The sequence below is a fragment of the Rhinichthys klamathensis genome, unplaced genomic scaffold, assembly GCF_029890125.1.
Source record: "Rhinichthys klamathensis goyatoka isolate OS25496 unplaced genomic scaffold, OSU_Roscu_1.1 h1tg000296l_1, whole genome shotgun sequence".
NCBI classification, from domain to species: Eukaryota; Metazoa; Chordata; class Actinopteri; order Cypriniformes; family Leuciscidae; genus Rhinichthys; species Rhinichthys klamathensis.
The window spans coordinates 1,865,853-1,932,491 of NW_026606815.1; the positions used below are offsets into that span (position 1 = coordinate 1,865,853).

At 41.4% G+C, this 66,639-nt stretch overlaps 3 protein-coding genes across 3 annotated transcripts; 2 read left to right on the forward strand and 1 right to left on the reverse strand.

Moving 5' to 3' along the window:
• Window positions 1-3,449: 3,449 nt before the first annotated feature.
• Window positions 3,450-8,454, forward strand: aqp3a (aquaporin 3a). The gene is made up of 6 exons (XM_056270017.1): window positions 3,450-3,632; window positions 6,044-6,170; window positions 6,304-6,441; window positions 6,534-6,658; window positions 7,225-7,442; window positions 7,560-8,454. The coding sequence occupies exons 1-6, from the start codon at window positions 3,525-3,527 to the stop codon at window positions 7,732-7,734; spliced, it is 891 nt and encodes a 296-aa protein (XP_056125992.1). The 5' UTR covers window positions 3,450-3,524; the 3' UTR covers window positions 7,735-8,454.
• Window positions 8,455-16,503: 8,049 nt separating this feature from the next.
• Window positions 16,504-28,072, reverse strand: si:dkey-245n4.2 (uncharacterized). The gene is made up of 5 exons (XM_056270016.1): window positions 27,942-28,072; window positions 25,227-25,730; window positions 17,524-17,652; window positions 17,152-17,242; window positions 16,504-16,936 (listed from the first exon to the last, which is right to left on the reverse strand). Exons 1-5 carry the CDS (start codon window positions 28,027-28,029, stop codon window positions 16,729-16,731), a joined length of 1,020 nt encoding a protein of 339 aa, XP_056125991.1. The 5' UTR covers window positions 28,030-28,072; the 3' UTR covers window positions 16,504-16,728.
• A 7,498-nt stretch (window positions 28,073-35,570) lies between these two features.
• On the forward strand, window positions 35,571-42,077 carry wdr54 (WD repeat domain 54). Its single transcript, XM_056270015.1, has 9 exons — window positions 35,571-35,914; window positions 36,097-36,159; window positions 36,237-36,303; window positions 36,444-36,500; window positions 36,623-36,750; window positions 36,891-36,991; window positions 40,645-40,807; window positions 41,017-41,091; window positions 41,756-42,077. Exons 1-9 carry the CDS (start codon window positions 35,681-35,683, stop codon window positions 41,885-41,887), a joined length of 1,020 nt encoding a protein of 339 aa, XP_056125990.1. The 5' UTR covers window positions 35,571-35,680; the 3' UTR covers window positions 41,888-42,077.
• Window positions 42,078-66,639: the final 24,562 nt, after the last annotated feature.

Sequence of the window (66,639 nt, forward strand, 5' to 3'; positions counted from 1 at the left end):
ATGTTAAGTTGTTTTAACAAGATTTAACAATGTCCTGACAGAAACCCATCAAGATATGATCTGTTAGTCAGAAAGATTGTTTTTTCTACAAGTGGACATTTTTAAGTTAGGTATTTCAACTGCAATTCAGTTAATGAGAGCAACTGTGCTGGTATTTACTGAACCACAGGAAACAGTTTTCTTTAGAAGGCTGAAACATGATCTTTAAAATGATCTTTGATAAAACGTTCACAGTAACCGTCCGTAACCAGTTACTCCATGTCATTTATGCAAAAGGGTACATGCTGGTTAATCGGTAAATATAGCCTATGCACTACTGTTCAAGATTTTGTTGTCGTTTTTATAAGAAATTGATATTTCTATTCAGCAACTGTTCTTCAGCATTTATAATGTTACAAAATATTTCTTTTTCAAATAGCATAAATGCTGTTCTTTTGTACTTTCTATTCATCAAACAATCCTGACAGTTTCCATATTAAATTTTACGCATCACAACCATTTCCAATATTCAATTATAAGAACAATATTTAAAAAAAGGAAATGTTTCTTGATGACCAGCAGAATCATTTCTGAAGGGCCATATAACACTGAAGACTCAAGTATGATGCTGAAAATTCAACTTTAGAAATTAATAGCAATAGCATTTTAAAATGTATTAAAATAAAGCAGTAATTTTAAATTGTTATAATATTTAACTATATTACTGTTCAAACTTTTTTATTTTACTTCATTTTTAGCATTTTATTTGTAATAAACACTTCAAGTGGGCTATTAAAAAAGTGCTATTTATATTGAATCATGATTGTTAAAAAACATAATATGCGCAGAGTGTGACGTCATATCGTGACGGTTGCAGTGTGAGTCCGTACTCCGTAGAACGAACGGATTCGAGCGCCACCTTCGGTGATGTGTTGTGTAACCGTTAGGTAAGTTAGGCAGGTTTTTTGTGTTCGTTCTTATTTCCTGTTGCTGTAACGTTACAGGGTCTTTTATTGTATATGACAGTGTTAACAGCTCAATAACCCTGGATTTAAAGGCTTAATTTATGTCCTGTAGACGATTCCTAGCAGTATCGACAGGGTCGGGGCCAGAGTGCACAAACTGAGGTGGCACAAACGCGATGTCAGACCTTCAGACTTTTGTGATTTGGGTTGGTATATCTTTTATTCTAACTGATCCAACTTACGGTTTTCCTAAAAAATTGTACGATCAAAACTCAATGAGCCAAGGCTATTCAAACTCCAACTTTAAAAAATTCCAATCTTAACACACTGAAGCCCATGAACCCTTTTCACGTACTGTGATGACGCGTTTTAACGGCAATCAGCAGCGTAAATCCTTATTATATTTTCATTTTTTTAAATGTATGTACATTTATAACTCTAATCTTTGTATTATATTACCTCTGCATCAAATTACAGAAGACTAGTTAACGCTGGTGTGAGGGTGTTCTTCTAATACAACGGCTGTGGGAGTGACGGTAAAAATCTAACGTTAGTCTCTCATTCACATAATATGGCTCATTCACCGCTGTAGAATTTTAACCAACTATGACGACTTCCGCTTCTGAGATGCTCGGAAATGTTAAGCTGCCATTCTTTTTAATATTACTTATCTATCTATCTATTCAAAAATTCAAACGCTTGTTGTGCTTCGTGGAGTTTTGACTTGTTTTATCCACCTTATTTTTTCAAGTAAGAATTATGCGGCCATTTGTAATTTTACCGTGTCTGGTTTCCGGTGTCATTCGGCCACACCTGCTGTGTCTGGATGCACTACGGTTTGAAAGTTTGTTAGCTTGTTCCAGCCTGTCACAACCCTCCCTTTAGACAGTAAACAAACTGTTTCCCAAATTGCACTACAATGCACCGATTGCACTCATTGCCCTACAGTGCACAAAGTCTTAGAAGCACATGGGCAAGGTTAAAAAAAAATATCAGGACGGTATGTGGCTCATTATTCCATCCCAATTTCATAAGGAGCTGAAGTGTTATTCTTATACTGTATATCTTGATTACATCGGACGTTTCCCCCATTTAGACAGGATTCTGTACAGCTGTGCTTGCATGGACTTGCAATATGTAGCCTACCTGTACAGGTGTGCAGATCTTGTATCAGTTTCTGTTCATAAATTGTGTCTTTCAATGATCATTAGTCACATATATTGTAAATGTACAAATGCAGACATATTTTTTTAATTTTACTCAGTTCAAAATCAGAAACTAGCCTTTTTGCTACACTTATTCACCAGTTATCTCACAAGAAAACACTAACTGCTTAAACTATTCAGTGAAATTACAGCAATGAAAGCCAAGGTTCCTGTTCAAATTGGATAAAGAGGAAATGGAAGAGAAAAGAAAGATGAAAAGGAATGATGTCGGATGAGATCAGGCAACATTGGTTGATTACTGAATCCTATCTGCACTGTAGGCTATATATCTAGATGCTGTATGTATAATATAATTATAGACAGGCATTTGAATAAATTTGAATGCATAAAAGGTGTAAATAATGAACATTATTTTGACATTTAGAAAATAGCCTTGGCTATTTGATCCACATTGTGACTAATTCATTATTAGATGTGTAAGATTGCACACATAAAAGTTAATATTTGTAGATTTATTTTTTATTAATTTGTTTTTTTTCCTCAACAGCTGTATTGAAGATATTATTGCCATCTGCTGAACACGTAATTTTGAGGTAAACTACACTTTCTACTATTTTATTTTTTTCCCATTTATTCATAAATTTGGCACAGTCTATACAATTATTAGTCATAATCAAATTTTGCCATTCAAGTAAACATTCTGTCACAACCAATGGAAAAATCAAGAAATTATGTCAAAAGAATTCTCATGTTCTGCTGTTTAAATTATTTCAGAATATGTATGGCCTAATTGTAAATACAAAAATATATAAATGGTTCAATATAATGATTGTGTTTGGATTAATTAGTGCCTAATTAGCAGCATTGGTAACAGATTTCTTTTATGAATCATATACTACTAAGCAAGTGACCCTGCCCGTTCCTGGAGCCAGAGCCTTAGTCATGCTTTATGTTAACTCAAAATGAAACTCCTCTCCTACCACTGGCCCTTTAGAGATTAGCCAAATATACTTCTAAAAGGTTACACACAGGCCCACTTTTAAACCAAAAGCCTTAATAGTGGGTGATGAAGTTTCAGAACTGGTTTAAAAAATACATCAATGTGAGAGAAAGGGAAGAAGGAAAAAAAGGAAGAACCTGTTTTATAATAGAGAGGAACAGCACAGGAATGCAGTGTGAAGGGGTGTGAGAGCATATGTGAATAATACAGGGAGGGATCGAGGGAGTTAATGTGGTGTATAGGTGAGTGTGTGTGAGATAGAGAAGTGTGTAAGGGGGCAGGCCATGAAGGGCTGGTCCTGGTCCATCGTGGCTATAAGAGCAGAGCCCTGGCCTTCACATGAGTATACGTCTTTGAGGACATACAGGTTTTTTTTCACACAGTCAGAGGAAGACATCCACACCCGGCTGAAAGATGGGTTGGCAGAAGGCCATGCTGGATAAGCTTGCACAGACTTTCCATATCCGCAACAAGCTGCTGCGCCAGGGATTGGCTGAATGCTTGGGAACTCTCATCCTGGTGGTGGGTATTTCTCCTTAATCATAATTTAGTCATCAGTAGTGACTAAACATCAGTAGTAATAGCATCAAAGCTGAGGTCGGTAGAAGTTAATAGAAATGCAGTTAGTTATATGGTCTGAAACAGCATGTTTATGTCTCACATAATCTGTAATAAAAGTAAAAAATAAGATTTATTTTTTAGTGCAATGTTACATGTAGAGCATCAGCTGTGGAATTGCACACTCTTGCTCTTTTCACTCAGATTGATGACAAAGTCAGGCTCTAATGGGCACTTTAGCACATGCAAGAACTCACATTTTCCATAAGCAATTAACTGAATGATAGATTAATGCAAATTAGCATTTAAATCTCTACTATTGTGCACACAGTGGTGTGGAGTCTTACACAGATCTTACATTAGCATGTTTTAGTTTCCTGCAACTGGTCTTCAGTCCAAAAGACAGTTCAAAATGTACCCAAAAATGAAAATTCTGTTCAAATTGAAAAGTAAAAAAAAAGAATCATCCAAACCTGTGTGAGTTTCTTCTGTGGAACACATTGTATTTTTTTCTATACAATGAAAGTCAATGGGGTTGTTTTGGATCCCTCTGACTTTTATTGTGTGAATAAAAACATTTACCGTAAAAACAATTGAAACATTCACGATGAACCAATAAAGGAAGTGTACTGCATTGTATTTTATTGAAAATTCATACGAATGTTAAATATGCCCTGAGGACCTATACTTAAAGGAAGTCATTTGCAAATAGATAAGAAAGAAGGGTAGATATAATCTTAGTCCTGTTCGTGAGAAAAACAAATTTCCTTGACATACATGATTAACAGCAAAAAAAGTACTTGAATATCCTCTCTATTTTAGTGGCAATTTTCTGTGACAAACATAAGAACTAAGCTTGTAACTGCATGTATCAGGAAAGAAGCGCATACCAAAGCTTTCGATGAATAGCACTTGTTTCATCACTTCCATTATAATACCACAATCCACGCGTCAGAAACAACATAATATGTTGAGGTTTAATGAATCATCTTAAGGCATCGAGCCAATATCATCAGAGTGCATTTGCCACACCAATAACAAGGATTCATTTTGAAATATACTTTAGTCCATTTTTTCTTATCCTAAACATGTAAAATCTATATTTTGGAAAGGTTTGACATTAATGCAAACATATTTAGTGGCTAGATATTTAGAAATTCACCAGGATGAAGAAAAAAAAAAGTTATTAACTTGACAGACCCACAATTCCCCACCAGTTTTTACAGTCACAGAAATGTTCTCAAACATTGCGATAAACAGGATGTCTGGTAAATGCACCACACGTGGCAGAGTACAACGAAGAAACCGCCGCTGTAAGAGATCAGGGCCAGGGGTGTTTGTGAATGACAGTCACGTGAGGGGTATGAAACATGACTCTTGTTAAAGAGTACATTGACACCAAACTGCTGCTACAAAATGCTCTCAGGGCAATTATGTGATTTTGCACGCACTTTAGTAACAACTTATTTCAAGAATTACTCTCATAGTTTGCTTTTAAGGTGGCCCGGGGTTATATGAGAGATAATACTTGAATAGAGAAGTGCAATAACTGGAACACTCAACAGGTGTGATGTTTGCTGTGTGGCAAAAGGTATTCGATGTGCAAGTTCCTTTGAACACAGTCTTTGTCTGTGAAGGTCAGAGTTGTAATATTGACTTTATCAGCAAACGTTCTTCCCAGAGCAGAAACAGGAACCATTTCTCTTTGGTCACACAATAGGCTTACTGTGAAGAAAAAAAGGTTGAATAACATGAATAACACAAGGAAATGTATTAGCATTTAGCAGTCATTACTGAAAACAAAAGGAAATACTTTTGGGCCCACGCTTAGGTGATACATTGGTTTTGTGAGATGCCATTTTTAGGCTTGTGTTGACATTGTTGCTGAGATTTAAACTTACGAAAGCTCTTCAATGCTTCCTGGCAATTACATGACTTTAGTATAGCCATAGCGTGAGTCTGATAATTCGATATAATGCCAGAGGTATTTATTCATCCTGAGGTGACCTGTCAAATGGAAACTTCAGCCACAAGTCTGAACAGCAACTTGTAATTGCTCTTTGTCAGAAAGGACTTGTAATGACCTGTCTGAGATGTTCTATGTGCAAATGTGCAGCCCAAAGTCACTATAGATTTGTAGTGTCTCAACAAAAGGGAATACTTATTTTATTTTTAGCAGAGTTTGAAACTGCAACCTGCTATTCTCATCACCAGTTTAAAGTATATGTTGTGGCTCACAATTTGAATGCTTTGAAAGGCCTACTCTTAGATGGTAAAATGATTATTCATAGTGCTGAAAGAAATGGCACGCTTGAAACAATGTGTGGTGTCTTAAACAGTAATTAACGCATGTTCTTATTTCACATCATTCACAGATGTTTGGCTGTGGTGCAGTGGCTCAAGTGATACTGAGTGAAGGATCTCACGGACGCTTTCTCACTATAAACCTTGCTTTTGGGTTTGCCGCTACTCTTGGAATCTTGGTTTGCGGCCAGGTGTCAGGTAGGCAAACTCCTCTAAAATTGCATCTTAAGCTGTTGTTGTGCATGGCTATAAAAAGAGGACTGAGTTTTTATAAAAGATTCTTTGTGGATGAACTTTTTGGATGAGAGAACTTTTTTTTTTTCACCTTTAGGCGGACATTTAAATCCAGCAGTTACATTTGCTCTCTGCCTCCTGGGACGTGAAAAATGGAGAAAGTTCCCTGTGTACTTTCTGTTTCAAACAATTGGATCCTTCTTGGGTGCTGCAATTATCTTTGCTGAATACCATGGTACATGTTACGCAATATTAATGTTCTTTCTTGTCAAACGTGTGTCATGTTTTATCCTGTCTGACACTTCTTTTTTTAATATATTATTTTAGATGCAATGTATGAGTTTGCTGGAGAATCAAATCTGTTGCTTGTAAGTGGGCCAAAAGCCACTGCTGGGATTTTTGCTACCTACCCCAACCCTCATCTCACCATCTTAAATGGATTCTTTGACCAGGTCAGTAACTGCAAGTTTACCAGCTTGTAACTAACTTAAATGAATTATAAAATCTCTTCATTAAACCATCAAAGACATCCTCTGTAATGACGGCATTTTTATTTGTAAATATTTCAATTATATAGTTTTTATTTAATTACAGGGCATGACTATGAAATTACATACCTTTAAAAAGAATGAAAATAGAATATTTTTTTGTAAATTAGTGTAAAAATAAACAAATACAAAAAAAAGTTTTTCAAGCAAAACATTTTTTTACCATCCCCATGTTTCTGTAGGACAGGGGTGTCCAAACTCGGTCCTGGAGGGCCACTGTCTTGCAGAGTTTAGCTCCAACTTGTCTCAACACTCCTACCTGGAAGTTTGTAGGATGCCTAGTGAATACCTTGATTAGCTGGTTCAGGTGTGTTTAATAGGGGTTGGAGCTTAACTTTGCAGGACACTGGCCCTCCAGGAGCAGGATTGACACCCCCACCTTAGGGGGTTCTGTAAAGTATAATGAATATATTATTTTTATTATCTTATATATTTTTCTATATAAACTATAAATATAACCATCTTCCCAGGTGATAGGCACTGCGTCTCTGATTGTCTGCATCCTGGCCATTGTGGACCCCTACAACAACCCGATCCCCCAAGGTCTTGAGGCCTTCACGGTGGGGTTCAGCATTCTTGTCATTGGACTCTCCATGGGCTTCAATTCTGGTTATGCAGTTAACCCAGCTAGGGATTTCGGGCCTCGTCTTTTCACCGCCATTGCTGGTTGGGGTGGTGAAGTCTTTACGTAAGTCTATACATTTAATTCCCATAACATACACATATTATGTACTGTGCAACGCTTTTCAAGTTTTTGCTTCTGTCAGTAAAAACTAATGAGATTTTCTATTTTGGTTTGCAAAAGTACCAGACAGTGTTGGTTTTTGGTGCCCATCTTCGCCCCCTTCCTGGGATCCATTATTGGTGTGATTGTGTACCAGCTAATGGTGGGGTGGCACGTGGAGGGAGAGGCACGGGACAAGAAGAATAAAGCTAGGGAAGAGTCTTTGAAACTTAATGACGTCACCAGCAAGGAGTGATTTACGTGAATTCCATCACCCCTCCGTACCATAAATCCACATAAGCTTTCTGCTTATGAGTCTCTGGGTTCAGTGAATATGTCTTGTACCACACAAGACTCCCTCTTCTGTTTCAGAGCGGATTCTGATAGTCTTGCAGGCCATCAAATGGACTTTAAATGCTGAACATTTCTAGATTTCAAACTTTTCTTAATTGTTCCATCAGACATTTTTGTTATTCTTTTTTTTATGACAATGATTCTTATTTTTTTCTTCACACATTCTCCAGATTCCTCCATTAAGGGAAAAAGGTGTTTCTTTAGCAACACGAATTATATTAATTCACTGTTTTGAAAAGTTAGTAAAAATGTAGTGTAGCAACTATCAATAGTTACAATATTTCACTTTTTTTAGCCGTTCTACTAAAAACAGCTACAATACTTAGCTTTCTTTTTTTTTATTTGTACATTTTTCCGTGTAAATATTTTTTTATTCTCATCTTCAATTAAAGCTGATTTTTTTCCTATTACATTTTAGGGATTGCAACTTAACGTACACATTTTAGGTAATATGTTACAGACGATAGGGTAGTAATCCTGACAATTGCATGACATTACAGTTTTTAGACTAGTGTCACCATCCTCTTCTGTATCTGTTAGTTTAGTAACCAATGTAATTTTGTGATTGAATGTTTTGAAGCAATTTATTGTTATATTAATAAAGGTTTTTGTTTTAAAAGTCTCACAATGTGAAGTTTTGTCATTTTTATGTTGTTTAGTTGAAACCTCCCTTTGTCGCTCCTTTGTCTTTAGGGATGTGCTCATTCATGTACTCCTCCAGGGGTTGTTGGGGTTGATCTATATTAGAGTTAAAAAAATAAGAGAGTACAAAAGAGTAAGAACATTACCAGTCTCTCTCTCAGGTTCACATTCATTTATTGGGAGAACATCTGGGTGTGTGCAAGTTATTCCACCTTCAAGAAAGAAAACAATCTTTAAAAGTGAACTAGTAGATTACAATAGCTTCAACCAAGCCACAACACGTCAGGGTAAAGTTCTCAGAACTCAATTATATTATTTATTGTCCCTGATTTATTTCCCAGAACCCTACAAAAACAAATTGTTACTTACAACACAGGGTTGTTGACAAAGCAATAACTCACTTTTGTTACATTTCTAAAACCAATTGCAAAACTAAGGAAGACCAGCCTTCTCTACACTTTAAATCGGTGCATTAATTAAAGCTTGTGGATTGGTGTCACATTGTGGTTGAGGGCATGAGGAGGATTCAGGCACAGAGTTCTATTGGCTTTTTATTTAATTAAATTAAATGAATTAAAAACTACCCCGTAAGGGAAAACACACAAACCAAGGCACAGTAAGGCCAGGCAGGGAAGGTCTGAAAACATGGGTAACACTATACACACTGAAACATTAGACGACAAACTTGCACAAGACAGATAATGCAGAGAGAATAAATAGGAAAGCAAAATGAGAAGGGTAATGTGGCAAATGAACTAATAACAAGATAACAGACAGGGAAGCACATGGCAGAACCAAATGTGACGGAAGCCATGTGCCTCACACCAAACATCATGACAATACAGGAGCACATGTCCAATGAAAACTCACAAGCCGGGTGCCCAACAAAAACATACACGACCAAAAGCACATGCTGAGGGAACAAACACTCAAGCCGTGCTCACAACAGAAGACAAAACATGGAGCAATGTCCGGAGCTCGACCCTGAACTGAAACCCAACTAGGCAGGAGTGCTGGAATCCGGATACTCACAGAAGGACAAGATGATACAAGATTGTCAGGAACTCAAGTGATTTTATTTTCCTTTCTCCAGAATGAGATCACTACCGTTCGGAAGTTTATGACTTTCTTTTTTGAAAGAAGTCCCTTATTCTCACCAAGGCTGCATTCAGTAAAAACTGTATTAATTTGTTACATTATTACAATTTAAAATGACTGTTTTCTACTGTAATATATAATATAATATATTTTTATTAAATCCTGTGATGGAAAAGCTGAATTTTCAGCATTCATTACTCCAGTCTTCAGTGTCATCCTTCAGAAATTATTTTAACATTTCTTATTATTATCAATGTTGAAAACAGTTGTTATATGTAATAGTATTGTGGAAACCATGGTATGTTTTTCAAGATAGTATCCATTTCTTTTTTTTTTAAATGAACGGTATGTAAACCTGACCTTTATTGATCATCCACATAGGCTACATGTTTTTTTGATATACATTCAAGTCAGATATATCAAGAAATCTTCTCAGCCAGCTCATATTGCACCTTTACAAAACCCTCTGTTTTGAGTAAATATGACTCCCTTGCCATTGCGTCCTTTTTTTCCTTTGGGTACAATAGCAAAGATTGCTTCTCTATGCCTGAGGCACTTTCAGATCCTGGTCTCTTTTTTCAGCCAAAAAGACCACTTACCCTCGACAGCTCCTGTCCTAGTTTCCACTCAAACTAGTTTGGAAACAAGATGTGGGAAACAAACAAGTTTGAAAACAAGATGTGGGAAACAAACTAGTTTGGAAACAAGATGTGGAAAACAAGTTGAACAAGTACCATGACAAAAACCTGCGCCCATGTTTAGACTCCATAAACCTTATCTTATTGGACTGGCATCCAGCGCTGGCTTAGAGCCCACACACCTGCATGGATGTCTCCGAACACTAGTTTCACGTTACGGCGCCCTAAACTTGCGTTTAGGTAATGCATGGCAACTTTAATGAGGCGTGAAATCTGCAGTTATTTCAGGGCTTTCGCGATGTTTGGATTGTTTTATGAACATTTTGCTTGATAACACAAAGTATTGTCCTTGGGTGTGGGGTTCTTACGTAAACAGGAATCTACTTTGCAATTACAGCGTAGGCCTATGTCCTAGTCCAAATAGATTTCCTGTGCACAAAATTAGACAGGCAGAGCCACATATTTCCCATGATGGCTGGCATTTTTTGGTTTCTAGTTTGGCAAAATGATCTAAACAATAAATGATCTTCTTTCTGCAGCACTTAAGACTGTTTAGTAACCTGAGACAGCGTAGACCTCAACTAAGAATGTGAGTGGTTCTAATCAAACGCCCTATGGGATGACGCCTCGTCTTTTTTTTTGCACAGAAACCTGTAATTTATGTGAAAAGACTTCACGGCTGTAGCTATAATCACTGGCCTCAGTACCACATGCGATGTCCAAAAGAACATTATGTCTTTTCATCTTTACACTATGTGCGTAGTTTGTGAGTGATTCTATATTTTTTATTTTTTACCTTAGTGAAACAGAGTGTACCTCTACAATATTCTCAAACAAACATGAGCTGTCAATCCAAAATGTACAGGTCATGATTTAGTCGCGCTCTTTAAGGTCCACAAGTACTTGTAAAGCACATTCCCAAGTTTACTATGTTGTTTCCTGTTGTGATGCACCAAAAGCTCCTGAAGACATGCTTTGTAAAGGGTCACTGCTTCTTTAGCTGGGAGCTAAAACATCACAGCACCCAGATACCTTTAAGAAGCTGCCAACCCATATGCTGCCCACATGTGGAAAACAAGCTGAGAGGAATCCATACTGATAACACTTTTTTCAGATGTTTGCCAAAGAAATTGCGGTCAGATCGTAACACCTGTACCTGATTTTAAATCTCTGGTGTTTTATTTTTTAGCAGGAGCGCTCTGTCATTTTTCAGTAGGCCTATAACTGATTAAAGCATTGATACAATAATAATAAATAATATAGCATACTTTAGCAAATAATAATCAAAATGATGTGAATTGTACCACATTCCGCTCAGGATGATTTAAAACATGTCTAAATGAAGTTTTATGTAACAAAGTTCGGGAGGAGCATGTTCAGGTAATCATCCAATCAGCACAAGAAGATGCCAGTATAAATAAAGCCTTCCCTTACCTCCTGTCTCATGCCTAATTTCTCAGCATCCCACCACCACCCCTTCACCCCACATTCGGCTGGGTCCGCTCATAGATACCTATGATCTCTAAGGTCATGGGGGGAGTACTCTGGGGTCGGGCCGAATTCTGAGCTCGGAGCCCTCCCCCCGGACAGCAAGCCAAATACGCATTATAATATTACATCAGATTTCATTAACATGTAAACTCGTGAAATGACTCAAATTTTTAGTGTGCACAACCACTGAGTATATACTTTACAACAACAAAAAGGCAGAAATCAAACTCCTTTTCTTCTCCGATACATCAAAATAACTTCATGCCCTTAAAATATTTTTTTTTTATCCTCTGGTAGTTATTTTACAAACAAGGTCCTTTGGTGTAAGGGTAACAGTTCAGATTCATTTTCCTCCACAAGACATGGTTTATCTGTTACAAATATGACCACCTTTTCATAGTTTAAATGATCTACAAGACAGCAATGTTGATCTGACTATCATATTGTATATTTGCCTTACATGGGCTTTTCAGATTTTGTGGCCTTAACTTTGTTCTAATGTGAACAATGCCTCTTTTTCATTTATGACCTTTTGTGCTCATCCTCAAACAAGAACCTATTGTTGTTTCAGAGTTCCTTAAAAAACAGAGGAAACAAAGATGACCACAAATCAAAACTTTCCTACATGAAATTAAGATGCACTTTTACTGTACATTACTTACAAAACAGAGCATCATTTAGATGTTCTGCACATAGTGTTTTGTCTATTTGACTTTCGTTCAGGGACTTTAGCCAAATTAAACAAATCTTTTGTAAGGATTTTTCTGATCATCCCTCATTATTTCAGCTCCCTGATGCATTTTAATGAAGCAAACTACGTGCAGTTGGTGCACATGACAATTATGACTAATTTCCGTAACTGCATGCTTCTGGGAGGACAGAAAAGGTTGTGATCAGAGATACAAATGCACAGCCAAAGAGGACGACAGAAACGGATAGGAACTCAATCATGCTCAATCAGTGAATCGGGTGCGGACATCCTCTTTTATCCTGATAGATATCCTACGGGAGAGCCTCTGCTTATACAAAGACAATTACATGCATTCTCTATGGTCCTGCCTCATGTGCGTAACGTATATGATGCCTATATGTGAGAGCAGAGAGCTTGTGCTCTACAGAGTATGTTGCACTTTTTTGAATTCTGCAACATATTTGTTGGGAAACAGATGAAAGATTCTTAATAGATACTGGTATTTCAGGGACAGTTGTCGCAGGGACTAAAACACTCAAGATTGTAGCTGTTGCGTTTTTGGTTTATTTGCATAGCAGCACACTAAATTGAAATCTAAAGCGATGATAACAGAACAATGGAGATGTAAGATACATTCAAAGGTATAATGCGTAATGCTGGCCATTTATTTAAAGCCATTTTATTATCTGCATCTGTCATTATTCCACAATGACCTGGCCACAATCCAAATATATCTATAGTATTTGTTAAAACAAAATGATAATGAAAACAAAATCAACCAAACACACACATACACAATTATTTTTTTTTTAAATGTATTTATGCAATACACACCTGCTCAACCACACGCCTGCTTTCAAAAAGCTATCACACCCTATCACTTGCCCAGGCAAGTCTTCCACTTCTTGGTGGTTATCTTGTCCTCTTATCTTGTAAAGTTTTAAATAACTATACAACACAACAAATATTTGTTATGTGGCTGTGATTGTTGCCAATATGCTTAAATGCATAACAAACCAAACCAGTTTTCACATAGTACTAGACCGTATCTCTGTCAGCTGCCTTATTGTGCTGCAATGGCTTAAAATCCTTATTAAAGGAGCTGTATGTAAGAAATTTATTTCAATTAATCATAAAATGGCCCTGAAATGTCACTAGACATTAAGAAATCATGTACATTTCAAATACTTATATCACTGACAACAGTAGTCTGGCCAGGATATTGTCATTTAAAAAGTGCAGTTGCAGCCCTCAACTGATGTTGATGTTGTGTTTTGGTCTGATGCTCCACCCTCCACCTATCTACCAATCACGAAGTCAGTAGTGTTGCGGCATCCGGGTTGCCAGCTCTGCTCTAGTTACCACAGCTGCAGCTCGTCACGTTCCTGCTGGATCCTGCAGCCGATCTGGCAACCTCGAGTCAGGGAGGAGGGGGAGGGGATACACCACTCTACAGTAATTTGACAGTGATTGCAGTACTAGTTTTGGTCACAATCTTACATACAGCTCCTTTAAGTCAAGTTTCTTAATTACTTTCCGCTGGGCCTGGTCACTTCCTTCAGCAGCCTTATGATGGAACCGGCCCACCTGGACGCAACTTCACCTTCCAGCCCCGCTTCTCAGCTTCAGCTGCCAATACCGCAGCTTCTTCCTAAGCCTCCTCGATACCATAATACATATTTATTCAATATTTTGCATGCATGTTGTGAAGTTGTGCCTGGAGTGTAAAACTAATTGTACGTGTTCCACGTTTCAATTGTACCATTTGTCATGATGCAATGAAACACACCGAATTGTGTGGACATTATTATTGGGCAATTGGTCACACCAATCTTGGACTCATTATAATTCAATAAATCACTATGTAACAAGTATTAGTTATATTATTACATGTTATTTTGTGGGTTTTAGTGGAAATGGCCAGATGGAAGGAGCTGTCCTCTACAACCAAGGAGGATATAAATGGCTGGTCAATCATTTTTAGATATTGCTTATTTGTAGAATTATTTCAAAGCACAGTGAGACCACTACCATGCAGAATGTAAAGTGCTGTGGCTGGTCAAGAAAGACTATGAGCATTTTGACAGGATGGAAATCACCTGAATGGGTGGGACCACCCCAAATCAGCTTCTAAAGACATGGATGAGACCTCCAACCTCCAATTTCATCTTGAACTGTAAGCCAAGGGCTGGATTGAGAGGTTGGGGATGCATGTTTGCAGCAGGTGTTGGAAGGATGTACAATGTTGCTGGCACTTTGAAAATGGACCAATACTTGGGAATCCTGCTGAACACAATGAAGCCAAGAGTGGAGGATTTGTTCGGAGATCAAATGTGTATTTTCCAACATGATAATGATCCCAAACACACCACGAATGCAACAAAGTTGCAAGCAATGAAAGTGTTCTTGTGCTCAGCATTTTGAAGTGGCCTCCTCAGTCCTCTGACCTTAAAGCCATTGAAACCCTTTGGGAAATTATAAACCTGAATTGTGATAAGTCATACAGGGCTGCGATGAAGCTTAACTTTGGGAAGAACTTAAGGAGGATTTGAAAGAAGTTGCATGACAAATTCGCAAAGTTTAGTGAGTCAATGCCCAGGAGAATGGCTGCTGTAATCAAAAACAATGGAGAACCAACAAAATATTAGCCTTTTTTGCATAATACAATAAAAGTCATATTTAATTATATGCTGGAGTTTGCCTTTCTTGCCAAATAATTTAAATACCTTAACCAAGAATTAGTGTACTTCTTCCCAATGTAACATACTCCTCATATTGAGATTGTTTAATAGAACCTGAAGTGTCATTAAAAGCTAATATTGTGCAAATTTCCCCTCCAGACTGATCACTACTGTATATCAAATACTTAGTTTAGTTATCAAATTAACACTGATTTATAAATGTAATCAAGTACATATGTGACATGTATATGACTAGTCTAAAAGTGTGAACAAAAATATCACATAGGCTACTTTTCAAATAAGAAGTGAGAATGTGCAACACCAAGTGTTTCTGGCTTTGATGTACATGCTTGCATGTCAACCTCACATTTACCTCTCTCTCCTCAAAATATGTCTGCTTTACACCCTAACAACAAGCTTGCACAGGCGTGTTTTTCATTTCTTAGCTCTTGTCCTCAGCAGAAGAGCTGTACAAAGCAGTGAGTCAAAAGAAACAGGTAAAGTTAGTCTGATTATAATAAATCTGAAAAAAAAAAACAGTTAAGGTGGTGCCCTCCAACCCTTCAGTACAAGTTCCAGCAAGTGTAAGAGTAAGTCAACAGTACTTTATTGGAAATGTAACTATTACATGTAATATTTAATAATATAATATATATTTCATATATTTTACATTAATTCCTAATCACACTAATAACAACTTTCTTCAGTTAGGCTTATGCAATTAAAACATTATCTACATTACTGCTAAAAACATCACTTGTTATAAAAACATTCTGGCTTTCTTCAATGCCAAATCAGTATTTTAGAAGCATGTTTTGAATGTTATTATTGTTTTCCAAGAAAGAACATTCCTATTTTACATGCACATACAGAGAATGCAGCTTATATAACCATTCACTGTTAACTACACAGAATATCTTTTAAGTTTGATCTGTATTTGACCTGACGTTACCTTATATCTTTTTGGCAAGGTACAGACTTTTGTCTTTGATCAGAACCCAACCTCAGTTTTTCAAAATTCAACAGAGGGATGGCATTCTGCTTGCAAGAGCACAGTACACCCAACAGATGTGATTGTTTTCAAGATGTTGGATTAGAAAGGGATAACGTATAGTCAGATGGCCATTATAGCAAAATGAATGGTAATTTTTCTTTTAGAAATATTGATTTGATTTTGAATTATTTCAAGTGAGAAGCCTTTGCGTTGGATTCCGGTTGCATAAAAATAAGTTTTACAAGCTAGTCATCTTTTTTTCTACTTTATGACCGTTCATACCTTTTCTAAGTCAGTTGCATAAAAATGTAGATTAGTCGAATTTGATACAGAAAAGCAAGACTCTTGACTAACTGCTAGTGGGGCGTATAAGTTCTTAAGACATTGTGCAACTGGCCCCTTGTGTGTTAAAGTTGTGATAATTTCTTGCAATAACTTTATCCCACGGCTACACAACAAATAAATAAATACATGGAAACTGGGCATGAGCATGCAATTGGCAGTGATTCCCTGGACAGCGGTCAGTATCAAGAAAAAATATCAAGAATCAGAATCAAGCATTCCATGTAATAAGTTAATAAAGCCAATTCGGTTCTGTCAGTTTTCTTAGGAATGATACACAGGCCACTCTCACATTTATTTCTTCAATACATAATGCTGTTTAGTCGGTTAGATACGTTTCAAACAGTGGCGTGACTGTTCCATCTTTCCATTCAACAAGGATCTCGCCTCGCTGGATGGAGGGGGACTGAGCAGGTTTCATAGGGTGTCGGGTTAGAGGGGCTCTCTCACTAGGCACCGGAGACCCTGGCTGACTGACCTCTCCTGTCGGAGTGTAGGATTTCAGCACCACCACAGTCTTCTTCCTCCTGTGCGTGAAGACAAGAAATAGATCAGCCACTCATAAAGGAGGAAAACTTGTTACTGAGTCTTTCCTTGTTATGAAACCGATTTCAACCATCATAGATCAGTTGCATAACAATGAAAAACGGATCAATTTCCTCCCGATGCGTAAAATTAAATGCTGCCATTCAGAGTAACAATGCCTTGAAGGTTTATTTACCAAAAATAAGAAGAATCTTACCTGTTCTGGTAAATGTTAAGAGTGAGGATCACAAGCCCAAGTAACAGGGCCAAACAGCTTAGAAGCAACATTGTCATTTTCCAGCCTGTTCCTGTTATTAAAAACGTTATAAAACATCACCAACTAATTTTTACCCATTACTATTTTCTGTGTTTTTTTACTAATTTTCTGTCATTAAAATTCAGCAATCTTTCATCGGCTCGTGACCAAAGACATGGCACCGTGTTTAGGTTACCTGTCCTCTGCTGCCCTCATGTGGACATAAGGCAAATTAACTATTCCAAGGGGTTGAGTGTTTATAGCCTGTGTCCTGACCAATAAGCATTTAACTGTTAAAACGAATCAAACTTTCTGAAACAGATGAGAACTTACCATAGTCTGTTGTAAAAACATTAACAGAAGGTCCCCCAGGCTCTACGCTACTTTTAGGTTCAGCCGATGCCTCTGCAGTCTGTGTCGCTTCAGTTGACTTTATTTGTGAGGTCTGGACATTACTCCCAGCTTAAGTAAAGTAATAAAAAGATTATACAACTATGCTATACACATCATAGTGATTATTAGAAACAAAACAGACAATGTACACACAGGAACCCTGTCCTTTTTGACCAATCAATTTCAGACGTTCATGATCCATACGTTCTCTTACGAGAGTATCTCTCGTACTGCGTAATAGCTTACGCTAGGGGAAAAACTCTTTTCCGCAAGATATTGAAGCCAAAAATTATCCTTCATTTTTTATTAATGTAAAACGCTTTGCAGCAGCAAGCAGACATAGGCGAAACAGCTCGCGCGCCTATTGGTTGCTCTGCAGCAAATGCAGCAGCCTATCGAGAGAGACTCTGCGTGACGTAATGACCAATGGGGGCAATTCGCGCCCATATCGTCACGTCCCGCCAGAAGGGGCGTGGTCTCACCCTATAAATATGCTCGTTAGGCTGATACAAGCTGATTTTTACCTCTTCAGCGAAGCACACGCATCGCTGGATCCGGAGTGAGAAGCCGCGCCGTCGAAGCAAGCCTTTCAGCGGGACGAGCTCTGGAGTCGCTGGCCTCGCCGCCTTCAACTGCCGTACCTGCTGCGCTTTCCGGCGTTCTATATCCTTTCATACTCTGTGTGTATTTACTCTGTTGAGAGTGTTTGCTCGCTTACTTGACGCGACTCACACTTCTCTCACAAAAAGAGCTGCGTCTTTTTAAAGATGCCTTCCTGTGGCTCGTGCCGCGCCCCGCTCAGCGATGGAGACCGGCACGTCATCTGTGTTTCCTGCCTGGGTGAGGATCACGCGGCTCTCGCGCTCGCTGACGGCGGATGCCCTCATTGCGAGCTTTTGCCTATGGTGACTCTGAGGACTCGCCTGGCATCATTCTCCGAGCCTTCACCACAGCCCGCCGTGATGCCGCGCCGCGCCCAGCGCGCTCCCGAGCTTTCTCCAGCCCGCCAAAGCTCGCCGGTTCGCCCGCCAGCTTCGCCGGCTTCGCTCGAGTCGCTCACTGACGGACAACGGCCGCCGCCTGCCGCCGCGTCCATCCACGAGTTTGACGAACCCACCGAGGCGTGTTCTCTTCTGGCATCCGATAGTGAGGATTGGGCGAGCTCCGTGGATCTCCCCTCCGCTAGCGTTTCCCGCCAGACCACTGGTAAGAGAGCCGGCATTGAGACTGAGCTGATGCGTCTGCTCTCTCAGGCCGTGGAAAGCATCGGCCTCGATTGGGAGGCGCCCGCGCAACAGGCGAGCTCTGTGGACCTCCGCCTTCTGTCCGCGAGTCGTCAAGGTAACGGGCCAGCATCAAGACCGCGAGCCCTAAAAACCGCGGCTAGCTTTCTTTGCGTTATAAGAAATCTACCCCGCCCCCCATGGGCGTGCGTCACCGGCAAATGAGAAAAGAGTGTGTTTTAGTCCCCGCCGAGGCCGGATTAATCTCCATTTCTCAAACATTTCTCAGCTCCTAGTTTGAGCGGCTGAAAATGTCATTATTGCAGCAATGAGCCTGTTGTATAACACGCACACCTGCATACAAACGCCGACACACACAAAACTGTGATGACACTCTCTTATCTGCTTGCGCTAGTGTAGTTCTCCCTGTGTTCCAGTGGCGGAACCTGAAGCTTTCACGCGAGAGACCCGTGTTCGATCCCGGCTCTCGCAGCAGATAAAAATTTAGTCTCGCCGCGGCCAGACTTCCACCGAAACTTTTCGCTCGTTCAGTTCCAGAAAATGCGACTGTTCCAGTGTATTTTGCAGTAAACAAGCTGGTACCACGGCCCGCTTGCCTGCACATAAAGGCCGTTTCCATGGCGACCCAGAAAAATCATGTAATCATTGTATTTCTGGTTTTCCGGCCACAGCCGATGGTGTTATAAGTGTAATAAAATGCTCACAGCCCAGTGTTCATTTCTACACACAAACACAGCCCGCCACGGTACAGGGCTCGCACAAATGAAATCGATGCATGTCAATTGTGCATTAAATGTAGTGAATGTGCCCACAACCCAGTGCCCACAAACACTACCACGGTTTCTGTAAAACGAAACCAACACAAGTCTTCCTAGCCTCCTAGGAAATCGACGGTGTTTCAGTCTCGCTGTGGCCAGACTTCCACTGAAATTTTCGCTCGTTCAGTTCCAGAAAATGTGACTGTTCCAGTGTATTTTGCAGTAAGCAAGCCAGTACCATGCCCGCTTGCCTGCACACAAATGCTGTTCCCACGGCGACCCAGATAAATCACATAAATGGTGTATTTTCTGGTATTCCGGCCACAGCCGATGGTGTTATGAGTGTATTGAAAATGCCTACAACCCAGGGCTCATTTCTACACACAAACACAGCCCGCAAAAATGCAGGGCTCGCACAAACAATCCGGCCACGGCCGATGGTGTTATGAGTGTTGTAAGAATGCCCACCCAGTGCCCATTCCCACACCCAGACACAGCCCGCCACGGTGCAGGGCTAGCACAAATAAAATCGACTCAGGTCGATTGTGCAAACAATGTAGTAAACGCGCCCATGTCACCATGCCCGCTCACACTACATGCTGCGTGTCCCTTGGTTTCTGTAAAAACGAAACCAACACACATTCAGTCGGCCATGAACGACAGTGTTTTCAGTGTAATAAATGTGCCCGCAGCCCCGCGCCCACATTTTCTCACAGACACGCCGATTCCTACGGGATCTCCCCGGCTCGCTTTTTCTGCACAATCTGCCATAAAAAAGCTGAGCGCGGTCAGGCCGCCCGCTGTGATCAGCGCACCCCCCGCCTCGAACGCTGTAAACACGGTGTTGTGTTCCCAGTATGCCCGGGCTCTCGAGCTGCCGTTTTGCCGCGACCAGAGCCCGGATTTCATTCTGCCCCTAGCTATTCACGCAGATGCGTGGTCAAAGCTTCCCGGGGTATCAGAATGGGTGCTGAACACTATAAAGAGAGGCTATTCGCTACAATTCGCTCGACGCCCGCGCCGTTATACGGCGCGTGTCGAAACTACGGTGAAAAACGAAGTGTCTCATCTACTTCGTGCCGAGATAGCGAAACTACTGAGCAAAGGGGCTATAGAACCTTTATCTCAGGCTCAGAGCGAAGGGGGCCTATACAGCAGATATTTTCTGGTGCCGAAAAAGGATGGGGGTCTCAGACCCATTTTAGATCTACGACAGCTGAAAAGAGTGCTTGTCAAACGCCAGTTCAGGATGCTTACGACCAGGAAAATCCTCGCGCAATTGCGCCACGGGGACTGGTTTATGTCGATAGATCTGAAAGACACCTATTTCCAAATACAAATAGCGTCCCATCACAGGCGATTCTTGAGATTCGCCTTCGGGGGCCAGGCATATCAATGCACAGTCCTGCCGTTCGGCCTGTCCCTAGCACCTCGTACATTTACGAAGTGCATGGACGCGGCGCTCGCACCCCTGAGACTTCAGGGCATGCGAGTCCTGAACTACTTGGACGATTGGCTGATTCTAGCTCGATCACGATCGGAGCTCATAGAACACAGAGCCGCATTACTCGAGCACCTCGAGGAGCTGGGCCTCACAGTCAATTGGGCGAAGAGCTCACTGTCTCCCAGTCAGAAAATTTCCTTTCTGGGAACCGTGTTGGACTCGCTGTCCATGACAGCACGCCTGTCACCAGAGCGCGTGCTAAATATTCAGCGCGGCGTGAAATCCTTCCGCCACGGCGCGATAGTTCCGCTCAAAAGGTTTCAGAAAATGCTGGGGCTGATGGCCTCAGCAGCCTCTGTACTCCAGTTGGGCTTGCTCCGCATGCGCCCACTGCAGATGTGGCTGAAAGCGCGGGTTCCACCCAGGGCATGGACAGCGGGTCTGTTTCGCCTCAGGGTCGACCTTCAGTGTGTTTCAGCTCTGGAACCTTGGAAAATAACCGACTGGTATCAGTCAGGTGTGAGTCTGGGGACCGCTTCGAGTGTGAAGGTGGTGTCTACGGACGCCTCCACCTCGGGGTGGGGAGCGCTGCTCGAGGGCAGACCGCTAGCTGGCCTGTGGTCAGAACGGGAAAAGCTCCTTCACATAAACTGCTTGGAGATGATAGCAGTCGACAAAGCGCTACGGCGTTTTTCTCCCCAGGTAACAGGCCACCACGTCTTGGTCCGGTCGGACAACATGTCAGTGGTGGCATACATAAATCGCCAGGGCGGCGTCAGGTCACGAAACCTTCACAGGCTGACGGAACGCCTCCTGGTCTGGGCTCAGCACAACCTGCTCTCACTGAGAGCAGCGCACGTGCCTGGTCACCTGAATGTGGGACCAGACAGACTGTCCAGGAACAATGTTCCAGCAGGGGAATGGTCGCTGCACCCGCAGACGGTCCAGCTGCTGTGGAAAACGTTCGGCAGAGCACAGGTGGACCTATTCGCGTCCCACGAAAACGCTCATTGCCCGGAGTTTTTCTCGAAAAGCAAGGACGCGCTGGCTCATGTTTGGCCCCGCTGCCCCCTATATGCTTTTCCTCCTGTCTCGCTCCTGCCTCAGGTGTTGGAACGAATCAGGGAGAACGGATGCCCAGTGCTGCTCGTAGCTCCGCTCTGGACAAACCAGACGTGGTTCCCTGCCCTGATGCAGCTGACCAGCACTGCCCCATGGCCTGTACCGTTGAGGAGAGACCTCCTCTCTCAGGCGGAGGGCTCGATTTGGCACCCTCGCCCGGAGTTGTGGTCCCTGCACGCATGGGCCATCAACGGGTACCCGCTAGCCTCCCAGAAGGAGTGTTAAACACGATCGCGCAGGCTAGAGCTCCGTCTACCAGGCGGCTCTACTCCTCGAAATGGTCTGTTTTCTCTGCATGGTGTCAAGCCCAGAGCTTTTCACCTGTGGAATGCGGGGTTTCGGAAGTGCTTTCCTTCCTTCAAGAGCTACTGGATAAGGGCAGGACCCCATCCACGCTCAAAGTATATGTGGCGGCCATAGCAACGTTTGCAAAACCGGTGTCTGGCCAGTCGCTGGGGAAAAACGACTTAGTCGTGCGTTTCCTTAGGGGAGCTCGGAGGCTGAACCCTCCCAGGCCCCCTTCAGTCACGACGTGGGACCTTTCCACGGTCCTGGAGGCCATGAAAGGCGCCCCGTTCGAGCCAATCCAGCTGGTGGACATGAAACACCTGTCGTTCAAAACAGTGTTTCTCATGGCTCTCGCTTCAGTGAAGCGCATAGGGGACTTACAGGCGCTTTCAGTAAGCGCGTCGTGTATGGAGTTTGGGCCTAATGACTCGAAGGTCATTCTCAAACCAAAGCACGGGTATGTCCCGAAATCCCTCAATACACCGTTCAGGGCCCAGGTAATTTCCCTGTCCGCCCTTCCGGTTCTCAGTGAGGAGGAGGATGCGAGTCTCCTTTGCCCCGTCAGGGCATTGAGAGCTTATGTGTCACACTCGTCTGTTTTCAGACAGATGGAGCAGCTTTTTGTTTTGTTTGGCGGGCGTTCCAAGGGACTCGCCGCCTCAAAACAGAGCCTATCCAGATGGATAGTGGATGCCATTGCGCTCGCTTACTCTGCGAAGGGCCTACAGTGCCCCTTGGGTGTCAGGGCGCACTCCACGAGAGGCGTGGCCTCTTCGTGGGCATGGTCAAGCGGGGTTTCCCTGCAAGATATCTGTACGGCCGCGGGCTGGGCCTCGCCGTCTACATTTATAAAATACTATAACCTGGAGGTACCCGCCTTACAAGCTAAGCTTTTGGCGGTCTAAAATTCAGTGCTATCTGCCCCGCTGTGCGGCCCAGATGCTGAGTTTACTGCAGCCCCATGAGTGTTGACACACGTATGGCCACCCAGATCAGGCTGAAAGCTTTCACCCTGGCTGCGCGTTTTATTGTCATATAATAGCCCCGCTGGGTGCTTTTTTATAGGGAATGACGCTTCCAGCCTCTCTTCCTCCACTCTATGTGAGTTTATGGTGATTATGCACTACATGAGCCCTGGGCTTCGGCCCCCGGGACTTTGGTGTTGGATCCCTGTACGCACGGCGTGTTGCATTGTGTTCCCCTAGCGTAAGCTATTACGCAGTACGAGAGATACTCTCGTAAGAGAACGTACTCGGTTACTAACGTAACCTCGGTTCTCTCTAGAGAGGGAACGAGTACTGCGTATCTTGCCGTGCTTGGAATACGCTCTGGTTCGCTTCAGTGATAAAAACCAGCTTGTATCAGCCTAACGAGCATGTTTATAGGGTGAGACCACGCCCCTTCTGGCGGGACGTGACGATATGGGCGCGAATTGCCCCCATTGGTCATTACGTCACGCAGAGTCTCTCTCGATAGGCTGCTGCATTTGCTGCAGAGCAACCAATAGGCACGCGAGCTGTTTCGCCTATGTCTGCTTGCTGCTGCAAAGCGTTTTACATTAATAAAAAATTAAGGATAATTTTTGGCTTCAATATCTCGCGGAAAAGAGTTTTTCCCCTAGCGTAAGCTATTACGCAGTACTCGTTCCCTCTCTAGAGAGAACCGAGGTTACGTTAAGCCTAGTTCACACTAGAGGATTATAAGCCCGATTTAAGCCCGATTTGCAAATCGTTGAGCTCGCCGACAGGTCAGGGTGTTATCACGTGCAAATCGCGGGGGATTAGCGGACGATGGACGCTCGCCAATCTGTTAGTATGAAAGAGCCAACAACGCATCAAAGACGCTCGCTGACGCCTCGCAGACGCGTCGCCGAGCCCAGAAAAATATCTAGCATGCTAGATATCCAGAGCTGTCGCCCGACTCAACCTCAGTGATGTCATGAGCTACAGCCAATCAGAGCAAGGCATGGGTTGCTCCAATCAGAGCAAGGCATGGGTCTTCGTCTTCTTCGCTGGGTATTAGCGCGCGTGATGTTTCGCGTCATTTCCGGTTCGTTTTATCGCGTGATTTTTTGTGACAAAACGTGGTTTGTAGACAAGATAGAATCGTAGGGTGACAGAGTTGTTGTCAACTCGTGTAGTGCGTCACCTCCTGTTGCGGATCAATCACGTTGTGTCGTGTGGTGTGAACAGCTCAACAACTTGAACACTCCTGATTTCACAGAGAGCAAGTCATGTAGTGTGAACCGGACAGTTCAGCCCGACGTTTTAAAATCATGTAGTGTGAACTAGGCTTTAGTAACCGAGTACGTTTTTTTTATTTTTTTTTATCAGATATTTTTGGGAAGGAATTCCATTTTGTATGTCAGGTACCAATCCTTGGAATTAAGAAATGTAAATAATGATGTACAATTAATAATTAATGATAACTTATTTGTGTCAGCCTGAGATTTGAATGTGCCTCAATTGAGAATTTGGCTTTCTGAACCTTCTAAACAAAAATAGTCAGTGACATTTTATTACACTTATAAATATCACTCAATCTTCTCTGATATTGCCAGGTTTTTCAATACTGTGGGGACCCTGGTTCAAATTTAGTAGGACAAGATGAGAAAGTAAAAAATAAAAACATGACAGAGGATGATATGGTCTCGTATGACAGGAGTGACCTTCAAGAGACGCTGAGCTGAATTCTGTGGAGTTTTAACTGAAGAAGTGGATGAGATGCCATTAATCAAAATGATGGGATGACGGAATGCAACACAAACTCCTACTCTAACTCTCTTACAATGCCAATATCGAATTTGTGTGTGGATTCGGGGTCCAGTTGAAAGTGTCTGCTGAGACTCTTGCAACACATTCTGGCCGTGATGTGTCCTGTCTGTATCCTCGCATACCGTTTGATTAGCCATTGTCCTCCACTTGCTGCCTTTCCCACGATCTTTGGAAAGGAAGACCTTGGAGGAATCGTGACGTACGCTCAGGTGCAGACCCTTGCTGTGTAATGTCAGGAGACCCTTTTTAGAGCAGCTCCAGGTCTGGCCCTCACGATCCTCCTCCTCAGAGCTGCAAGCTTGCAGCCAAACACTCTCATGCTCCTGGATCTGGGGTGCAGTTAGACACCCTCCTGTCTGCGGGCTGCTGAGAGAGCGTGTCTCTGGGTTCCAGTGCCACTCTTGCAGAGCTGAATCTGCCCTGCACTCTTGCAGGGTTAACCTACTGCTGACTTGACCTTCATTTGCCTGTACACACTTCCTCAGCTCTTCATTCCTGATCAAGAGTCCTGTAACTTCTACAAGGGAAAATAGATATTATTGTTGCTTATAATACTTACGTTAGGTAACATTGGCAAATTCATATTGCAAATATGGACAGTGGGCTATGTGGTAAAATACATCTTTAATCATGCATCAAAACCTCAAGGTGATTCTTCAACTATGGTACTCTTTGAGCTAGACAGTTTCAGAAAATAAAAACATTTCTACAAACAGTTTATTAGTATCATTTGGTTTCTCAATCTGTCTAGAAACCTTTCCTTAAGTTGGCTGTGCTGATTTGTATTGAATAATATATATATATATTGCCATTTTTATCTGACAGTCCAAGAAAACGGTCATTTCCATCACATAGCAAAACATGTGTTTTGAAGAGAAAATAATTAAATATCTTCTGTAATAAATATATTTGATTAAATAGCACACACATCTCTGATCAAATTTGTAATTGATTTATTTTTCAGAAATGTAACTGTAAAGATTTTACAATGTTTACACTAAAAACACCTAAAACTAGATGCCTGGAACATTTCATTTACTTATTATAGCTCAAAATCATGTATTTCTTAAAGTGTATACACATATCTTACCCCTAACTGCACAATTATCAACACCACTGAATATAGTTGGTTTGATTGTATGTTTTTTATATGTTTTACTTTAAAATATGTGATGTGGTGGAAATGACATGGCGTGGCGGAAGAGACAGTGTGTGGCGGAAATGACATAGATAGGCAACTTCCAATTAAAAACTCTTTTTCTACTGCTCTATGTGGTGAACCAGAGCAAACCAATAAGCAACAGCATTAGTAAACAAAAACATATCAATATTTTTAAATAAAAAAAAATAAAAAAAATGAAAAAACATGAATATGTGTTAAAAATCAGCAAATCATTTATTCACTGCTTTCTACATGCTGAACTTGGACAAACTAGTTCAAATTAGAGCAAACCCTTTATGACATCATTACCTTAATATAGCCTTAATATACACAAGACACAATACACAACCCTCAGGGTCCACATCCTGTATAATGCCAGGGTAAGGATCCCCATCATACCGTACCACACACCAACTTCCTATCAGTCCCTCACACTGTCAAAAATTGCTGTAAAAAAAGGGCAAATATTTGACAGTAACATGCTAGTTTCCATTAAAACAGCAATATACTGTAGAAAAAAATGCATTCTGGGTGATATATGTAGTTTTCGAGAAAGTAGCCTACAGGAATATACTGTGAATTAACAGCGCTCAAAGTCAACACTCTATACCCTCAGTCACTATTCCCTACATTAGTTCACTAATATAGTCCATTTGACTGAGTGATTAAAACAAGTGAGTTAATTCAGACACTGATGAACACCTGCTGTTAACAAGCAGAATCACTGAAGGAAAGAGGAACAAGAAGAACAGAAAAAAGATGAAATCAACTGAAGATAAAAGACATTAAATCTGTGAGGATCTCAGCAGAGGAGGATTAAACAACTCCACAAACAGCATTACCAGCTTCACTTATTACTAACCAGTTTGACTTTATGTCTGACGTCTACAGAAGTTATTATTAAAAGGTGACAGAGGTTTAGATGTAATTTTATTTTCATTTGATGTTACCATGATGGTGATCAGTGTTTGGTTTAGTTGGGCTCTTGACCCTTCACTTTTGAACATTAGTTTTTCTTTGGCAGTCACTGTTTTTTTATTGTCAAAACAGACATAAATAGTTTTGTAATATAAAGCAAATTACATTTCTAAATGGCTTGGGGACAGAAGGAAAACAGTAAAAATCATGCATAAAAGGTCTCATAATATATAATAAAAAGAATGATTGAGCCATGATAAATTTTTTATAAGTTCCCCTTACGGTGAAGTAAATGTGCCAAAAACAAAAAAAGAAGAAAGGTTTTTTAGATTTTATTATTTCATCCAGGGACAAGAAAAGTACCATAGTTAAAGAATCACATAGCAAATAACATATTTACCAACTTTCATAATATTCATGAAGCTGTATATAGCCTACTAAGTGTGAACGGTCTGGGCTTTTTTACAGAAACATCCTCAAAATCCTATGTGTTTAGTAGCCATCTTAATTTAATTTAGGAAATTGCACTTTTTTAAATCTTAAGTGAAGTCGTTAAGACAGGAAGTTTCTGTAATACAGCCAAGTAGCGACTTCTACTGACAAATGGTAGAAATAAACACTGAAATAAAGATAGCACATGCTCTTTACCTTCAAAAACAAGCGTTGTGAGAACAAAAGTGCAGAATCCTCTCCAAACAACATCCATCACCCCGGCTATACAGCGCAATAACAACATATTAGACTTTCATATTACAGTTAGCTGTTCTGATACAAATAGGGAGTAAAGTAATCATTCTCACCGCGCCTGATATAAAGCAAAGCAGAAAGTGAAGAGCGACGATGTTGATCCGACCGATAGTTGACACTGTAGCGCAACATATTTTCACTTGAAAGAAGACTGGAAGTTTATGGCGCATGAAGAGCAAAAGTGTTCAAAGAGTGAGTGCAGAATACTAATTAACAAAAGACGACGAAAGGCAATTAAGTGCTCTGCTATGTTGGGGGAAAGACAGTAAAACTAAGGGAATCACGACAACAACCATTGTGCACATTAGCCTACATGAAACTCGAGTTATCCTATTAATGTAAAAGACGTGTATTTTCAACATCACCAAACAATAATAGTGAGGGGGAAACTTAACTGTAATCTACAGAAGATTTACAAAGAGAGTGCTCATTTTATGAGGCTCAGCCATTTGAATGGCATTCCATTCAAGCTGAGATGACAGAGCTTCTGTTCCCGTTGCTGTGTTGTTGCTAAGTTGGCGTCGACAGAGTCAGTCAGACGACGGTATATTTAAAAAGAATGGGAGTGTGAGCAAAAACACTTCAGAATTGTTTCACCTATTTGTGTTTCCATGGTGCAGACAGAGTAAAATAATGATACAAAATCACTCCAAAATGCCACTTTTGAAAAGGAAATAAACACTTTTGCTATAAAATATGCTCTACCTAAGGATAATTTATCTTTGTACTTCTATTACTATTTTGCTAAACAAATAGCCTAAATTAGCCTTTGGCTGACAAGCGAGTAGAGCATTTTTACAACTGCATGATGCTACATCCACACCAGGTCTCAGTATAGTCAAGAAGACAACTGATACCAGCCAAAGATCACATCAAAGTGAGGATATTTGTCTATTCTGAGCGTGGAACAAACCTTTAAATTAAGAGTTGTGTTACAAGTATATCAGTAATGTCATCTACACACTGCTGTATAGCCCTTCAACATATCATGCAGATGTGTTTTCTCAAATAATGTTCTTACAGAATCTGAATTGCAGTTAATAGCATTTCCGATAGAGATCAGTGACTGTAATTGGGCAGTTTTCTGTCTTCATCACATAGTCAAAAGATAGCCTGGACTCTGCCTTCCCTATGTCTGATGCCCATTAGGCCTATACATGATGGGGCCCATGCTCACTTTCACAAGCCCCATACCCACAACCTCTCTGGCAGGTCTCTTATACACAGATTCATTCATTTGTTCCTCCCCCTTGCTGTCTTCAAATGCACACATACAGTATGCTACTTTGTGGTAAGCAACTGATCTTATTGTGTGTTTTGTTACATACTGTAACTTTTTTACTGCTAACATTTTCTATTACTTTTTTTTTCATGGAAATTTTAGATTTTGTATTTGATATTTTGTTTAAGGAAAATGCTTTGGTTTTCATTGAGAGGCCTAAAGAAAAAACATTCTGCTCAGGTCTTTCAGAAGGAGGAACCTTTGTACCTCCCACAGAGTGCTAACAATTAGATCTTTCACAACTGAATATCAAAAGAGATTTTGATATGTAGGAGGGTTACAGGGAGCCTCTTGTTTGTCAATGTGCTGCAAAAGAGTGTAATGAGGATAATCTTTATTTTTTTATTGGCAAAAACCCCCAAAAACAAATAATATGTGGATTTGTTTGTTTGAACAACTAAATCTGTATTAACCCTTTTATGTATAGAGGTCACTAGTGGACAGCTATTAAAAAGCCATTTTGTGTATGCATTATGGCATAGTTGCACATAGTGCATGTGTCATGATTCCTGTCTTGTGTTCCACTTGTCTTGTGTAATACTTTTGTCATTTCCTGTCTTGTGCTAAGTTTTGTAGTCCTATTTTTCATGTTGATTCGTCTCCCCAGGTGTATCTTGTTTCCTCATTATCTAGTTAAGCTTGTTTGCCCTGCCCTGTGTATTAGCCCTTGTGTTTCACTTGTTACTTTGTCAGTTGTTGTACATGTATGGTTGCTTAGTTCGGTCCTTCTCATGATTTTATTTCGTTGTCCCTGGAGTTCTTTATTATTATTTTGTTCTATGTGTTATTTAATTAAAACCTCGCAGATCCTCGCCTTCGCCTGGTTCTCTTACGAGAGGTTCTCTCGTATTGCGTAAGCTAGCTTACGCTACGGGAAAGATTCATCTTTTCTGAATTATTGAAGCCAAAAAATTATCCTTAATTTTGTATCCATTGTCAACGCAGTGCAGCAGCTGCAGACCTTGAGCAGGCTATCTAGCGAGCTCATTGGTCGCTTTGCGGGAACTGCTGCAGCCTGTGGACGGACAGAATGAACTCGCGTCCAATGAGAGGCGCTCGCGCCTTCATCACGTCACAGCCCGCCAAACTGGGCGTGGCTAGAGTGTATATTAGAGCGGTCCAAAGGCTGCCTCCCTGATTTTCATCTCTTCAGCGAAGCTCTTCGCATCTGATCCACAGAAGCCGCGTCGCCGTCTGAGAGGCATTTTAGCGAGCTTGGACAGCGCTTGAAGAAGCCGGCCGCCTTCGCCACCTTCAGCCATCCGGCAAGCTACGCCATCCGGTGACGTATCCTTTTAGAGCTAAGCTAGTTCCTCAGGGAACTTCACAAAAGAGCACGAGCGTCTTTTTAAAGATGCCTCGCACCAACTGCGGCTCATGCCGCACCCCTCTCAGCGCCGGAGACCACCATCTCATCTGCGCTCTCTGCATGGGACTGGAGCACGCAGAGCTCGCTCTCGCTGACGGCAGATGCGACCTCTGCGAGGAGCTTCCGATGTCGACCCTGCGGGCTCGACTCGAAGCTTTTAAAACCGAAGCCGCCGCGCCGCCTTTCGTCTCGCCGCGCAAGAAAAAGCGCCGCTCCCAAAGGCCGCCAGAACCGATGACAGAAGCGACCGTCTCGCCGGAGCCTCTCCCTCGAGCCTCGCCTTCAGCGAGCGGCCGCACTGCTGCCATTTCGGATGACGAAGCGGAGGAGAAAGACTGTTGTTCCGTCTTGGCTTCGGACAGCGAGGAGTGGTCAGGCTCTCTCGCCTCCTCCTCGGCCCGCGAATCCAGCAGGACCCGCGCCGGAGTCGAAGAGGAATTAATGCGCCTCCTCACACAGGCCGTCGACCGCCTCGGGCTCGAGTGGTCACCGCCCCCTGAGCAGGCCCCCAACAGACTCGACGGCTGTTTTCTACAGAGCCGTCGCCGCGCGGCGCACGCGGCCCGGGCCGCTCCCTTCCTGCCGGAACTCCACGCCGAGCTCACTAAGTCGTGGAACGCGCCTCTCTCGGCTAGGACCCGCTCCCATGTCTCCACCTCTCTTTCTTCAGTGGATGGCGCTGCCGAGAAGGGTTATTCCTCCATCCCTCCGGTTGAGGATTCGGTCGCAGCGCACCTTTGCCCGCCCTCCGCGAGATGGCGGTCTAAGCCTACGCTCCCGTCTAAGGCCTGCAGAACCACTTCCGCTTGCGTTGGCCGCGCTTATGCCGCCGCCGGCCAAGCCGCATCCGCTCTGCATTCCATGGCCGTCCTACAGATCCTCCAAGCGGATCTGCTTCGAGAGTGGGATGAGAAAGACAGGCACTCAGAGGCTGTATCAGACTTAAGGAGCGTGACGGACCTTTCTCTTCGCGCCATGAAAGCTGCAGCCCAAGCCCTGGGAAAGTGCATGGCCTCTGCCTCTTTCAGACGCACTGAGCAACTTTTCGTTTCGTTCGGAGGGCGCACCAAGGGTCTCGCCGCCTCGAAACAGACACTGTCTAGATCAGGTGTGCCCAACCCTGCTCCTGCCGATCGACTGTCCTGCACAGTTCATCTCCAACCCTAATCAAACACACCTGAAGCAACCAATTAAGGTCTTCAGGATCTGAAGCAACCAATTAAGGTCTTCAGGCTCACTTGAAAATTAAAGGCAGGTGTGTTTGATTAGGGTTGGAGATAAACTGTGCAGGACAGTCGATTGGCAGGAGCAGGGTTGGGCACACCTGGTCTAGATGGATAGTGGACGCTATTGCTGCTGCGTACGCGTCAAAAGACCTGCCATGCCCGTTAGGCATTAGGGCTCACTCCACTAGAGGCATGGCCTCCTCGTGGGCGTGGTCCAGCGGGATTTCCATTCACGACATATGTGTGGCAGCGGGCTGAGCTTCCCCCTCCACCTTTGTCAGATTTTACAATCTGGAAGTACCCGCCCTGCAGGCTAAATTGCTAGCGGTCTAATACGCTACAGCTCTCCTGGTGAGCTGCACTGATGGGAAACTCTCCACAGACCGGCACTACCGCTCTGTCTCTCTTCCCACTATGTGCTTATGTATTGCATTCACACTGGCCCGCGCTTTTGCTGGCTAAAATGCTTTCCCCACTCATAGGGCTCCCCGGGGTTTTTCTCCCCCTGGGCTCATGCTGTGGATGCTTGGCGCGCACGCCGTTGACAATGGGTTCCCGTAGCGTAAGCTAGCTTACGCAATACGAGAGAACCTCTCGTAAGAGAACGAATCGGTTACCTAACGTAACCTCGGTTCTCTCTAGATGAGGGAACGAGTATTGCGTAGCCGGCCGTGCTCGCGCCACGAGCGTTTTTCGCTTCATTCTATGAAAACCAGGGAGGCAGCCTTTGGACCGCTCTAATATACACTCTAGCCACGCCCAGTTTGGCGGGCTGTGACGTGATGAAGGCGCGAGCGCCTCTCATTGGACGCGAGTTCATTCTGTCCGTCCATAGGCTGCAGCAGTTCCCGCAGAGCGACCAATGAGCTCGCTAGATAGCCCGCTCAAGGTCTGCAGCTGCTGCACTGCGTTGACAATGGATACAAAATTAAGGATAATTTTTTGGCTTCAATAATTCAGAAAAGATGAATCTTTCCCATAGCGTAAGCTAGCTTACGCAATACTCGTTCCCTCATCTAGAGAGAACCGAGGTTAGGTTAGGTAACCGATTCGTTTTTCCAGCACGTTACAGAAAAGAAATAAAACCATGAGAAGGACCGAAGAAGCAACCGTGTACAACAACTGACAAAGTAACAAGTGAAACACAAGGGCTAATACACAGGGGCAAACAAGCTTATAGATAATGAGGAAACAAGATACGCCTGGGGAGACGAATCAACATGAAAAACTACATAGGACTACAAAACTTTGCACAAGACAGGAAATTACAAAAGTACACACAAGACAAGTGGAACACAAGACAGGACAGCATGATACACTGCTACCAAGTGGCAATTCTTTGTATGTGGATTTTTTTTCTCTCAACCAAGATGTCCTTCGGAATATCCATCCATTCCTTAGGAGACTTGCATTAATAAATAAAAAAAATTTTGTAACATCCAAGGAATCGTGTCATTGTTAAATTGATAAAATATGTGTACAATTTATGCAAAATGTAACATATGTGTTCAAAAACGGGTTTTAAATTGGTTTAAAATCTTGTTTTTCATGCCCTAGAAGCAGCAAAAACACATAAGGAAAAAATCCTGATTGTGGTTATCATAATTCATGCATTTAAGGGTTAAGGTTAAAAAAAAAGAAATCACCAGAAACAATAATCATACAATAATTAAATTTTTTATAATGTAACTTTAATAAAGTAAAAACACTTATTTGTATTTTGGGCTGGGGATTTTATGATATTTAGAACATATTATACACAATTCATTTTTGTATAATATTATAAAATAAATATAAACATACATTTCGTTCTATCTTCACTTAATGCATTATTTTAGTAAAAAATCAAGGAAAAGTATCTATTTCAAACGAGGCAGATTAGTGCCTTCTGGTGCAGGGGAAAAAACTGAATGTATATTTTCCCAAGCTGTTGAGAAGGTGATGATCTGCATCCTCTAAAAAGGCGATTTTTTTGTGTGTGCTCTCCTCATCAGACTCAGAGAGTGTCAAGGAATGTGTCATCTTCTTATGTGCACCAGTGTTCTCTAGCTCCACCATAATTTTGTTCTTATACCCTCAGTTCCAGGAATGATTTATTTTTTTCCACAGCACAAAAAAACCAATGGAAACATCCAGCATGTTGAAAAACAGTGCCATAGGCCAGCGATTTGTCCTTCTGTGGGAGCTCTGGCTTGTTCCTGCACACAGTTCCAACCATGGTCAATTTTCTCTGAAGATTCTCTGTGCAAAGGGCATGCAATGTGAAGAAATAGTCGCACGTTACTGTGTGTCCCTGGAGTGCAGCTGTCACTACAATGCGTCTGCCCTGATTTCTTTCAGGCTGTGCCCCACCAATTTTCCTGTGTAGACTGGCAAATTCCAGGCATAGCTTCTACTGGCATCACAGGCTGCCAAGATTTTAATGCAATATTTGACAGGTTTACTTGTATTAAACCCATTAAACCCATTTTTCCCATCTGCCACTAACATTTTGTTGTTTTCTCTCCTGGCACATCGTTTCTTTGTCATCAAATCGGATGACCCTTAACAATTTTTGAAAATTGCACAGTGGCATGATGGCCCGAAAAATCACCCTCCCTGATGCCATAGTTGTGGCTTCATTGTGATATTTGTAGACACCAGCAAACATGAGAAGACAAATAAATGCTTGTATATTTGTCCAGCCTAAAATCAGCAAACACAAATTTGTCACTTTAATCATTTGAACTTTATAGAAAAATAATTTTGATGATTTAAATGGTCATGAACACACCCCATTTTAGCACTGCTGTTTCAGAACATCAGTTACAAAAAGGTACAGGGCCAGGCTTAGCATTAATCATTATACTGTACAAAATATTGTTTAGCATGGTAATTAGATATTGATTATAAATCCAATATTTTTCCCAAACAATATAGGCTAATCTATGAAACTATTCAAATGATAGCATCTGTTTGAAACAATATATGTATATTAAAAATAAAATAAAAATAGACAGATAGATAGATAGATAGATAGATAGATAGATAGATAGATAGATAGATAGATAGATAGATAGATAGATAGATAGATAGATAGATAGATAGATAGATAGATAGATAGATAGATAGATAGATAGATAGATAGACATATGGATAGATGGATAGATTGAGCAAATAATTTAAAAAAGATGTAGCCTATGTCTTTAAGACGCTCAGAAGCGTGCGTCGCTTCGTACACCGCAGATAATTGTGACGTTCTACACAAGTACACATGTCTGCTCCGTCACTATGGCTGCAAGAGACGCGAGATGGTGGTGAGACCTTGCTTGAATACAATTAGACAAAAAAAATCCATTATACTTCTTCTCCGACGTTGACTGGTCTAATAACATGCGAAACTGCGTATGCTATTTCCATTAGGTGCCATTTTATTAACTAGTGGCACTGAAACGAAGAGGATTAACAGGAGAACCCAATTGCCTTCATTCAGGCTTGGCTAGAATTAACCTTAACGTTATTTATGTATCACGCGCGATTACATGGTAAATAATAATGTCAGGGATTAATTAAATGTCAGTGTGTTGTAACTGGAAAAGAAGCAGTATTTTATACTTTACACCTTGAACCATGCTTGACATACCGCTAAAATCCGATTTAGTGTTGGTTTGAACAGGACCGTCCTAATTCTCTAGTCTCAAGAAACTCTCAGGATTTACAATTGCCCATTTTGTTTGGAACTGATTTCCAATCAACATCCTTACAACATCCCTACTCTTCAAAAATGGCGAAAATGTACCACAAAGAGAAAAGCATTCCGATAAAGAGCAGCGCGTCTGCGCTCTACAACAACCTGAGCGTCCTGCGCATCGCGCCGCGCTGCCTCACCTATTTCACGGTGGTCCACGCCAACGTGGTAAACATGGTCAGTGCGTCCTGGGACGGCCTGAATTATTCCCACCGACAGCTGCAATCTAAAGAGGGCAACGTGACCACCAGCTCCTCACTCATCATGCAGGTAAGAGGATTTGAGCCCTACTAAAAAAAGTTGATTATCTTGTTTTAGTGCCGGTTTCCTTACATTGTTTTAATGCTGTCACTATTTTAACACCCTAAATTGGTAGGCTGATAGTATTTGTACTTTTCATTGTTTTAACATCTAACCCTAGATCATATTTAACTCAGATTTTTGTCTGACAGGCAGCCTGGTGTGTCCTGCCCTCGAGAGATCTTCTAGTTCTCACTTCTCAGAAAGGAATTCAGGTGGGGTCAAGTGTTATGCCATGCTATTTACATGCATGGGAAACATGACTTAAACTAAGCCTATGTTTATTCATCAGATGTATGAATCAGATGGATCGATTATGGTCTATTGGCATGCCCTGGACACACCAGAGACCCCCACAGGTCAGTGCACACCTCTGTCTCCGTAAATAACGTAAATGTGTTTATTCATTTTCACCTAATTTGAAGAAAGAACTGTGTGAAATTGGTTGTGATTAACTACGTACCTCATAAAAATGACATTATCTGTTGTAATTTCCCAGCTAAGGCAGTGTTTGCCCGAGGGATAGCAGCGGTGCGGGAAAAATACATTTGTGTAGGTAAGTAGCCTCATCTGTCAGCAGTGGATAGTAAATATCTGTCTTTTCTAAGCAAGCCATTTATAAATTTCCTTAGTGTGTATACTAAAAGTGCCCCTTTCCATTCCTCACACTTTTTTCAGGGGTCTCATCTGGCTCAGTGCTGGTGTTTGACGTTCCCAGTAAAGGCAGTAACATCACCCTGTCTGAGGTTTTGGAGGAACACAAAGAGGACATTACAGACATGACCTCTGAGTGCTCAGGAAGTCTGGTATTAACTTATAATAACTTTCATTTGTAAACCACAAGGCAAATGCTATTTTTAGGTGTTTTATTTGTCATGTTTGGTTCAGTGGATTTAAATTACTGGTGGCTCAAATGTTTTAATATTGAATTGACCTCTTTTTTCAGGAGGGCATTGCTGATTTAGTAAGCGCTGATGACTCTGGCCTCCTCTGTGTGTGGAAATCAGGAGAGGATTTTCAACTTCTCAACAAGATCCCTGGTTTTGAGTATGTTAGGAAGTAACACCCACTATACAAGAGACAATAGGTTTCATTCATGACAATGGGTTTCATTCAGAGCCATAGAGAGAAAGAGTTGCGACACGCTTTGATGTCGCCGCGACGGCTGTCACGTGGTTCATGTAAGCCCCAATAGTTCCAAAACATACGCGGGCTGTCATGTTCTTCTATGGACAGACAGCAGCGATTGCATTATTAAACGGTAAATATGAAAATAAAACACACACCCAAGTACTTTTTAAGCTGTTATTGCATTTTGTTAATGTCAGTTTTGCATTTGGAGAGGCAGGGTGACAACTTAGATAAGTTTTAGGCTATATTTTTGGAGGGAAAAGCTTAGTGTTCATGTTCGCATGGGTAGTAGCACTGGCTTTAGCGGCTCTAACTTAACTTTTCCGTGTCATTCATCTGATGATGGACGTCTCATGATATTTATTTTAGCACAACTGGGTTGTATTAGGCTATTGATTGCTGTGATCTTGCTTATAAATTCCGCTTCGTGATCACGCAAAGAGGTCTGCAGTCCGTTCAGAACTCCAACCAACATAAAATATAAATAATTACACTGTGCATGTACAAATGAATGTACAAATGAATAATTTAGGAGGGAAATAGACTGCTCCCATAACGTAGAAAGCAACGACTATATACAGCAATGTTCGGTAAATATTCAACCGAAAAATATTCTTCATAAAATTAAACCGGAGAGATAGTTAATGAGTGAATTAACTATGTTCCTAAATACATATAAGCACATGCACAACCCTAACCCATTTAAATAAATGAATTGTGTGTGTGTGTGTGTGTGTATGTGTGTGTGTGTGTATGTGTGTGTGTGTGTGTGTGTGTGTGTGTGTGTGTATGTATATAATATTATATATAGGATATATAAATATATATATATATATATACATACACTCACCGGCCACTTTATTAGGTACACCTGTCCAACTGCTCGTTAACACTTAATTTCTAAGCAGCCAATCACATGGCGGCAACTCAGTGCATTTAGGCATGTAGACATGGTCAAGACAATCTCCTGCAGTTCAAACCGAGCATCAGTATGGGGAAGAAAGTTGATTTGAGTGACTTTGAACGTGGCATGATTGTTGGTGCCAGAAGGGCTGGTCTGAGTATTTCAGAAACTGCTAATCTACTGGGATTTTCACGCACAACCATCTCTAGGGTTTACAGAGAATGGTCCGAAAAAGAAAAAACATCCAGTGAGCGGCAGTTCTGTGGGCGGAAATGCCTTGTTGATGCCAGAGGTCAGAGGAGAATGGCCAGACTGGTTCGAGCTGATAGAAGGGCAACAGTGACTGAAATAACCACTCGTTACAACCGAGGTATGCAGCAAAGCATTTGTGAAGCCACAACACGCACAACCTTGAGGCGGATGGGCTACAACAGCAGAAGACTCCACCGGGTACCACTCATCTCCACTACAAATAGGAAAAAGAGGCTACAATTTGCAAGAGCTCACCAAAATTGAACAGTTGAAGACTGGAAAAATGTTGCCTGGTCTGATGAGTCTCGATTTCTGTTGAGACATTCAGATGTTAGAGTCAGAATTTGGCGTAAACAGAATGAGAACATGGAACCATCATGCCTTGTTACCACTGCGCAGGCTGGTGGTGGTGGTGTAATGGTGTGGGGGATGTTTTCCTGGCACACTTTAGGCCCCTTAGTGCCAATTGGGCATCGTTTAAATGCCACGGCCTACCTGAGCATTGTTTCTGACCATGTCCATCCCTTTATGGCCACCATGTACCCATCCTCTGATGGCTACTTCCACCATGTCACAAAGCTCTAATCATTTCAAATTGGTTTCTTGAACATGACAATGAGTTCACTGTACTAAAATGGCCTCCACAGTCACCAGATCTCAACCCAATAGAGCATCTTTGGGATGTGGTGGAACGGGAGATTCGCATCATGGATGTGCAGCCGACAAATCTGCGGCAACTGTGTGATGCCATCATGTCAATATGGACCAAACTCCCTGAGGAATGCTTCCAGCACCTTGTTGAATCTATGCCACGAAGAATTGAGGCAGTTCTGAAGGCAAAAGGGGGTCCAACCCGTTACTAGCATGGGGTACCTAATAAAGTGGCCGGTGAGTGTATAAAATATTATTAAAAATATTATATATTATATACATCAGGTTACCAGTTAGCTAACGTTAGTGAAGTGTTGGTCACGTAAGCTATCGCTGCAATTAACCTATTATCTTCCAATAAACATTTACTAAAACTGGCTACATAAAATATAACTACAGACTAGATTCACGAGAGGTCGGCTAATGTGTGTAAAAGTAAAAAAAAAAATACAGTAATTTCATTAATTTACCAGCGAGCGTACTTTGGAAGCACTAAAAATTAATGGGGTTCAATGGAGAAACTATCAGTGTTTGGAACTATTGGCTGCTCCAAGACACGCGTTACTTCCGCATTCCAAAGTTCCTATGGCAGTCTATGGGAGTGACTATGGGAGTCGCAACTCTTTCTCTCTATGGCTCTGGTTTCATTATTATGGAGTATATTCTATATAATTTGTACATAAAGAGGTGCTTCATTTACATTTACATTTATTCATTTAGCAGACGCTTTTATCCAAAGCGACTTACAAATGAGAACAATAGAAGCAGTTAAACTAACAGTAGGACAACAATACGCAAGTGCTATAACCCCTCTCAGTTTAATTTTAGTGCAGGTTTTTTTTTTTTTTTTTTTTTTTTTTTTTTAAATAGAAGAGAAGAGAAAGTGTTAGTACTACTGAATCAAGTGCTGCCGAAAAAGATACGTCTTCAGTAGTTTCTTGAAAGTGGCTACTGACTCAGAAGCTCTGGTTGAGTTAGGCAGATCATTCCACCAGCAGGGAACAGCCATGGTAAAGGTCCGAGAAAGAGATTTTGTGCCTCTTTGAGATGGTACCACAAGACGACATTCGTTAGCAGAGCGCAAGTTTCTGGATGGCACATAAGTCTGAAGTAATGAGTTTAGGTAAGAGGGAGCAGTGAGCTTCCCAAAAACTCTCCTCCGGATTTGGAAACACTTCGTAAACCTGAGATTTGATAGTCAAACAAGTGAATTCTAATAATGTATAAATAGGGACCATGCAGGGCATGGCATGCACACTGATTTTTAATTAGCATACTTCCCGCTAATGAATTACAACAATATGTGAGTTATGTGTATAAGAATCCTGTGGGATCTTTTGGACTCCCTTCTTAGGTTTGGCACCAGTATATTGCATAGATGCAAAATAATAATTGGCCATATTTTTAACAAAAAATATTTAATTAATGTGTTAAGCTTGCTGACAAATGCTGGTGCTCCGAATAATCGTGTTCTATAATAAAAACTTGGTGTTTTCAATCATTTTTGTTTATCAGTGAAATTTATTTGTACATATAACTCATTGGATAATTAATTAACTTTGTGATTACATATTGTTATGGTAAATGTTATCAAAATGCAGTGTCAGTTTGGCTAAAATAACATAAAACTTCATGAAATCAATGCTTCATGAATCCGAAAATTTACATCAGAACGACTTTACAAACGGTTTACACAAAAACGTATTCTGCCTGTGTTTCATGAAGTGCATATATTATTCAAATGTGTATGTTCTTCTCTCAGCACAAGTTGTTCTTCAGTAAAACTGTGGAAGGGCACAGTCATTGCAGGCTATGGGACAGGACAGATCCGTCTGTATGAGGCGGTCACGGGTATACTGCATGCAGAGGTCAATGCTCATGCACGCTGGATCTACACACTGGACATTGCCCCATTCACTGGCCTGGTGAGAAAAGATGTATACAGTACAGTCTGTGTCTTACAATTAATATTTGGATCAGTACATATGTGCACTTTGAGTCTAGTAATCGTATTATTTAAATACATTTTGAGCACAAATAGGCTTAATTAAATTAAGTTTTTCATATTCAGATGTATTCTTAAAATGGTAAACTCTCATATACTGATATTGTTTTCCTTTGTTTAATGAAAAAGCTGCTCTCTGCAGCAGAAGACTCTTGGGTTAGAGTGTGGCATCTGAGCTTGACCCCAGAGACTAACAGTGTAGAGGTAAAACCCTTCACAGACATACACTGCATTTCAAAAAAGAAATTCTTCTTCAGCAAAATGCATTAAATTGATCAAAAGTTACAGTAAATACATTTATAATGTTAATATTATTTCTATTTCAAATAAATGCTGTTCTTTTGATCTTTCTATTCTTCAAAGAATCTTGAAAAGAATAACGGTTCCCACAAAAATATTAAGCAGCACAACTGTTTTCAACATTGATAATAATAAGTGTTCCTTGAGCAGCAAATCAGCATATTAGAATGATTTCTGAAGAATCATGTGACACTGACGACTGGAGTAATGACTGTTAAAAAATCAGCTTTGCCATAACAGCAATGAATTACATTTTAAAATATATTCAAATAGAACACAGTTATTCTAAATTGTAATTGTACTTCACAATATTACTGTTTTACTGTATTTGTGATTCAATAAATGCAGCCTTGGTGAGCATATAGACTTTCAAAAAACTTAATAAAAAAAATCTTAACCAACCCCAAGCTTTTGAACAGTAGTGTACATGCACTAAAACTGCATTAGTAGTTACATTAAATGAAAACATTTGACTTGATATTTTGTTCTGGAGTATTCAGTGTTGCAATGCACTTTATGTGTGTTCAGCTGATTTCAGACAGACTCTGCATTTCTCTGCCCTTTCTAGGTCGAGCACATGTACAATGAGTGTGTGACTGACACGCAGATCTGTGGAGCCAAGTTCTGTGATGGGGACGGCTACGCATTTGCAGTGACCGGCTATGACTTGAGTGAGATCATCCGCTACACGCAAGCCTAATCAGCAATACATCATGCAAGGTCATGTCTTGACAAAATATTGGTGTGCATGATAGGCAGGGTCAGGGGGCAGAGAATGTTTTCTTAAAACCGAAAGACACTAACTGAAATTGCCTAAAAAGCCCCACTTGAACACCAGGAGGCTGTGTTAAGTATGTCTACATGACTGACAGTTGTAATGAATACAAAAATACACTTTTGTGCTCTGATATTGAGGTAAAATGCATAACAAAAGAACATATAGATTGCCTTCTAATCTGGGTAGAGAAGTATCAATATAAACAAATGTTAGAAGAGGTAGTTCTGTTGGTTTTTTGCTCCTTATATAATTTGTTTAGTAAATGTGTTTACTAAAGTGTTACTGAAAAATGTATTTGAAAAATATTGTATTGTATGTATTGAAAAAATTGAGGTCTGCAATTGAATCAAATGGAATGTAATCATATTTGTGATTCAGAACACAGAAATGATCAAAATATATTTTATCTAATGTGTAATATTATAAATATTGCAGAGGCTATTTTTCCCCAAAGAGAATTATAATGTTCTTTTATATTTGTCAAATAGCCTTTGAAATAATCACATTGTATCGGTATCCAGATAGTTATTTCAACTTGATGTAAAAGCAAATATTTTATATTTTGTGTCGTTTTTGTTATTCTCTGTTTCATTGTAAGCAATTGTCAGAGACAGTTCAGCAAACTATTAAAAAATAAAGAAATGGGTTTCACTCATTGACTGTGGCCTTTATTGCAATTAGAAATGTGTACCAGTAGATGGCAATAGATCTTACATCTTTAATGTTTTTTTGAACACTTGCAACATTTGAGATCAGAATTAAAAGAGATATATAAAGACGTATCATAGAACATATCCAGCATAAATTAGGGTAAGAGTCATTATGGTTTAATTGTCTTCAGTGTCATCTCTGTGAACTCGTAAATAGTTGATCAACTTAAACACATTTGACATGTTTTTGTAGTTTTCTAACAAGAGAAAATCTTTATTTAAGCAGCATTTTTTTTATCTTTGACTAATATATTCATCACTGTTAACTTCAGTCCCTTTGCGTCTATCTGTTTGCCTTTAAAAGACAGAGGAAGACTTTGACTGTCCTTCATGCACCTGCCCTGATGAGTCCTTTTTCTTGATTTACACTGTTATCACACTGTAATGTTTTGTTGTCATTACATCAGTCATCTGTGTAGGTTTCTCTTTTTTAGGTCAAAGCAGAACAGCAGAGGAATGCGCATTATCACGGCAAGCTTTTTTATTAGTAATCTGTTGAAATATCTTTTATGCTCATTTGACTTTTCCACCATAATATTTGTGCCTATACTGTTAGTCTGTTGTTCCCTCATGTATTATCCACACATGACCTCCCTTGCCACCTTGTTATTGATAAAACACCCCATGCTTTCTTATGTAAAACTTTGTCCTATGGATGACACTGTATGTGCCCTATATCTGTTATCAAGAGAGAGTGAATATCAATGACACATAGACTGAGAAAAGAGCGCTGACCATCAGATTTGATGGTGGACAGAGAGGAAGAGAGTCCAGAGAGAGTCGATGAGACCTCCTTTGGCTGTGGGTTTAATGGAATTATGTAACGCTGCCGTGCGGCATTGGAGTACAGTGAGATGTGTTTAAGGTCATTGTGTTTAGTGGGATCTGTGGTAATAAACACTATGGCTGGTTTACAGGCTGTGTGAAATTCAATAGTGCTTTCCAGACACATCAGATCTGTGGCCTCCAGGGGGTCGCAGTGTTTTCAGATGGGAACCGCCAGTCTGCTTGGCACAATGCAATCCCAGTGGACACTTAGATGCTCATTTATTACACTTAGGTGGATTTGTTGCACTTAAGTGGAAGTAAGAAAGATTATATTCTCTGCTTTCAATGCATGTGTCTTCAACTATGGGCACTTTTATGTTCAAGGGATCGATTTTTAATTATAAAATTTAAGTTTGGTTTTTGAATTTTCAGATGTCTTTATGATTTACATTGTACACTTGATCCAGACCCAGAAAAATCATCACGAGAATGTTGCAGTACGTCATTTCCACTCAAGCGGTAATATTGTCAAAAGTATGTTATTGTAACATGTATTGTTCTGTTTTGGTTTAGTTTTCACGCTTTCTGTTCTTGTTTGCCTGTGTTCATTGTTTACTTTGCTTGTTAAATTTCCATGGTTGTTAATTAGTTCCACACACCTGTTTGTGTTCAGCTGATTACCACTACTTGTGTATTTAGTGATTATTATTCCTGTTCCTCTTTTGTCCTGAGTGTCAGGTAATTACAGAATATACAGTTTATATTGAATTCTCTGTCATAGAGTTTACTGACCAGCAAAACATGGCAGTTATATTGTGTACAGTATTATATTGTGATACTGACACATACAAACTATTAGCTTTAGGAGTCAAAATGTGATTTCTATAACACAATACATCAATGTGCTGGAAATTACAGAATCCTACTGTAATAAATGCATATGTACAGTTGGGAAAATAACATTTTAAAAACTTAAAATGTTTTAAGAATGTTATAAAGTCAGTATGGAAATGAAAATGTATCTATTTAATAAATGCATGCTAATTATCTTATTGTGAACGATTCATCCATGTCAGTGTTATTTTAGTATAATTTAGATACTATTATAGTTTTATTAATATTTTTAATTATTTTATTTTAATTTCTATTTAGTTTTAGTAATTTTGTTGTTTGTTTTGTCATTTTTGTTCATTTTTAAAAAATATATGTCTACTGTAAAAAAAAGTTGCGGCCTTAAATTTTTTTAAGTACAATCAACTTGGACGTTTAAGTCTTAAATTACATAAAACTGACTTAAAACTTAGTTGAATCTTGTATAACTTATTAAAAAAAACTTGAAAATTGCTTAACTTATTTTGACGAGTTCAAAGAAATGTAAAAAAGTTGTCTTAACTTATTGACCATATAAGTTTTTACAGGATTTATTTTATTTAAGTTTTAGTGGTTTTAGTACATCAAGTTAAACTAAATGGAAATGAAAAATGTTGCCTGCTGCAACTAACTGAAATAAAATAACTTTGTTTATATTGAGATATATATATATATATATATATATATATATATATATATATAATATTCACATTGATTTATATTTTAATTTTGTTTTGATTTCAGTTAACTTTTAATTCATTTCAAGTAAAAAATTTTTTAATGGTTTTTAGGACCTTTTCATTTTTATCTTTTTTTGATCTTCTGTGATGTATGCAGGACTTCTCCAATCATTTAGTCTGCTTAAACCGTGTACTTTCTCACAACCGACAGCAAGCTCACTTTCAGATCTGCCTCATTCAATCATCAACCGATTGATGGAAGCAAGTCCTTTCTTTTTTATTTTCTTTAATCCGTTTCACTTGGATGAGCCTAACAATGCAGAAGAAAATATCTGTTGCTACTTCAGTTCTCTTATGAGAGGTTCTCTCGTATTGCGTAAGCTAGATTACGCTATGGAAAAGATTAATCTTTTCTGAGAATTTGAAGCCAAAAAATTATCCTATAATTTTGTATCCATTGTCAACGCAGTTCAGCTGCAGCAGACCATGAGCGGGCTAGCTAGCAGCTCATTGGTTCGCTCACAGAGAACTGCTTAAGCCTATGAGGAGACGCGAATGAACTCTCGGCCAATGAGAGTCTGACCTGCTCTCATTGCGTCAGAGCCCGCCGAAACGGGCGTGGTCAGAGAGTATAAATTGGCATCCTAGGCTGTGAACTCTGATTTTCATCTCTTCAGCGAGGCTACACGCATCTGCTGATCCTGAGAGAAGCCGCCGTCGTTGAAAAGGCAACTCTGCAAGCATCTGGGAGACTGAGGAAGCCGGCCGTCTTCGCCACCTTCAGCCGTCCTGCGAGCTAGCGCCATCCGACGGATTTGTATCCTTTTTTACAAAAAGCTTCCTGTAACATTTTGTATCTAAAAGAGCGAGCGTCTTTTTCAAGATGTCTCATAAATCTTCCTGCGGCTCTTGCCGCGCTCCCCTCGAGGTTGGAGACCGCCACGTCATCTGCGCTCTCTGCCTCGGATTGGAGCACGCCGAGCTCGCCCTCGCCGATGGCGGCTTCGATCTCTGCGAGAACATGCCGTTGTCGACCCTGCAGGCTCGACTTCAGGCTAATAAAGTTGCTTCCGCGCCGCCTCTGACTTCGGCGCGGAAGAAGAAACGCCGCTCTCAGAGGCCGCCGGAACCCCAGCCAGAAGCGTTCATCCCGCCGGAGCCTGTCGCCTCCCGCTCTCCTTCTCCGCCGCTTCCGGATATACAGTTGCCGCCGAGTGGCCGCTCTGTCGCCTCCAATGACGCCGCAGACATCAAGGAGACATGTTCGCTTCTCGCTTCAGACAGTGAGGAATGGTCCGGTTCTCACGCCTCCTCGGCCCAAGAATCCACCGGGACCCGCGCTGAAATCGAGGAGGAATTAGTGCGCCTCCTCTCACAGGCCGTCGAACGCCTCGGGCTCGATTGGTCCCCTCCCCCCGAGCAGACCATCAACCGTATGGACGGCAGCTACTTCCGCCAGCGCTCGACTCCCGTCACTAAACGGGCCGCCCCCTTCCTGCCTGAACTGCACGCGGAACTCACGAAGTCCTGGAACGCCCCGCTCTCTGCTAGAACTTGCTCTGATTTTTCCACCCCGCTGCGCGTTGTGGACGGAGCCGCAAAAAAGGGCTATCTCTCCATTCCCCCTGTAGAGGACCAGGTCGCCGCACATTTATGCCTGCCTTCCACGAGATGGCGCTCATCACCTGTGCTTCCCTCTAAAGCCTGCAGAGCGACTTCAAGCTTTCACGCCCGCGCTTACTCAGCCGCCGGCCAAGCAGCCTCTGCACTTCACTCTATGTCCGTCCTTCAGATACTACAGGGTGACTTACTTCGTGAATGGGACGAGAGCGGAAAAAATCCCCCCACAGTCGTGGATTTGAGGAGCGCCACGGACATTGCCCTTCGTGCTACAAAATCTGCTGCTCAAGCCCTGGGGAAATGCATGGCCGCCATTTGTGTGTCTGAAAGACATTTGTGGCTCACACTCGCCGACATGGGAGATTCTGAGCGCGCCGCCTTTCTCAACGCCCCGCTCTCTCCATCCGGCCTCTTCGGATCTGCTGTCACGGGTATCGTTGACCGATTTTCCGAAGTGCAGAAAGCCTCCCAGGCCATGAATCTCTTTCTGCCTCGTCGCACTAGCTCCTCTGCAGGCCGCTCACGTGACCAGCCTCCTGCACGAGCCCCACCCCAGCGCCCAGCTCAGCACAGTCAGACTTCTCAGCGACGCCAGGGCGGCCGCCCTCGTTCTCGCTCTGACAGCCGCCACAGACCGCCGCCTCCTCGGGGGCCTCGGCCTAGGATCGCGCTGAAACTTGATCACTCGAAGTCTGCCTAGCACAGCTGAGGAAAAGACGGCGCTCTCCCGCCGCGGCCGGACCGCCGTCAAAGGTTCGCCCTCTGTTAGTCCCCACTCACGCGGCTACTGCAGCAGTGTACCCCGCCATTACCAAGCCGGTCCCCCGTCCCGCTCGCATGAGCACAAACGCCGTTTTCACGGCGACCCAGAGAAATCTCAAAAAGAGCATAAAAGCCTCCTGTGTAGAAAATGTGCCCACAACACTGTGTTCACTCATACACAAAAGCACTTCAGTTCCCGTGTTTCTCACAGAGCCCACTCTCATAAAGCGGTTCCAACCCGCTCGAGTTTCAGAGTGCATAACCTCTGTCCCACCTCTGCTCACTCTGTTACACGGCCCATAAACTCCTCTCTGAGTGTAAGTCCCGCTGTCATAAACACTATGAGCGCGCTCGCGCAGCCCGCTATGTGCAGCAACGGGGACCATGTAGCCATTCACCCCTTAACGTTACGCTTCAAAGCGTGGGAAGCTATTCCGGGAATTTCCCAGTGGGTGCTAAACACAATAAGGCTAGGCTATCGCTTACAGTTTCACCGCCGCCCTCCACGTTTACGAGAGCGGCTAGAAACTATTGTGATCCCAGAAGCAGTGACACTGCTCCGTTCAGAGATAGCAAAACTATTGTGCAAAAGGGCTATAGAGAGAGTTCCTCTATCTATGAGCGAGTCGGGGTTTTACGGCCGTTATTTTCTGGTTCCCAAGAAAGACGGCGGCCTCAGACCAATCTTAGACCTCAGATTTCTGAACAAAGTTCTCATGAAGAGACCGTTCAAAATGCTCACTATCAGAAAACTCCTCGCGCATGTGCGCCAGGGGGACTGGTTCATTTCACTAGATCTGAAAGATGCTTACTTTCAGATTCAGATAAATCCCCTTCACAGGCCATTCTTACGTTTCATCTTCGAAGGCCAGGTTTATCAATACACCGTCCTTCCGTTCGGCCTATCCCTAGCACCCCGCACGTTCACGAAGTGCATGGATGCGGCGCTCGCCCCCCTGCGGAGTCAGGGGCTGCGAATACTGAACTATTTGGACGACTGGCTGATTTTGGCACAATCACAGAGAGAGCTACTGTCTCATCGTACAGTTCTCCTCGACCATCTGAAAGCTTTGGGCCTCTCTGTCAACTGGACAAAGAGTGCACTACAACCCAGTCAGACTATCTCCTTCTTGGGTATAGAGCTAGACTCGGTCACGATGACGGCTCGTCTGTCAACACAGCGCGCGCGCAGTGTTCAGCGTCTCGCCGCATCTTTTCAGATGAACAGACTCACACCTCTGAAAACTTTTCAGAAAGCGTTGGGTTACATGGCCTCAGCCTCCGCGGTGCTCCAGCTGGGGTTACTGCGCATGCGCCCGCTTCAGCTCTGGTTGAAGAGCCGTGTGTCTCACCGTGCGTGGACCACGGGCCGCCAGCTGATAAAAGTAACGCAGACCTGTATCACAGCTCTGCAGCCATGGACTGTGGCAGAATGGTTTCAGCGGGGCGTTTCCATGGGGACCCTTTCTCGCCGAAAAGTCATCTCGACAGACGCATCCAAAACGGGTTGGGGTGCGGTCTGCGAGGGCTCACCGGCCTTCGGCCCCTGGTCAGCTCAGGAGAGCCTCCTCCACATAAACTGTTTGGAGATGCTGGCGGTCGAGAACGCGCTCACGCGCTTTCTTCCGCGCATTCACGGTCACCACGTGCTGATCCGTTCGGACAATATAGCCGTGGTCTCCTATCTAAACCGTCAGGGCGGAGTCAGATCCAGGAATCTCTTCCGGCTGACAGAACGCATCTTAGTTTGATCTCAGTGTCACCTGCTCTCGCTCAGAGCGACGCACGTGCCGGGTCATCTGAACGATGGTCCAGACAGTCTGTCCAGGAACACCATTCCCCCCGGGGAATGGTCCCTGCACACTCTTACAGTCCAAAAGCTGTGGCGAATATTCAGCAGAGCAGAGGTGGACCTCTTCGCCTCAGAAGAAAACACCCACTGCCCAATATTTTTCTCAAAGAGCGAGGATGCGCTAGCCCAGACCTGGTCCAGCCGCCCGCTTTATGCATTCCCTCCGGTTTCTCTGCTACCACAGGTGCTTCAGAGAATCAGGGAAACACGCCACTCGGTGCTCCTCATAGCCCCGCGTTGGGAGGGTCAGACTTGGTTTCCGGAGCTCACTCAGCTGTCACAGATAGCCGAGTGGCCCATTCCAATCAGAGCAGATCTCCTCTCCCAAGCTCGCAGCACGATCTGGTATCCCCACCCAGAGCGCTGGGCGCTACATGCGTGGGTGATCAACAACTACCCGTTGCTTTGCCAGAGGGAGTGTTAAACACGTTCATGCAGGCTAGAGCGGCTTCTACTAGAAGGCTCTATGCGTCTAAATGGTCTGTGTTCTCTAAATGGTGCACCGACAGAAACTTGGACCCACGGTCATGCGAGGTTCCATCCTTGCTAGTTTTTCTCCAAGAGATGTTGGACAAGGGCAGGTCCCCGTCCACTCTCAAGGTGTATGTGGCAGCCGTCGCAGCGTTCGTTGAACCCCGGCGCGGCCAGTCACTGGGCAAAGATGGCTTGGTCATCCGCTTCCTCAGAGGAGCTAGAAGGATGAACCCCCCACGCCCCCCTTCGGTGCCGATTTGGGACCTTTCCATAGTTCTCGAAACAATGAAAGCCCCCCCATTCGAACCGCTAAACACCGTGGACCTCAAATACCTTTCGCTCAAAACAGTTTTTCTGCTCGCGCTCGTGTCAGTAAAACGTGTGGGAGACCTTCACGCGCTGTCCATTAGCGCTTCCTGTCTCGAGTTTGGGCCCAATGACTCCTTAGTCGTTCTCAAACCTAGACATGGTTATGTCCCAAAAGCGATTGGTACCCCGTTCAGGGCACAAGTTATTTCCCTATCGGCTCTGCCTGCATCAGATAGCGAATCTGACTCTAATCTCCTGTGTCCGGTCAGGGCCCTGAGATTATGCATTACTCGCACTGCTCCGGTCAGACGATCCGAGCAGCTTTTTGTTTCGTTCGGTGGGCGCACCAAGGGGCAGCACCATTGCAGCCGCATACGCATCAAAAGACCTGCCATGCCCTCTGGGCATCAGGGCTCATTCCACTAGAGGCATGGCCTCATCGTGGGCATGGTCCAGCGGAATTTCCATTCATGACATTTGTGTGGCAGCGGGATGGGCTTCCCCCTCCACCTTTGTCAGATTTTACAATCTGGAAGTTCTCGCCTTGCAGGCTAAACTACTAGCTGTCTAGTATGTCACAGCTCTTCTGGTTGAGCTGCACTATAGGGAGTTATTCACACAGACCGGTTTTCGCTCTGTCCCTCTCTATCATGTGCTTATGTACTACACAATCTCTGGCCCGCTCTGCTGGCCTTTGTCACAGGTACATATAATTATTCCCACTCATAAGGGTTCCCCGGGGTCTCCCCTGGGACTCATAGTGGATGCTTAGCACGCACGGCGTTGACCAGGTGTTCCCGTAGCGTAAGCTAGCTTACGCAATACGAGAGAACCTCTCGTAAGAGAACGAATCGGTTACCTAACGTAACCTCGGTTCTCTTTAGATGAGGGAACGAGTATTGCGTTCCTGGCCGTGCTTGTGCTACTAGCGTTCTCGCTTCATTCTATGAAAACCAGAGTTTACAGCCTAGGACGCCAAGTTATACTCTCTGACCACGCCCGTTTCGGCGGGCTCTGACGCAATGAGAGCAGGTCAGACTCTCATTGGCCGAGAGTTCATTCGCATCTCCTCATAGGCTTAAGCAGTTCTCTGTGAGCAAACCAATGAGCTGCTAGCTAGCCCGCTCATGGTCCGCTGCAGCTGAACTGCGTTGACAATGGATACAAAATTATAGGATAATTTTTTGGCTTCAAATTCTCAGAAAAGATGAATCTTTCCCGTAGCGTAAGCTAGCTTACGCAATACTCGTTCCCTCATCTAGAGAGAACCGAGGTTACGTTAGGTAACCGATTCGTTTCATCTCGACTTAAAATGTGTTTTATATTTTCTAAAATCCCACAGGGTAAGAAGTGCCCATGCATGCATTAGTTGAAGAAACACTCATAAATGAGGGCCTATACGCTGATGTCACGCAGCCGCCATTTGAAATGGCTCCAGTGGGAAGAAAACCGGAAGTGTCGCCTTTAATCATAGGAGAGTCGCGAATGCGATGGCGTATTGTTGTTTAATATAGAACATGTTTAATATAGAAATTAGTTATTCTAAAAATGTACATACATTTCTTTCATACTTTAGACTATATACAGTGAAATTCATTTATAAATATATATTTTTTAATTATATATAATTCAGAACGTAAAAAAAGAAGCAGGAACGAACTATAGACATATCCTATATTGGATATTAACATCCAATAGTGTAAATCGCGGCAGCAGCTTCAGGTTGGTAGTCCAAGGCATTGTTGTCTATCTGTACTTCCGGGGTTCTTCCCACTGGAGCCTCGCTTTCGATTTCAAAATGGCGACTGCGTGAAATCAGCGTATTGCGCTCTTTTTCAACTTGACAGCACATGGACACATCGTTTTATCTTTAATTAGCCCATGGGATTTAAATAAACATGCATTAGTTGTTTGCTGGCTTCTGTACTTGGTATTAGCTAATCGAGAGGCTCATTAGTCTGAATGGAATATGTTTTAATACAAGATGTTATATGTTTATTCATGTAAATGAGATGGAGAGAGGGTTTCGAGGACAGTACAGACGCAAGTGACCACAATCATAATACTCTGCAGACGCATGTCTTTTTATTCATGAAGAAGAGATTGAACTGGCTTTGAATTGTGGATAATAATCTGTCCATATAAAACATGACAGTTTATTCACTTTCTGTCCTGCCTGTTTGTCATCATATTTTTAGCAATAGCCGAACCCAGTGACCAGGCTTTGATGTTCAGCAAACAAAAGCCGCTGGACGAATCCCATTAACGTGAATGATTAATTTAAAGAAGTCTGGGTGGAACACACAGCACTCACTCTCCCTTCCAAAACTTTCCAAAACCTATCGGCCTTAGCGCAAAGCCTGCTGGGAAAGCTTTGCCTCACAGGGATTGACAAAGTAATTCCTCACCAGTCTGGAGCTGAGGAGAAAACAGACGCAAGGAGGAAATTGGGGAAAAGTGTCTCTTGAAAATAGTTCAAATAGACTGGAATCAGCAGGAGGGGAAGGGGGGATCAGACACACAGACAAATGCCGGATGAGAGAGAATGACTTGATAGAAAGTGGAGTGAGAAAGAGGTTATGATTCATCTGGTCATCTGGAGATTGAGACGTTTGCACACTCCACCCGCTCCAACAGCTGCCTCCGTCTCTTCTGCTGGATACTGTGTGTGAGAAAAGAAAACAGAAAGAGTGAGCTGTTTTAAAGATATGTGCTACATTTGGAGCACTGCACAACAACAAAAAGCATCTTAGTCATGCAGTTTCATGGTCACACCTCGAATCTGACTTTAATTTATCAAGTAGGCCTATTTCATTTATGAATCAGACAGACAGTAACGAAGCTGGTTATGATCACTGATCAGTCAGGTCTTAAAACCTGTGCTTGAAATAAAACAATCAAATCAACGAAATAGGACTGGAAAATATCCTTTTTCTTTCCTTTATATTTTTCTCAGCATTTTATTCTAATGTAGTTACAAACATCAACCAAGACACGTAACAAGAAATAATTGATGATCAGACACATAACTAATGTGGTCATATCATGTGAACTCTGAAGTCATTTTCATTGTAAATTCCTCATGAATTTGTCGTTACTGTTATTGTCTGTGGAGGTAATTTCAGTAAATTCAAAACAACTTCTTGTTCCAAAATGAGCAGTCCAGGAAGTGACCTCAAAAAATATTCGAACACTTTTGGTATTTTTCCCCCCCCAATTTTGAATGAATTTAATTGATACAAAATATCAAACCAAGTAGCATGTGCTATTTTTATTTATTTATCTTTAGTCACAGGTTTTTACACAGGTATATTAGAGTAACCGTAAACCACTTGTAGCAGTGGTTTTCATCGAAGAGCATACATAATTAAATTCTGTATGTATTCTGGAATCACAAAATGAATCATGATTCATGAGTTCCTTTGCCCATATAATCTGTAAGCTAATAAGGTCAAGCGTATTTGGCTTGCTGTCCGCAGTGGAGGGGCTCGATGAAGCAGCTTCAACTCGAGCTTAAATATACTCCCCAGTGGGACTACTAACGCTTGGATGATGAGTATGGTAGCAAGATGCCTAAATCATGTTGGTGGAGTTGGGGAGGTGGAGGGATGCCAAAACAGCGGATGCCAGAGAAAGGTGAGTGGCTGCCTATGTGCTCTGGCAGTTAATTGAAAGATTAGGTTCACTCCTCCCGAAATTACTTAGTGAACTTCACTTAATTAATTTAATACATTAACACTCACAGTTTCTGTTAATTAAAAAGGTTTGAAAACAAGTAACATTGTCATAATTACAGTAGAAATGCCAGAGGAAATTATGTCATTATGGGGTGACTTTGTTGGACAATGGGAGTAAAAAAGGTTAAGAACCAGACTTAAGAGGAGGATTACAAATCTCAGTGAAGGTCCCTGGAAAGAGAAATATAAAGAAAGATTATAGTAGCCTAGAATAACTCTTAATTTTGCCTTTCATTATAATTCAATTAAATACAGACACACAGTCAGTATCTTACCTGAGAAATCAAGGCAGATAGTGAACATTCTACATTTATAAACCTCACCTCTTTCACATTGTTGCTAATATTAATTGGCTGGCTCAAGAAACATCCAAGTGTTTTACTGTTAAATAAACATGCAAGCTGTAGTGAAATGGAAGCGTGGCCAGGCATATTAGATATTAAAATATCAATATTAAAATATTCCAATGTCATATTTAAGCATATCTATAGACAAGAATGGAACAATGCCTACCAGTTTAGTTCAAAGCTTCATTAAAGTGGTAATTGTGTATAAAGATCAAATGTGTTGATTGTCATCAGGCTGAATTTGCACCTCAATTATTATCAGACACGGACATCCTGAGGCAGGTGTAATCAAATGGCACAGCGGGATAGGCCACAAGGGCGTGAGTTTGGCACAGAGAAGTGAACAGACAGCCTGAAGGCTTGTCACTAGCAGACAGCCATCAGAGATCAACACGTTAGCAGGGGCAGAGCACTTGACAGTGGAGTGCTGTGTGTTTGAGTGCTGGGGTTGTGTAGGGGGGACTCGACCGTGACCACACACATTGGCCCTGAAAAGTGAGATAACAGTCCAATAGCATGTGTAAGCGTGTTTGTGTGTGTGTGAGAGAGACTTAAAATGTGATCTAGGCTATAGACAGTATGTGTGTGTGTGTGTGTGTGTGTGTGTGTGTGTGTGTGTGTGTGTGTGTGTGTGTGTGTGTGTGTGTGTGTGTGTGTGTGTGTGTGTGTGTGTGTGTGTCTGTGTGTGTGTGTGTGTGTGTGTGTGTGTGTGTGTGTGTGTGTGTGTGTGTGTGTGTGTGTGTGTGTGTGTGTGTGTGTGTGTGTGTGTGTGTGTGTGTGTGTGTGTGTGTGTGTGTGTGTGTGTGTGAAATATCATTTAAAATGTTTGACAGTAAAGTTTGGAAACTGGTTCTAAAAAAATGGTGAATAATCAGTTCCCATGCTCAGTCGGTTGTTCAGCTGATGAAACATCTCTCCAAAAGACTTTCTGTAGACATTAACCTTTATAAAACCGTTTTGAAAGGTGAGTTGTGAAAAGTGCATGTAATCTAGGACCTGTACAGCACTTGCCATTATAAAGACTGCTAGTCTATATCTTCACAGCCTCATTTTCATGCTAGTATTAATTTTATCTATACCCTGACTAAAGTTTATAGTCAGAGTTTCCTGGCGTGCTTCTCAATACTAAGGCTGCATATCTGGGCTGCCACATCATCAAGCTTTGTCGAAGGACGTCTCAATTTGAAGGATTTTTTGAAGACAGCCTTTTTTGCATCCTTCATTCAGCTTGTTTTGAAGGATGCATCCTTCAGTCTCCCACAATCATTTGCACACATTCCAATTCACGAAATGTCACTACTTAATAATGCAATACACAAAAATTATTTTGGAGATGAAGGCATTTTTTTTTTTTTTTTTTTGGTAAATTAATCATACAATGCTAAACCATATAATGTAAAACCCTGGGAGACCACAGATGGTTGTGATTACCTGTACTGCATTAATAGAAAAATATGTTTAATACAAAGTCATTTAAAATGATAATTTTAATAGTATTTTCGCACCTGAAACATTTATGACGTATCCGTGCACACTTATACTAGACTCATAAGTTTAATGCTGAGGAGGACTCTAGCCTACAAGCCTCCTAAGGACTGGACTAGGAAGGATGAGAAAAACCCATGTAATACTATTTGGTGATGCCATGAAACCGCTAATTATACCTACTAATTGTCCAATGTAATCCAATTACTAAACCAACAAGCCAACTCTTTTCAGTGAGCCAGAAATGTACAGCGGGACATATTATTCCGATTCCTGAACAAATTACTCTTGTGTCAATCGAAAACATGCAGCTCAATTAGTCTGATTTCCAAAGGAATCATTCGAATGAGTCGGTTCTTTAGTGAATCAAACTGTTGACACCTAATAGGTACTGACTGGTTGTTCATATGACATCTACCCAGCAAGCAATAGTCGTCATTTCACCGTCTAGGTTAACTAATAGACCCAGCTATGAGTAACCCGTAGTAACCCTCCAGTTTGGACGGCTATTACGTCTTTTAAACGCAAAATTGCCTGCTGGGTAAAGATACACATTATGTATTTTGTCTTATGTATTTTGTCTTAAGTATTTTATAAACGTTACTGAATGAAATATGTTACCACATTGTTTGTTTAATATTGTTATGGTTAAGGTTAATTATTGGATTGAATTTGACACCTCTATAAATATGCTACTGTAAAAAGTCATTAAATGTCTCTGTAAACACACCTTTTGCAAGAGTTGTTTTAAATATACTTCTTATTGAAATGACCTCATCATTTGGCAATGGAATTGTATTTCACCCCCCAAAATGCTTAAGAATTACAAAAATAATAATTTATGGAACTCTTAAGAAAATGGAATCGAGAGGAATTTGAACCAGATTTGGAATCAATAAATTCTTTATTATTCCCATATCTATTCACAATTTCAGTTCAAACGACAATACAAAGTATGTTCTCAGGCTTGAATGCAGCACTCCACCCTTTTGAACTTAATGTTTTAGTTAGATATTTAGTTAGATAGCCACTTCATGATTATGTCAACTAATAATGTTTGCAGAGCAGCAAGGTCTTTCCAGGGAGTTCCTGGTATGTTTTTCACAGAGTGGTGAGATCTGGTTTCATGTGTCAAGTTTTAAAGTCAATATATTTTGATCGGTATCACATGGGGAACAGGTGACTTCATGGAGCAGTTACATGTAGTCATCCATAACAGACTTCAATGACAAGTAAAATGTCTGAATTTGTCCAAAAAGCAGCGCCATGTATTTGTTGATTCAGGAACAGGACTTTGACATATAGCAGTGTAAGCAATATTTTCCTGTCTCAATATTGTGTGCAAAGATGTTTGTTATTTTTTCTTATCAGTGTGCTTGTGCAAACATTCACTCATTGGCTAAAAATAACAGAACGTTGTAGAGATATTGCCTCAAAGGATGTAGATTTGGCCATGTTGTAACATTAAAAAATTAAAAAACAATGACAGCTCAAGTGAACTGGCTGCAGGCCACAACAAAGACATATCAATTACATCATTTGTATTACCATGAGCAAACATGGGAGTACTGTGGGTTATTTTCTTCTAAATGTGTGTGTGTGTGTATGTGTGCTCCATCTGTGCTGTCACTCAAGGAAACCCACTACACTCGTAACACACACTCGCCTTTGCCCTCTGAGAGGATCTAAATTTGCTGTGCTAAACAGAAATTTAACCTAGACATAATTACATGCAAACTAAAACATTAACCTGACCCCAATCCTCTCACCCTGCTTGAACTCTTTAGTCTGTTTTCCCATCCAATATGCAACACAAACCACAAGCAAACACAAATTATGTCAGAATTGATACACATGAAGTCAGATTTAAATTTGAGGCACATTACCAGTCAGTGCTCTCTATTCCAGACATCACTGTCACAAGATCCTAGAGGCCGTGGCATTGGCATGCCCTGTAAATAGAACACATACAGTATACAGGGAATTCTCCTCTTGCCTGGGTTTATATAGGAGACTGGGTTGATGGACCGTGTGGCCTCCAGATGGGCACTCAGGCCTGGACAGCGTGATCAGAGGTGAACAAAAGCAGAAATCTAAATGGAGCAGAAAGACAAACACGCCAGTCTGTCCATTTAGTCTTTCCAGACAGTTAATGAGGATGGACACTAAATGAAAGTGGTCAAATGAAGTGCAAAGATCACAATTTAGCCTTAAAATGTGTAGGAGGTAGGCTTTAATGGTAAACTTTTGTCTTATATCATACAGTATTCTCTGGCATATGCAGTTTGCACTAAGCAGTAGATTCAGCGAACTAAAGTTAGTAGTGAATAGACCTTATTTTTTTGCAATAATCCAAAAGCCAATGGAAAAATCCTATTGGGTTTTGTCGAGGGGAACCAGGGTGATGCTAACTTCTGGCTTGGACTACAAAACGTATAGGTAAACTCCTTTGACCCTCAAATTCCAGAGTAAGACTCTCGCCTGTGAGGGAGATTTGGAAATAAACGTGCAATGCTAATCTTGATTGGGCATGATATGATTGTGTCAGGGCAGCGTCAGCTGTATTTTGTCCCTGTTTCCATGGCAACCCCAAAGTGCTGCTTGGAGGTGTGACGCTGCTCGAAATGTGGCATGTGCCAAAGCCTACTGCTTATCTCTCGTTTGCTAAGTTTCTATTTATAGTGCTCAATGGTGAGCCATGCTGAGGATGGGCATGTGGTGGGTACAGTTGGGCTACGCAGCCCAGCCCAGATCAGACCGACCGTACCATGCTGATTTTAGAGAAACGCAGGGTAGAACGCAAGGGGGGTTGGCAGAGCGCAGGTGTGTGGATGGACTGCCTGTAAAACCTCAATTCTCAGTAGTTTCGTTCAAGTCTAAGTAACACCTGCTATCTAACAGTGATGGGCTTTAGTGACACAGTTTTCCCCAAATAAACATTTGCACGATCATTTTGGAATAGGAATATTAATTTTGGTCATGAAAAAATAGATCAGTCTTCAAAAATTCACGTTTAATTCAACGTGTTACTTGTCTTTTATGAAATTTACAAGTCATTTCAGAATGAAAATTGTTTTCGATGTAAATCCTACCATTATTTTTGTGCCCTGATTTTGTATTATTATTCATTGTAATAAATAATACAATAAATTTGTATTATTTTTAATATGATTAGTATTCATTTTTTATTGTATTATGTATAGCTACCCTGAAATGTAGAAAATATAATTATTCCTACAATTATTTATTAGCTGTCAAATCCTTCAAAAGCTTTCATGCATTTACGGCTCAGTGATCTCGACTCTGTCTGCGACTGGAACCAAAAGTCAGTGAGGAGAGCTCTACTAGAACTGTCACTGGATATGTGTTTTTTTTAGCAGAGTGGTTGGGCCTGGGGACAGAATCTATGTAAATAACAGCTTTTGTGGGTGATTGTTCAAGCTCAATTGGCACCTCTGTAATGGGCTTTTGTAAAGTGGATCAGTGAGGAGAATGGCACGGCTCTATGCCACAGAAAACAAGCCATTGTGGGCTCTGCCTGTTCAGTGCCAGGGACACAGAGAGTTGCTGAGAGAAATTGATCTGGCCGGGCTTAACCCCTAGTCTTTCATGTGTCTATGGCTTTGGCCAGAATTGGCTTTGTTAGAATCAGCCTACGCAAGGTCTTTCCGACCCAATGATCAGCACTTTACCCCCCTGGGAGAAGGGAGAGAGGCAGTGGACTGCACTGAAGCCACCTTTATTCCCCATTGTGCCCATCAATAGTGTTGGGTAGAAGCCTGAGAAAAAAAAGAAAAAAAAAACTGCTGGGAAAGACACTTTGGAATAAAAACCCAGGGGGAATCAACAACAGCTTGTTGTTGTAGACAACACCCTATACAAACTATTTTACCAGTTTAATGAGTAGATTGAACAGTGTTTCCATTTTATGATATATTGATGTAGAAAGCACTAAAAGTGTCATTTGATTTTGTGGAACCCATGAGTCGGTGCAATTCTTAATTATTTCTAGATAATAAGATGAAGACAGATTTTTCAAATGCTCCAGGGACACTTCATATTTTAACTGAGAGGGACGAGTCTGGACACATCCTACTGGCCTACTTCAGACAGCACTTTGTGGAACACAGTGGCAAGCATGAGGGAGCTTTTTTTTTTCTGGGAACAGATCCCAGGATGTCTGAAAACCCTAGTGAAATAGCCAATTGCTACAAGGTTAAATAAACTGGGTCATTTAGTTTGGACAGCGACTGGTATTTTAAATAAGCCCACCTGAAAATACCTCCTGATCTATATACGTTTGTCCTAACTCAAACTACGCTCTAAAAAACAACGGTTCCAACAGGGGGTTTTCACAGCGATGCCATAGAAGAACCATTTTTGGTTCCCTAAAGAAAGAAACATTATAAAAATCTCAAAAAACCCTTTTGTGGAACGGAAGGGTTCCATGGACGTCAATGTTTCTTCTAGTATTGATACCATTAAAGAGCCTTTATTTTTAAAAGTGTATAGTGGGTGAAAATGTCCTTAACTGATTACCAAACTTTACATAAATATATGGTGTCATCGGAAATATATGTATTCCAAACAGCTGAAGTAAACAGTATTTTAGAGCTAAGCTACTGTTTTGAAATAATTAAATTAAAACCAATATACAGCCATATGTGATATCATAACAATCTGAGACATAACAGATCATACATCAAAAATACTTGCATTATCAAAAATATTTGGTACAAAATTTTTGTGGTACAAAAAAGCTGTAACATAGACCTGTTTTAAAAATTAGGGTTAAAAACATTACAGGGATAGTTTACCCAAAAATTCTGTCATCATTTACTCACCCTCATGTTGTTCCTCTATGTCTTTCTATCTTCTGTGGAGCATACAAGAAGATATTTAGAAAATTCACCACAATGGAAGTCAATGGAAATTAAAACGGTTTGGTCACCAACGGAATTCTTCCGAATATCTTCTTTTGTGTGCAGAAGTAATAAAGTCATACAGATCTGGAAAGACTTGAGGGTAAATTTGACGATGGTGGAATTAACATTTTTGGGTGAACTGTCCCTTTAAGGGAAGTTCATCTAGAATCCATTACTACAGTTTGCAAATGGCAAATAACTGTCATAACAATAACTGTCCTAACTGATAATACACGAATATTACTGTTGAATAGCCTGATATGTTTCTGCCACACTGTTCATCTGTCATTCGGGCTCAGCAAAACCAGTGTGTGACATAATTATTCGGAAAACTCAAAGGATGTTATTAAGAAGAAGAAGGAATATCAGGTCACTTCTCAGAAAGTTCTAAGATCAATGAACAGTAAACAGCATCACCTAATGATTCTCCTTCCTTATAGAACATAATGTTTTGCAAACAGAAGGGAAAATCTTGCTTTGTCAGTGCCATGACAGAAAAAAAACTGCTTACAAAGTTTGAAAACATTTTGGGACTTTCTGAGCTGTTAGTTATTAGCATGATTAGCATTATTTTCTAATTTTATTTTAACATCTTTAAAGCATCTTTAGGTACAGATTAAGGAATTATGGCTTTTTTTGTGTATTTTTGATGAGAATACTTTGTCTGTATTTCCCAATTAAAATTTTAGGTTCACCTTTTTATTTCATATATTCCACAGTTTAACATTTTGTATTGATAGTGTTTATTTTTTGCTTAAGAATAGATCAGTCTCAGGCTCATGTGGGAGTAAAATGTCATGTGTTCGCTGAAAGTTGCTGTAATGTTCTAGAATAACAAACCCTGAATGTGCCCCAGGTGCGTTTGTAATGAGATGGAGCTGCATGCTTGTCACTGTAGGCCATATGAAACGTCCTGACATGCAGGTCCCATCCACACAGACGTGAACCTACGCCACAGTTTAACATGCTTTATGCTCAGTAATCACCCTGTGGGTCACTATGTCAGTACTGTTTCGTAAAATGCAACTTTTTGTGAAAGATAACAAGGAAACAAAAAGTATTGCTCATAAATATCCCTGTCAGTTCGCACAAAAGCAGGTATAGTCTATCTCTATTTTCTGTAAAAATCTGATTTGTTGCACAATGATTTCCTTATATTAATATAACATTGGCATCTCCTTTGCTGATTGTGACTAGTCAGCAGACTAAATTGGGAAGTGTGGCAATCCATTGTAATATTTTTTTGTGTATGACATTAAGTTAAACCATCAATATTCAAGAAGAAACCCACCACTAAAATTAAGTAAATGTAGAGTTCGAGTGAAATAAAATCCTTTGCAATGTTTTGTTTATCCTCTTTTTCATATTTTGATCATAACAATTATATTTATATTTTAAATATTTACATTCCTTTTATTTATTTTGTTCCTGTACTGAAAATATTTACCTTCATGCATTCCTTGAGAGGAAGTCACTGATTATATGAAAATAAATTCATTGACAGTAATGTTTACCTTAGTATTATTAATAGCATTTACTTAATCACAATAATGTGAACCCAAATGAGATTTTAGCTAAATATAACAATTGACATCTATGTTTAGCACATGTCCCATTCCATCACTTGCACAATTTCAGCCTTTGAGTGGCGACACACAACACGCGCTGCAGACTGTCCACGCGCTGTAGCGCGAGCTGGAAGCAGAAGCTCTCGCGCTCCACTTTATGAATGGATGGGAGTGGCGCTGTAGTGTCAGTGTCAGTGTCGTCACGCTGTTAATAGGCGCTGGCGTTCGTCAGTGGACTTAACAGGACAGCAAGTGGACAGCATATGACAGCAGCCAGAGCGAGACATTAGGGGCATTAGGGGCAAAAGGCGACTGGAGGCGGTACGGTGAGCGCGCGACTGTGACAGAGGGGCAGTGCACATGTTACAGGGTGGGAGGATGGGATAGGGTAGACAAAGGAATAGCAGGCACGTAGTTTAATTGGCCGCTCGTAGACTAGGCTACCTGGACACGTTTACGGACTGAATAATAAAAAGTTTCATTCCTTGTTATCACGCTGATGGCCTCTCACACGATTCACTTCGACTTTTTGATTCGCGGGATTCATTTTTACCCCAAAACCTACTGAGAGTGCTGCTTTGTTTCGTCATTTTTGTGTTTGTGTGTGTGTTTATGGTATACTTTGGTATGACTGGATAACCCGCAATGCATTCCAACAGAGTTGTGGCAAAGTAGAGATATAATCTCTTTTCAAAGGCGTGACAGAATCAAAAGGGCGAGACAGAAAAAACTCGCATCAGCACCACGCGAGCACACTTCGTCTGGTCTGTCTGGGAGAGACTCCGAACCGAAGAACCTTCGTTACAGGATCTCAGAACTGTTGGTCTGCATTTACTGTCCCTCCCAAGAGTTTTTGGGCTGTTCCAGCTCAATGACTAACTCCCTTTTCTTTTATCTTGGAAGAAGGACACACAACTGTATGGTTTAGGAGAAGGCAGTGAGCACTTTACTGACGCGCGTACCCGAAATATTCACGAGGCGAAATCACGTTAAAGGTAAGTTTATTTTTTAATTTTTGTTACAAACACAAAACTTTTTATTTTGAAATGACATTTTGCCTAGTGTTTTGTCGCCTGTACTTTTTGGTGTGATCCATTTTTTTTTTAGCCCATTTGTGCATTAGTTTGCAGAACAGAGATTTTTTTCTCAGGTTTTAAAATGTAATTTCATCTTGTCGTGATTGATGTCAATATGAAGATGACAAGACTCACATTAGTTCACTTTGAAACATTGGAACCTATTACAATTGTTCTAACATTAGCTTTAATTGTTGCCTTAAATTTTCAAATGAAAATTCAAAGTGGTGCCAACAAGTGACAACCTGCAGTGTTCATAGCACTTTTTCAACCTCATGAAATTAATCAATGATAAAGAAAATGGAGTTGAATTCCGAAAACAGAGAAAACAGATTTTTTTTATTGACAAATTATGACAAGTTAATGATCGGAAACAAAGAAGCTGTAGTAAACATAACAACGAAATCCCCTTTGCAGTGTTAAAAGCATGACCGTAAGTGAAGTAGACCTACATTTGTGAAACAAATTTGACATTTTAATGATTTCTTCGCCAGTTTACTGTCCGCTATGTGGATTGTTCATCTGGCTGTTGTCATATTAGGGCTATCTAGACCATTTTCCCTAGGCAGGTCCCTAATATTCAAGGGGGTCAGTGGGTCATGCCATAATGACAGCCCAACTATCTAATTTTGATTTTCTAACAATCTTTTAAACGTTATGAAGTAATTAATGTTTAAAAAAACAAACAAAGTTAATGTAAAAAGTCCATGGGTTAGATAAGAGTCCGTCTAGAAGCCATTGGCACTATAAAGGTTGAAAACTCCTCAGCTAGAGGAACATGTAATGGACGTTTACAATTACAGAAATCTCAGTCCTTCTCTTCCGAATGGATGTACGTGGCACTTTGTCATGAATTTATATTGCTTCCACATTTCTCCACATATATTTTTAAGATTTCGCACAGCTGAGTTAACACTGACTGTCCGATCATAATCCACACCGCATCCTCGCTGCTGTATTAATAATGAACGCATGATAATAACTAATAATAATATTTATTGTGGGAAACACTCATTAACTATATTTACATTTCAAAAGATACAAGACCAGTTACAGAAGGAAATTCTATGTCATTGCAATTTGTGAATGAATAACTTGTTATGCTACTATGCATATCTAAGACTAATGTAAATATTTAAAGTTAACTTGCCATGACAAATGTTTAAGCTCAGATTCATATCTGTAGGTTTGAGGCTGATCATGTTGTTTGGACAATACAAACGTGACACACATTGGAAACAGTAACTACATGATTACTGGCAGTTAAAGACAGTTAAGGGGACAATTGCATTTTCCAACAGTTTGTTATCTGTCATGGAACTAAAACCATTGTTTTTTTTGGGTGAGGCAGATTGTGGAATATGTTACCGCCCTTTCTTTCTTTCTTTCTTTCTTTCTTTCTTTCTTTCTTTCTTTCTTTCTTTCTTTCTTTCTTTCTTTCTTTCTTTCTTTCTTTCTTTCTTTCTTTCTTTCTTTCTTTCTCAATCTTTCTCTATCTACTTCATCTCCAAGAGATTGTTGTTGGTGACTTGAGCTTTCCAGCAAGCTTGCACTCCAAACATTCCAGGCCTCTCGAGCACCAAGGAGCTGGCCAGCTCCACACAGCTGGGAACTATATAAGACCCGGGGCCAGTGTATTGAGCAACATCTTTAACTTGGTCTTGCACTCCCTATGGCCTGATACAAGAAGGGGGAGGGGGGCGTTCCACATTCCACTTTCTCTACCGGGGCAAAGCGCCATCCAGATCCCAGTAGGAATACATAGAAAGGTAGAAATTCCAGTGTGCTGACACATGATAGGATGAGTAAAGCATGCACATGGCATGGGACTCTGTATGCTGAATCTACAAATGACATTACAGACAAGTGCTGTTCATTCCTGAACTCTGCACACATGCATATACAAACATGGGGGTAAACAAACATGCATCATTTCCCCAAAGCACATGATGTCCGTCTGTGCTGGAGCAATGCAGTTTAGAGAGACGGTCAATACAGTGTTCTGTCTCCCTCTGCGTTTTTGGCTGCTCTCGCAGTTGTTTTTGAAAGGGGAGAGTCCGTGTGCAAAGAAAGTTGAGGCCAGGACAGCGGGCCGATAGTGAGAGAAAAGAGTGAGAGAGGGAACTGCAGGAGAAAGAAGAGAGTATATCCTTGGAAAGACTCGCAAGGGGTTGCGGGGAAAAGGATTGCGGCTGAATAAGGCACAGCTGCATACTAAAAGACAAAAAAGAGCATTTGAAAAGGAGAGCGAGAATGAAAGATAGTTACAGCAAAACAGCTCCTTTATGTCTTATTACAGCAATTACGAGACAGTGTGGGAGGTAGGAAGAGGAGGAATATTAGAAAAAACAAACTGTAAGCTTTAGTAATGCAGTGAGAATGAGTGGAGAGTAAGTGGACTTTTTGAATAGTTTCGAATAGACTTTTGACTTGCGGTAGAAGTCTGGTCGTTATTGCAGCCTATTCTGGCCAAGAACACACTTAAGCCCCTTTCACACAGAGATTCCGGAAAATACACTGATAATGTGTCCCAGGATTTGTCCTGGGATCGTTTGATTTTGGTTCATTCACACTGCCAGTGATTTTCTGGAATCTATGGATTATGGTTCATTCACACTGCCAGGGATTTTCTGGAATCTGTGAGTGCGTTCACACACATCCCATAAAGATCCCGTAAAGACAGTTGACGTTAGGATGTGATAACTCCTGTCAGAGGTCAGTTCTGCTGATAACTCCTCTTCGTCATTTTTACACAAAGACGAGTCCATACTCCCCAGTCGCGCCACTGGGTTTGCTGAGTGGCATGCTGCAGCATAGGTTGTAGAAAGGCCATGTGCGTTATCACTACGACACACCCCTTACGGCATTGGTCCTGTTTTTTTTTTACACAGGGCGCGTTCCGGGGCTGATCCCGGCAATGTTACTAGGTCCCCATCCCGGCATCGATCCCGGCATCAATCCCGGGATGTGTTTGCGTTCACACAGAAGGCACTAGGAAGGAAATTGGAAATTGAAGGAAACTGATTTTACGTCAATTTCCTGGGATCAACGCGCTGTGTGAAAGGGCTTTAGACAGGAAGAGACCATCTGACCAATATGTACATTTTATGTGAAGGGTTATCTATATTTATGCATTTGGCAGACAATTTTATCCAAAGCAACTTACACAGAAAATTCTGTAAAAATAGCAGAAAATTTATAGACTGTAATCAAAATTGTTCTATCGAAGGTTTTTTTTCCACATCTAAACTAAGTACTTATATGTCACAGACAAATATTAGCTTTGCTCATGTATCAAGTTTACTTGTTACTAAGTCCCGGTTTCACAGACAGGGCTTAGACTAAGCCATGTTTAGGCCTTAAGTTCAATAAAAGCATTTTATTAGCTTCTATAAACGTGCCTTAGAACGAAAAACATTACTGGAGTGGCAGTGACATATTTTAAAGGGGTCATATAATGGTACATGCACTTTTACAAGTTGATTGTACTG

Coding starts and splice junctions, on each gene's coding strand:
- wdr54 (XM_056270015.1), top strand. CDS start 35,681: ATGGCGAAAATGTACCACAAAGAGAAAAGCATTCCGATAAAGAGCAGC. Junction 36,160..36,236: donor CTTCTCAGAAAGGAATTCAG/GTGGGGTCAAGT, acceptor TTTATTCATCAG/ATGTATGAATCAGATGGATC. Junction 36,501..36,622: donor GGAAAAATACATTTGTGTAG/GTAAGTAGCCTC, acceptor CACTTTTTTCAG/GGGTCTCATCTGGCTCAGTG.
- si:dkey-245n4.2 (XM_056270016.1), bottom strand. CDS start 28,029: ATGTTGTTATTGCGCTGTATAGCCGGGGTGATGGATGTTGTTTGGAGA. Junction 25,731..27,941: donor CACAACGCTTGTTTTTGAAG/GTAAAGAGCATG, acceptor TTTCCCTTGTAG/AAGTTACAGGACTCTTGATC. Junction 16,937..17,151: donor CTTAACATTTACCAGAACAG/GTAAGATTCTTC, acceptor CTTCACGCACAG/GAGGAAGAAGACTGTGGTGG.
- aqp3a (XM_056270017.1), top strand. CDS start 3,525: ATGGGTTGGCAGAAGGCCATGCTGGATAAGCTTGCACAGACTTTCCAT. Junction 6,442..6,533: donor TATCTTTGCTGAATACCATG/GTACATGTTACG, acceptor ATATTATTTTAG/ATGCAATGTATGAGTTTGCT. Junction 7,443..7,559: donor TGGGGTGGTGAAGTCTTTAC/GTAAGTCTATAC, acceptor GGTTTGCAAAAG/TACCAGACAGTGTTGGTTTT.